This window comes from Capricornis sumatraensis, chromosome 16 (assembly GCF_032405125.1).
Source record: "Capricornis sumatraensis isolate serow.1 chromosome 16, serow.2, whole genome shotgun sequence".
Classification (NCBI taxonomy): Eukaryota; Metazoa; Chordata; class Mammalia; order Artiodactyla; family Bovidae; genus Capricornis; species Capricornis sumatraensis.
The window spans coordinates 30,475,830-30,547,918 of NC_091084.1; the positions used below are offsets into that span (position 1 = coordinate 30,475,830).

Sequence of the window (72,089 nt, forward strand, 5' to 3'; positions counted from 1 at the left end):
TCTGATACTGTCCCTTGCTGGCGGTGATGGCTGGGCCACAGGGGGCTGCCTGTTCTGGACTAGTCTCCAGTGAGGGTCGGAAACAAGAGTTCCTGACGTGGCCTTCCAGACCATCCCTGGGCTCCGCCTCCTCCATCCGTGACGGACACTTCCATGTCGGGGAACCCCTCATGGGGCCCAAACGGTTGTCTTCAGGTGATTTCCAGCCGGGGGTTTGGGAAGAGCTGACAGCTCTCCTGATTTCTGAGGACCTTGGGAGAGCAGTGACACACACATGTAAACAGACACACATGCACACACACGTGTGTATTCACAGAGGCAGCAGACAGTGGAGGTGGCAGTAACGATGGTGTCTGGTGGCCTTTAGCCCAGAGGAGGTTGCAAATGGCCTGGTCCCTTTGGCCAGAGTCTTCACGGCGGACTCTGTGAGCTGGCGCAGGACAGCTGCTTATGATTTCCGGAAGCGCATCTCCCTCTGAGGACAAGAAGAGAGAGAACAGAGTGAAGCTGGGCTGGGTGTGCACAGGGCAGGATGCGGGCTCAGAGCCTAGAGTTCAGCCCAGCTGCCACCGGGCACTGCCCCTCAGAGAAGAGGGGCAGCCAAGGGGACAAGATGGAAGTGGTTTCTTAGAGACCCACTACCCTGGATTTCCGGAGCAGCCTTCCCCACCTCTACCCGAGCTCTCACTGCCTGGGTGGAGAAGGGAAGGGGGGCACAGCTACAGGAAGGATGGGGGTCCAGGGGAGGCAGGGGCTGGGCTGGGTCAGCAGAGGTGGGGTAGACCTCTCCTTCCCGATGCCCAGTTTCCTGGGAGACCAACCTCCTGCCAAGGAGGGGAGTCCTCCCCAACTCCGTGTGTGAATTCACAACTGTCCATCGCTGGGGAGAGGAGAGGGATCCTGGGGGCCAGCCCTCGCCCCTTTCCAACCCTCTGAGCTCTGTTTTGCAGGAGGAAAAGGAGGGCAAGAAGTCCAGGCAGCTAGGATTGGCTAACATTTGACACCTGTCCTGTCCTCTCCTGGCAACTTCTGAATGCACCCCCAAAGGCAGGCGGTGCGGAGACCTGGCTGAGACCCCGGGGAAAGGCCAGGCTCGCTTCCAGGCACCCCACCTTTGGGAGTCCCCGCCTGCCAGGAGCATGCCCCCAGCAGGGCTCTCACCTCCATCTTGCTGTATATCCAGGGGAGCACTTCTGTCACCTTGGTGTACACGCCGGGTTTGTTCCTCTGGCCGCAGCCCGTGCCCCAGCTGGTGACTCCTGCCAGGTACCAGCGGCCGTTCTGCTCACAGACCAGAGGCCCCCCGCTGTCTCCCTGCGAGGGAGCATGCACATCAGCAGTGTGGGAAAGGTGGCCCTTGCACAGGAAACGGTGGGCCCCCGACTCTCCCTCCTCCCTTCCCTCTGGGTCCCAGGACCTGAACCCCACGCAGAAGCGAGCCCACCTGGCAGGAGTCTCTGCCTCCTCGCAGGTCCCCCGCGCACATCATCCTCGGGGTAAGGTAGCTGTCGTAGACCAAGTAGTCGTTGCACTTCTTGAAATCAATGAGGTTGACCTGCACCTCCCGGAGAAAAGGGGAAGTCCTCTCTTCAGCGTGGTGGGGTGGAGGAGAGAGAGGGCGGGAAGGGAGTGAGACTCCGGGCAGCTCTGAGGCCTTCCAGCCGCCCAGCCCAGGCCCCAGACTGGCAACCTTCCAGGCGTGGAGGGCACCATTCCCATGGTGGACCACCCACGTCACAGGGGCACACACAGCCTCACATCAGACACAAGTCACTACACCGAACAGAGACACACACGTAGAGACACACACACAAGCCTATCAGGCTGCCTGACACGCGCACAATGCTTTTCTGTATTCAAAACAGAAAAGATAGGACGGAAAACCCGAAAGAACTTTTCAGTCAGCACAAGAGATCACTTCATTTGCCTTTGGGTGCTTTAAATGATGTGCTTTAAGGAGAGCAGGTGTGATGAACCCACTTACAGAAGGAGAAATCTGGGGCTGAAGAAGGACTTGCCCACAGTCTCGGGTGTCACTAGTGGTAAAGAACCCACCTGCCAATGCAGGAGGCATAAGAGATGTAGGTTTGATCCCTGGGTCAGGAAGATCCCCTGGAGGAGCACATGGCTACCCACTCCAGTATTCTTGCCTGGAGAATCCCATGGACAGAGGAGCCTGGTGGGCTACAGTCCATAGGGTTGCAGAGAGTCAGACATGACTGAAGTGACTGGGCAGGCATGCACAGTCACCCAGGTAGTCAGTTAGAGAGCTAAGGTCAGAACAAGGCTGCTCCCAGCCAGTCACTTCATCCCACGAGCAAGGTCTTGACACCTGCAGTGGCCAGTCTCACGAGTCTCACAGTAAGGCCAGCTGACTGCTGTGCTTTCCTGCCCAGTATCCACAAACCGACAGAACCGACACCAGATAAGGCTGCCCAGTAATCACGATGAAGTGAGGGAAGACCAAACCACTTTCTAACCTTGTTTCAGCCCAGACAAAAACAAAGTAGGCCACATCACAAAAGGACCAAAGGGCCCCCTCTTCCAGCCAGAATGAGTGGCTGCTGCTTCTTCATTTCTTCATCAACTATCACTTTAGGCTCAGTCTATTGACTCTTTCTAGATGAGGTTATTAAGATAATCTGTGGAGTCCTATCCCAAGATCACAGGTGCAAGGCTTTGCACCAAGGCCACAGACATGGAGCCCAGAACCAAGGCCACCTCCAAAACTGATTGAGTCCCATTGTAACCATTGCCAAAAGCCCCCCCTGATCATCACCAGTAGGCTTCCGGACCCCAAATTAGGCAAAAATGCCCAACCCAGTGCTTACCCTATAGCACACTTGCATGCATGCTATCACTTCAGTCATGCCCAACTCTTTGCAACCCTACGGACTGATAGCCCACCAGGCTCCTCTGTCCATGCAAGAATTCCCAGCAAGAATACTGGAGTGGGTTGCCATGCCGTCCTCCAGGGCATGTTCCCAATCCAGGGTTTGAACCTGTGTGTGCTGCATTGCCAGAAGACTCTTTACCACTGAACCACCAGGGAAGCCCAGCTTTGATGTATATGCAGGTGTATATATACACACATTCACATCCAGGCCCATGAATCTATATACCCAAACCCTCATCTAGGTAGACCCTCATCTCTATACCCCTACATATCACCCCATACACAGAAGCACATGTATAGTTTTTCTGATAAGCAACCTGAGGTGACCTCTAAAAATGGTTCTCTATTCACTTGATCCAGAAAACGCCACAAAATTGTGCAAATCAAATCTTCATGTTCACTCTAAGAACACTGATGAAACTGCCCAGGCCATTAAAGGTATGCATATCTGAAAAACCACCAAGTATCTGAAGGATGTCACTTTGAAGAATCAGCGTGTTCCATTCCATTGTCACAATAATGGAGCTGATACGTGTGCTCAGGTCAAACAGTGGGGCTGGAAAGAATCAGTGGCCCAAGAAGAGTGCTGAGTTTTTACGGCACGTGCTCAAAAATACAGAGAGTAATCCTGAACTTAAGGGCTTAGATACAGATTCTCTGGTCATTGAGCACACCCAAGTGAGCAAAGCCCTCAAGATGGAACACAGGACTTACAGAGCTCATGGTCAAATCAACCCATACATGAGCTCTCCCTGCCACATGGAGATGATCCCTACTAAAAAAGGGCAGATTTTCCTAAACCAGAAGTGGAGGTTGCACAGAAGAAAAAGATACCCCAGAAGATCCTGAAGAAACAAAACTTATGGCCTGAAAATAAAAGCCACAAAAAAATACAAGTAAAAGGAAAAAGAAAAGAAACACATGTATAAGTCAAACACACACACACACACACACACACACACAGTCTAGCATCTGCCTCTCACCATCTGTCTCCTTGGTCTTGCCAAAGCCTGTGATCCAGCAGATCTCATTGAGGCCGAAGGTCTGTCCATGCATGGGGAGGCAGGCAGGGTGGACATGAGCTGTGACAAGACCTCAAGACATCAGCAAAAGGAAGAGGCTGGAGGTTTTGGAGGGGTGTGTGGAGGGACAGGCGTACCAACATCCTAGGACATCCTCCTTCCCCATAGAGTGCTCCTGAATATTTCAAGGCCTTCAATTGACCAGGCAAGAAACTCAGTCACTTCATCTTGACCCTCCAGTCTTCAGCGTACTCTCAGAGTCCCCCAGACATTCTGACTTTTCAGTGGGTGCCATGTGGGCATGTGCATGTGCCTTGGAGCTTCCCTGTGCCAAGCTGACACTGGGTGGCTGAGGGTGTCTCCACTCCAAGAGCAGCTGTCCTCACTGAGTCTCTTCCACATCTGTCCCCCAGAGCAAGATGCAGCACCGGCTAAATGCCAGGTATTATTGCCATGATGTGTCAGTGGTGGGTCCTGCTTGGTCTGGAGAGGGCACCCCTGGCTAGCCAGGGCCCGAAACTCTCCCTCCAGGGTGAGACAGCCTCTCCAAGTGGGAAGAGTGAATCCCTAGAGGCACAGCCCACTAACTGCTGCTCACTCGCTCCCGCGCTCAGAATCGTATAGAAGGTGCTACTGTGCATCAGTTCATAAGTTCCCTCTGAGGACTAGTGTTCCCCTGTGGATTAGAGCATCGACCAGTTTACAAGAGGAAAAGAGTTGATAGAAAGGATATTTGCTGTTGTTTAGTCGCTTAGTCTGACCCTTTTGCGACCCTATGGACTGTGGCCCACCAGGCTCCTCTGTCCAAGGGATTTCCCAAACAAGAATGCTGGAGTGGGTTGCCCTTTTCTTCTTCAGGGGATTTTCATGACCCAGGGATCAAAGTCTCATGACTCTAAGTCTCCTGCATTCCAGGCAGATTCTTTACCCCTGAGCCACTGAGGAAGCCCTGAAGAGGATATTTGCCGTGTTCATAATTGTTATGCATGCTGCAGGTTCCTGTACTTAGAGTTGTGCCTGATACATATAAAGTGCTCTTAGGAAGGAGGAGGAGGGAAGGAGGAAGGGAGGGAGGGGGCAGACAGGGAGAGAGGGAGGATAAATGTAAATTTTTTTCCTATAAATTGGGAGTCTAACACATTTATCTGCTAGAGTGTAAACAAACAAAAAATAAATGAAGGCATTGCACTAATTAACAACCAAAACCACAAAATATGACTTAAAATAGTCTATGCCTCTGAAAGCATTCCTCTTAAGATCAGGAACAAGACAAGGGTGACCACTTTCCCCAAAATTATTCAACATAGCTCTGGAAGTCCTAGCTGCAGCAATCAGAGAAGCAAAAGAAATAAAAGGAATCCAGATCAGAAAAGAAGAAGTAAATCTCTCACTGTTTGCAGATGACATGTTACTGTACATAGAAAACCCTAAAGATAGTAACAGAAAATTACTAGAGCTAATCAGTGAATTTAGCAAAGTTGCAGGATATAAAATCAATACACAGAAATCACTTGCATTTCTATATACTAACAATATAAAATCAGAAATAGAAATTAAGAAGTCAATCCCATTCACCACTGCAACAAAGAGAATTAAATATTTAGGAATAAACTTACCTAAGGAGATGAAAGAACTGTACACAGAAAATTATAAGACACTGATGAAAGAAATCAAAGATGACATAAACAGATGGAGAGATATTCCATGTTCCTGGGTAGGAAGAATCAATATTGTGAAAATGACTATACTATCAAATGCATTCTACAGATTCAAAGCAATCCCTGTCAAATTACCAATGACATTTTTCATAGAACTAGAAAAAAAATTTTCACAATTCATATGGAAACACAAAAGACCCTGAATAGCCAAAGCAGTCTTGAGAAAGAAGAAAGAGAAAGAAAGAAGAATGGAGCTGGAGGAATCAAGCTTCCTGACTTTAGATTATACTACAAAGCTACAGTCATCAAGACAGTACGGTACTGGCACAAAAACAGAAATATAGACCAATGGTACAAGATAGAAAGCCAAGAAATAAACCCATGCACCTATGGGTACCTTATTTTTGACAAAGGAGGCAAGACTATACAGTGGGGCAAAGACAGCCTCTTCAGTAAATGGTGCTGGAAAAACTGGACAGCTACATGTAAAATAATGAAATTAGACCACTTCCTAACACCATACACAAAGATAAACTCAAAATGGATTAAAGACCTAAATGTAAGACCAGAAACAAAACTCTTAAAGGAAAACATAGGCAGAACACTTGATGACATAAATCAAAGTGAGATACTCTATGACCCATCTCCTCAAGTAACGGAAATAAAAACAAAAGTAAACAAGTGGGACCTGATTAACTAAAAAGCTTTTGCACAGCAAAGGAAACTTTCTGCAAGGTGAAAAGACAACCCTCAGAATGCAAGAAAATAATAGTGAATGAAACAACTGACAAAGGGTTAATTTCCAAAATATACAAGCAGCTCATACAACTCAATACCAGAAAAACAAACATTTCTCCAAAGAAAACATACAGATGGCTAACAAACACATGAAAAGATGCTCAACATTGCTCATAATTAGAGAAATGCAAATCAAGACTACAATGAGATATCACATCATACTGGTCAGAATGGCCATCATCAAAAAGTCTACAAACAATAAATGCTGGAGAGGATGTGGAGAAAAGGGAATGCTCTTGCACTGCTGGTGGGAATGTAAATTGATACAGCCACTATGGAAAACAGTATGGAGATTCCTTAAAAAACTAGGAATAAAACCACCATGCTGCTGCTGCTGCTAAGTTGCTTCAGTCATGCCCAACCATATGACCTAGCAATTCCACTCCTAGGCATATACCCTGAGGAAACCAAAATTGAAAAAGACACATATATCCCATTGTTCCTTGCAGCACTATTTACAATAGCTAGAACATGGAAGCAACCTAGATGTCCATCAACAGATGAATGGATAAAGAAGTTGTGGTACATATACACAATGGAATATTACTCAACCATAAAAAGGAACGACTTTGAGTCAGTTCTAATGAGATGGATAAACTTAGAACCTATTATATGGAGTGGAGTCAGAAAGAGAAAGATAAATATCATATTCTAATGCATATATATGGAATCTAGAAAAATGGTACTGAAGAATTTACTTGCAGGGCAGCAATGGAGAAACAGATGTAGAGAATAGACTTATAGACCTGTGGAGAGGGGAGGAGAGGGTGGGATGTATGGAGAGAGTAACATGGAAACTTACATTACCATATGTAAAATAGATAAGCCAACGGGAATTTTCTGTATGGCTAAGGAAACTCAAACAGGGGCTCTGTATCAACCTAGAGGGGTGGGATGGGCAGGAGATGGAAGGGAAGTTCAAAAGAAAGGGGATATATGTATACCTATAGCTGATTCATGTTGAGGTTTGACAGAAATCAACAAAATTCTGTAAAGCAATTATCCTTCAATAAAAAAATAAATTAATTAAAAAAATAAATAACAAGAACCTACTGTATAGCAAAAAAAAAATTAGTCTATACCTATTTTGGAGACATACAGTCTTAAAAACATGTAACACTAGTATATATCTACTTGTGTTTTTATAGAGTAATTAAATTTATCTGTGAGTTTTCACAAGCTTTCTCAGCTAGTACAGTGACTTCAAAGTGCTCAGTCTACCAGGCAGTTTAAGAAAATCTGCTCTGATTTCTAAACCAAAAATCAGGGCACATGGTCTGACCTCAGGACTACACAAATCCTAGCTGTGATTTATGATGCTACAAAGATGCTTCTTGACCAGAAGTGGGGGGCAGGGAGGGGTGGCTATCAGAGTATAGGGAGGGACTGCTGTAGTCTGAAAAGCATATATAATGCTATAATAACTTAAATTTCATTTTACAAATTATTTAATTAGATTTGGAATTTCAGATAATATTAATGGGGGTTTGGGTTGATGGCAAGTGAGGTCCGTCCGGATGGTTAGCCAAATGGAGTCTGTGTTTGACAAGGTTGGGAAGGCCTGTTTTGGTCCTGCAGACTGCCTGCCCCCTTTTATGTGTGCATGAGGGGGGCAAGACAGGGGCAGTATTGCTCCCCTCCCCTCACAGTCCCAGGCTCCGCAGACAAGGATGTTGGGGGCGGGGTGGGGGTGAGGGGGTGGCAGGCAGAGGGCCGAGAAGGCCCGCAGCGTGGGCGTGGCTGGAGGTGGGCGTGGCTCTGGGTTGGCCCCACCCAACCGAATCTTGTGTTGGGGATTGGACTCCTCCCCACACCACTCTGACGAGCTATCTGCTCTGACTCAGGACCAACCCCGCCTCCGCAATTAAGGTGCCAGGAAAGGCCAGCTCACAGGCCCAGAGCGCCGGAAAGGCTGGACTAACCAAAGAGCCCTCCGAGGCTTCCAGAAGCCTCTCTAGCCTGCCAAGACTGATTAGGTGCCCACATCTGTGCCACCGTACCCCGCTCCCGCGGTGGCCCCTGACATCACATCACTAGCTTCTAAGCGGCTGTTTGTGCGTGCCATCAGTCTTGTCCTCTTTGCAGGGGAACTGCAGAGCCGCTAGGTAGTGGACACACTGTATTTGATACCTGAACAAATGGGCGGATGAACTAATGAACGAAAACTGATCTCCTCCTAGAATTTCGGTAGCATTTCCTTTCTGTAGCCCCATTTAGTTCTCAAGGTCTCAGCTCCGTCCTTTGAGCAGTTGGCTGTTTGGTTGCGTAGGTATTTTGCTTGTGTTCGCAACTTCAGTGTTGGCAATTTGCCAGCACAGAGCAGCGTGGGAAGAACGTTGCCTGTGAGGCAGACCCACCTGGACCCAGTCCTGAAGCTGCTCTTTATTACTTCATGACCTCGGGAAATTATCTCTCTCTACAGGTCTTCTCAAAGGGAAAATGAAGCTAATAATAGTACCTGCTTCACAGGATCTGGTAGTGAAGAGAATATGAAATTGTAGATGTAAAACACTTACCATGGTGTCTGGCCTCTGTTAAGTGCTGGATATACCAGTGAAACAATTCGATCTGTTTTTCTTAATGAAGCCCAGAACCTAAACCCTGGCTCTGTCACCAACTTGCAATAGAAGAGGAGTCACTGGAGCAAGTTTATTTCCAACCTCCCGGTCTCAGTTCTCCCAACTGTAATATAGAGTTCCACCAAATGATCTCGAAGACTGACATCTGCCATGCTGAAGCTCTGGACCCTGGGATGGGTTTGTGGATGCTGCTAAGTGCAAAGGCTCGGCACCGAGGGGTGCTGGCTGAGCAGGGGGCTGGCTCACTCACCGGACAGGGTCAGGGGCTTGGAGAGCCGCATGAGGGCGATGTCATAGTCATCCTGGTCATCTGAGTAGTTGCTGTTGATGATGATCTGGGCGACGGAGGCTGACTCGGGCAGGTGGTGCAGGTCGTTGGTGCCCACGTACACCTTCCAGCCCTCCAGGATCTTCTCCCGGGTACTGCCAAAGCCACAGAGAGCGCGGGCCAGTTACCACCTGGCAGAGGTCCTGGCAACATCTGCTGCACACAAGGAGCTTCAGCCAGAGCACCAGCTTGGAGGCAGGAGGATGGATGAAGTGACCTCTGGAGGGGGCACTCTATCTTAGCCCAGGGGTCTAGAACAATCCTCTACTTTCAGAAAGCTGCTCTGAACTGGTGGTTCTGTACCTTACAATAGAAAATAGGGGCTTCCTCGGTGGCTCAGTGGTAAAGCCACAATACAGGAGACACAGGTTCGATCCCCGGTCCAGGAAGATCCCACATGCTGAGGAGCAGCTAAGCCCATGTGCCATATCTGTTGAGCCTGCGCTTTAGAGCCTGGGAACCACAACTCCACGTGCTACAGCTATTGAAGCCCCAGCACTGCTCTGCAGCAAGAGAAGCCACCTCAATGAGAAGCCCATGCATCGCAACTAGAGAGTAGCCCCAGCTCGCTGATACTGGAGAAAGCCCACATGCAGCAATGACGACCCAGTGGAGCCATAAATGAATAAATAAGTAAAATTTTAAAATGGAGAATGGGAGGAGACGAGTAAGACTTCTGGAACCACTGGCCCCACTGTCTCCTCTGGATGCCACCAAGGATTCAGTGAAGTGGACGGGACACATCTCAGTGGTAGTATTCTCAGCAGAAATGAGGCTTTCGACAGGACAAAGTGACCCACTGAAGACTCACTGCTGGGGAAGCCGGTGCCCTTGAGGCCTCATCTCCCAGCCCTTTCCTGTCCACCAACTCGAAGGACAAGCCTGGCTGGTGCCTGTCGAAAGCTGACTGCTCTGTCCTGCCCGCAGTTCCCGGAACAGCATTCCCAATGTCTCCAGCTCCTCTTCTGTAACTTCCAGGTTTTGAAAGCAGCCACAAGCCCCAAACCTCTTTATTTCACCCTGTTCTTTAGGGCAGGCTCCCAGTTCCTCCTGTCTACCTTCCCCTCTCTCTCCCCTGAAGCCAGCAATGGTATTTTCTCACTCTGCACTGGCTCAGGATAAGTAACCCCAATTCACACTCCCAGGACCGAATCGTGGTCCTCACCACACATGTGCTGCCCAGTCCTCGGGGCCAGGCTTGCAACCAAAGTCCCCCTCCACAGAGAGAAGTCAGTCTGCCCTCAGCCCTTCCTGGCGTCCAGACCCTCAGCCGCGTTGCATCATGGCGCCCTCGGGCACTTACATAAAGAAGCAGTGGGCAGCGGTGAGAATCCACTGGGCATCGATCAGCGTGCCCCCACAAATGTGGGTATGGGAGAACTGCAGGCTAACTTGCCAAGGCCACTTGCTTTCTGGGGCCAGCGCCCCTCCCACGATCCGCCCGGTCATGGCCCTCAGTCCACAGTCTGGAGAGAAGCCGAAGAGATGAACTGTGAAGTCGGCTTTTCTTAGAGTTGCTACCGTGCTCCTAGGCCCAGAGAAGCTCAGGCATGAGGGCATCACCCACCCACGGAGGCCGCTTTGCCCACTTAATCTGATTCGGCACAGCTATTTCCCGCCAACACAGAGCTCCCACATGGTGGGTTAGCTTTCTGGGATCATCCAGTAGAAAGTCTGATCCTAGGAAATATCCTCTTTCCTCCCACGCATTTATTGTTCTAGTAATTCAACAAATGCTTCCTAAGCACCCCCTGCTTTGGGTGATGTGCCAGGCGTTAGGGTCACAATGGTGAACCCCAGGGCTGCTGTCAAGAGCTTTGGAAAACAGACCAAGTCTAACACAACCCTGAATTGATGAGCAATGTGATTTGGATCATTTCAAAACGAAGAAGAAAATTCCTTTCCATGATGCACAAGTAGTTGGTGCTCACATGGTTTCTCAGGGGGTCATTTAGTGCTGTTGGGGACCCTGTGCCCCAGGGGAACATTTCCAAACATGTTCCAGAGTGAGTCATCCCCTGAGATCATGCACAGAGTTTCCTTTCTCCTTTGAAGGAGGAGAGAGTGAAGAGCCAGCGGTGGTCTGAGGGGGCTCTGCCCATAGCACTGTGCCCACTTGCTCAGGGGGGCACCCCACCTGTTCATCGTGAGGACACAGCACTCGTGGACTGGTTAACGGTTTGGGCCCTGTGGTCAGACCCAAGATTCAATACCAGCTCTTCACCTACCATGAGCTCTGACATGCTCACTCAATCCTCTGCCCCCTGCCCAGAATCCAAGACACTTGAATGATGAGGTTGCTGGGCTGGGCAGAATCAGAAGGGGAAATGCTTCCCTGAGAGTGTCTATCCAGATGACTTACAGGCACCCTGGCCCTGAAACAGGCCTGCTGCTCAAGCCCCTCTTCCTGGCTCTGATCCCCAGGGTTGGCTCTCTTCCTCACAGGGACTCCATCCCTCTGTCCCCTGACTCCCACCCCACACAGGCCACAATCCAGGAGGAAGAGCGTCTTCTTACGGGAACACTGTAGAGCGACATACTGCTGGGAAGGGCAATCAGACCTGCAGGAGAAGATACGAAAGTTGAGAAAAGGGCGCATCAGCCACCGCCTCCAGGAAGCCTTCCATGATTGGCCCCTGCTAAGTTCTATCCTATCCCCTTTGCACAAGAAGGTGGAGATTCTGACCTTTCTCCCTCCCAGTAGGACAGACCCTTCCTGTGCTTTCTCTAGAGACAGGGATGGCTTAGTGCGAACCACCTCCACCCTTCTCCCCATCTCCCAGTTTTTCTGTGGCAGGTTACACATACAGGCTAGGTCATGTCTTCTGAACTCATGACTTCACTGTCCCAGCATCTTTCTGCAGCTAAACATGTGGCTCAGCTCTCCTCTGACACTTGCTCAACGCTCTACCAGCAATGCAGCACGTGAACCACCCAGCACAAAGCAGGAATCCAGGAGGAAGCTCATTTGCCTTCCTTCCCTCTCCACGCCTTTTTCTCTCACAGCCTGGTTTCTTCTCTCCTCTCCCCAGGGTAAATACTGCTAGCTGCTGGAGCAGCCCCCCATCCCCCTCCACCCAGTGGCGCTGGGACGAGAGCAGCTGCAGTGCAGAGTGACAGGTGGCGAGGCCTGGCGGGGAAGAGAGGGTGAAGCTCCCCAGATGGGCCTCCCTGCTCCTGACCCCCTGCACCTGGCACTTCCCCTCCCCACTGCCACCCCAGCGATGTTTCTTCCCCTCCACCCCAAGCGCCCTCCCTGCAGCAGTTTTCAGTCCTAACATCAGGCTGATCAATGGCCCCACGGTTTATTCATTTTCTTTGGCAACCAGGTAAATTCTTTGGGCCCCCCCTGACTTCGAGGTGCTCTGTGTACCAAGTTTTGATGACTTCCAACTCAGGAGGCAGGTAGTGAACGAGAGCTGTTTCTGAGATGCTCTGGACATTCACGAAGGACTCCTGGAGGCAGCAGACAGCCACGCCCACCCCACTTACGTGTAGGTGCTCTCCTGGATGGTGGAGTTAAATTCGGAGACTGAGAAACTGCTGCCAACATTCCTATTGGCCACTTTGGTTGTCCAGTAAGCACTGCAAGGGAGGAGAGGGAAGAGGAATGAACCACCTTGAGAAAGCCCCCACCCCTGGTCCCCGGGCCTGCATGAGAGTCCCAGCCAGCCCTGCTGCAGAGGCCAGAGGCAGTTAAAATCCAATGATCTCAGACCCCACCCACATATTCCACTACTCCCCCCACTCGCCTTACACACTAGCCCAGTAGTTTTGAAAATATGGTCCCATCTCAGGGGACAATGTTAGCACTGCCTGGGAATTTGTTACAAATGCAAATCTGGGGGCCCTGTCTTTCAGACGTGCTGAATCAACAGTTCTGGTTCTGTGTTTTAACAGGCTCTCCAGGTGATCCCGCTGCACTCTGGAGTTTGAGGAACATGGACTGAGCCCTTTCCTGTCCGGACTGTGATCCATGGACCTACAGCAGCAGCATCCCCTCCAGACCTGCTGAGCCATGCTCTTCATTTTAATGATCTCCATGTTATGGGTTTGCACACGAAAGCCTGAGAACCGTTTAGCTCCTTAGACCAGAGTGTGCCTAAGAACCACCCTGGGGTGCTGGTAAGTGTTAGAAATCCTAATTCCAGAGATTTTGATTTCAGGGTGCATTTTAACAAGCACCCCAGGTGATTCTGCTCTGTGTGATCCATGGACTGCTATCTGTGTGGCACTGTGGTGCGTTTCTAGGACATGGGACGCCCTTACATGTTGCCTTTGTGGGTGCTCTTCCTCCATTGCTCTGCTGACCTCCAAGTGCAGTCAGGCACCCTCTCTGTTGTGTGTACATAATGCTTCCCACATATTCTTTCCATTACACATCACACAGCGCTGTGATTATTGGTTAAAGCCTCTCTCGCCCACACCATACCAGAGATTGTCCCACAACAGGGATCTTGTCTGGGTGTCTGGCACATAATAAAAACTCGATGAATATTCTTTGAATAAATGACGCTGTCTATTGAAGTCCAAGGGAAGCTCACATTTGCATAAAGTCACACAACTCAATGATGAACCATGTCCGTCATCTTCCAACTAGGTCACCCAGGTCATCTTTCACGATGGGAACTCTGATGTGGGGGCAGAGAACTGGTTCTCAGTCCTAGCCTCCAAGCCCTAGTTTTCCAGGTGCTTCTGCAGAGAACCCACAGTGAGATCCTTAATAAACCCTCTCCCCAGAACTTCACACACATTAGTGAACCCCCCAAACTACTTGGTTTGAAACTCAGACCAAAAGGGAGTATGGAGGTGACTATGTGGCCAAAAATGGAGGGCTCCTTCAAGCTGGAAGGTCATGGTAAACCCCATTCCCTCCTCCACCCACTGGTACCAGCTTTCTGTTTCAGATCTTTAGAGTCAAAGGTGCTAAGGACTTTACCTGGCCACATCTGCCCATCTCACTCTTCGTTTGATGAGTCCTAGCTCGAGTTGCAGCTGCTCAGAGTCCACTGAAGGGTTTGCCCAGCCTGAGCTGCTAGTTATCAGATGTGAGGAGAAGACAAGACCTGCCCAAATGCACACCCACCTCACATGCCACCACAACCATTGAATGTGATCGTGGGCACAAGGGTGCTTTGATGCAAAGAACCGTATAGGGGTGCCATCCTGCTGCAAATCTGCTAATAACTACTTTGGCCTCCTGGAAACAGCTTGCCCCCAGACCTGGGCTCCCCAGGCTGCTGTTCCTTTGAATAACTTGAGGGCACTATGAGCTTGTGACCTCAGCCCTGGTCCCCAAGAGTCTTCTTGGTATGAGTGACCCTCATTGAGCCTGAGATGCCCGTGTGAAAAGTCTGAGACGTCCCTGAAGCAAGGACTGGTGGGGAAGGTGTACCTCTCGAAACCCAGCTGCTGGCAGGTCTTCTTCGAATAGGAGTCATTCCAGCTGTCACTGCAGATGGGAAGCCACTGATGGGAGGATCCAGAGTAGACTTTAAGCAGAGACTTGTCCCAGTCAAACCTCACTGCCGGTCAAGAAAAGGGCAAGGTGGGTCCTCAACACCGGGAGGCTCCAAGCTCTTGAGGAATGAACTGAGCGAGGCTCTGAGATGCTCCTGTCCCCAGGCTTCTTGCTGAGGCCTTGCAGACGTCTGGGAGCTTGGCCGGGGACAGGATGGCCATCAGCCAGTGCTCAGAGCCCAAGATGCTTGGTGAGGGCAGAGCCAAGGCAAGGGGCTGGAGCGGAGCAGAGAGCTCTCTATTCAACAGAACCCAGGAGCCTTTGCTGGGAGAAGGGGTGAGCACTGCCAGGAGGCATTACCCTAAGAGGGCAGTGACATGCCCAAATAAGAGTGTGACAAGGGGAACCTTGATCCAACTGAGTCCTCACTAGACCTGTGCAGTCACAGATGGATGTGGTCATGGGCAAGGACACACATATGCACACAGGTGGAAGGGGCAGGTTATGTACCCACAGACACCCACGTCAGGGCTGTACATAGACGACACTTGTAAAAACCACTGAGGGATAGCACTTAAAGAGGTCTTTTTCTCATCTGCAGCTTCATTTACAAACTGACCTTCATGAAACCACAGAGGTGGCAGGTCAGAGGTTACCTGCTGGGCAAAGAGAAGGGGTACACGGACAGGACTTTGGACCCCACACTTGTCTCCAGCTGCAGAGCAGCTCTGCTTTGCTGGGAGCTATCAGATTTTATTTGAGAAGCATTCATCTTGTCCAATCCACACATCTTGCAAATTAAGAAACTGAAGCCCAGAGAAGGTAAGTGATTCGCCCAAGACACACTCAAAGCCAGGTTCCAGACCCCAGTCTATTATGACTAGAACCCAGATCCTCCAGGTCTCTGTCCGTCACCTCCCGTTTGAGCTGATAGCCAGTTTGCAGCCCCCAGAGTGCACGCACGAACACACGCACATGTCCAACCTCCTTACCACAGCCCAGCTCATCACTCTTCAGCTTACAGTCCTCGACTCCATCACAGCGCACAGCGTGACTAGGGCAGCTCTCTCTTGGCTCCTTGTAATTGACCCCTGTGTGGCCCCGCCAGAAGTAAACTGAGAAAAAAAAACATTAAGCAGAAGCTGGGTCATTGCTAGCCCCAGAGAGACATGACACGATGCAGCCCAAGGCCCTGGGAGTTCTGAGACACCGACCTGCAATCCCTCTTGGGCTCTGGGGTTCTCGTCCCCCATCTGTATGGAGAGAAAGTCTGCTCAGGAATGCTCTGGAATGTTCCAGAAAGCTCCTGCAAGCAGGACAGCACCAGGCAAACTCAAAAGCAGCCACTCAGAGAGAGAGAGAGAGAGTAAGGGAGGGAGGTGTGGAGATGGGTAATACTCTGGAAGCTCTCCTGCCCGATGTGCTGGGCAGAGTGTTGTTCCGAGAAATCTTCCTTTTCAGTGTCCCAGAGGCCCCTTCTGAGACCCAGTCCAGCACCCTCACCATCTCTATGTGCTCCAGGTTGTGGCACACACATCTGCAGCCACTGCCTGTCTGGTCTTCTCAGAGGTTGTCCTTCCAGCCTCAAAAGCTCCTAGATTTTCTTCCACGTCCCTCTTCTCTAAACAAGAGCTATTCCCTAGGCTCAGTTCTTGCCCCACTGCTTGTCTCAAGGCCTTTAACTGTCTCCCCAGGGACTCCCTGGTCGTCCAGTGGTTGCGAATCCACCTGCCAATGCAGGGACACAGGTTCGATCCCTGGTCCAGGAAGATCCCACGTGCCTCAGGGTAACTAAGCCTGCAAGCCACAATTACTGAGCCCGCACACTCTAGAGCCCGTGCTCCAGAACAAGAGAAGCCACGACAATGAGACACCTACGGACTGCAGCCAGAGAGTAGCCCACCGCTTGTCACAACCAGAGAAAGCCCACACACGGAAACGAAGACCCAGGGCCGCCAAAAATAAATAAGTGTCTTCCCACTCAGCGAGCAGCTCTAGGTGGCTGATTCCCGAATGCACAAGTTGGGTTGAAAAGCCGACAGCTTAACAAACCATATGTGAGCATCAGCTCCACAACTTCTCCTAAGAGCGCTTTCCATACTGGGAGTTGTCATGCCTCCCGCCTGGAAACTCCTCACCTTGGACGCCTGAGGAAGCCCAGGGTCTGACCCCTCACCCTGCCTTCTGTCTGCAACCTGTTTCTCAGCCCTGACTCCAGCCTCTGTTGCTGGCCCCACTGTGCTGCCACGCCATCTGGAGGTCACCCTCTGTGACCGCTCCTCCCTGGTTCAGACACCAGTCCCCCTAACTTGGTGGACTTCCCTTCCTCCTGCGCCCTGGTCTTTCTACCCCCCACCTCCATCCTGGGCACCGAGGCTCCTGGGATCGCCTTGATGTGTAGCAGAGAGCTCTCAAGAGACTCTAGTCCTGACCACATTGCCAAGCTGTTCAGTGACGACCTCCCCGGGAAGTCCGGAGGTCAGGGGACTTAAGGAAATGCTGTGAAATCACGTTGAGAGTCCCCCCCTGCCCAGATTGCCCTCTCACCTCCCCCTGGATTATTTCCTGGTGCTCTCTGTGCACTGCCAGGGGCCTCCCCTGGAGCGTGTGCCTTGTGTGGGAAAGGGAGGGAACAGGGTCGAGCATCCTGGTGGGAGGTTCACATGGGGGCCACGAGGCAGGCTCTGTGCTGACACCCTCATAGGCATTGTCAAGCAGGGGGGGAAACTGAGGCTCAGGAAGTTCATCAACTTAAGTGGCTGCGCCAAGATGCTTCAGCAGGTCTGTCTGGTCCTAAAGCTGTACTTGCAACCAGCTACTTCTTTCCATGCGATTCTCTTCCTCAGACAGCCCTGCCAGCTGGGTGTTTCCCTGTAGTCACCCAGCCTGCCCTTCACCGCCCTGTGCAGCCTCTGTAACAGAATCCTCACCCCTTGGCCTGGCACTTCAAGCTCTCTACAACGTGGCCAAGCCATGCCCAACCCAAGGACAGCCTTCAGGTCCCCAGATGAGTACTCACCTTGGTGAATCGGGTCCCTCCCCATGCCAGCTTGCCCATTTGCCTCCCCCCACACTTCCTGCAGCTGCTCACCCCGCTTAGATGCCCTGCCAGGAGATCCTCCCCTCCCTGCCGTCTTCTGGATCCTCATCTGGCCCCACAGCCTTCAGGCACTGCCCCCTGCCTCCGTACCCACACAGCTGTCCTCTCTTCCTGTTGGTCATACTCAAATCCACTTGGCCTTAATCATTTCCATCTCTGTCCCCCAGGGGACTGTACTCGCCCCAAGGACTGGGGGGTACAGTGGGTACTCTCCTTTGCTTCCCACTGTGCTGGGCTCAGAGCAGACACCCCCGCAGGGAGCCCTGGCACAGGTCCTGAGTGTCTTTTCGAGAAGATGTGGATTTCAGGGAGATTGGACCCCTGAACCCTTGATCTCATTGACCAAAAATGCCCAAGGGGCCTTTACCTCATCAATGTTCCAAGTGTTTGTTTTTTAAATAAGTCACATTTTTAGAGTGGGATTTTGTGTCAGGCGCTGTGCCGTCAGCTCATTTATTCCTCATAACCCAGTGAAATCTTCAGGATATTTTACTAAGCACATGTTAATTTGAATGAATGAATGGATTTAATCCCATTTGAAGACACAGAAACTAAGCTCAGTCTGGTGAACTACTACAGAAGGGACCCACTCCCGGTTCCTCTGACTTCCCACCCTCTCAACCCACCCACCGCCAAGGGGCCTGGAAGTGCCAGGGTTCAAGGCCACTTGTAAGAGTGTCCCTCTGTGGACACGGCAGCCTGTGTGTGTTCCCTACTTTTGTCTCCCTGCTGAGTGCCCCCATCCCCCAACCCCACTCCACCCTGCAATGACCAGGGGCCAGCCTTGCTCCCTCTGTTAAACTCACATAGGATGATGAGCGACACCACGAGGGCGATGAGCAGGAGGACACATCCGATGAGCGGCAGCCGCTTCTGGCCCTCCTGCCAGGTGAACTTGGGCAAGGTGATACCTAGGAGCAGGCCAGCAGCAGGGGAGGGTGCGACTGTGAGAGGGGAGTCAGGCAGAGAGGAGATGGGGTAGGGAAAGAAGGCTGGTCCAGGAGGACCCAGTTAGGCCCTCTCCTCTCAGCATATGGTACCATCCCTGCCTGATACCAAGTTCCCTTTTACTTAGCGTCTATTATGGGCCCGTTAGGCATTTATATGTGGTATCTTATTTAATTCTGACAGCAACTGTGTGAACTGGGCATTATTATACCCATTTTATAGATGGGGAAGCTGAGGTTCATGGAAGTTAAATGACTTGCTCAGGGTTACTTGGCTAGTGAGTGGCAGAACAGGGATTCAAATGAAATGTGTTTGATACCGAAGGTCTCTATACCGAAGTGCCTCATTGACTCTTCAGAGGGCAAGATGGGCAGACTGAACTCGAGGGCAAGAGGAGGGCAAGTTGGGATGGGGGCAAAAGGGCTGCTTCATTAAGGGCAGAGCCAGTCCCTGAGGCCCATTTGGCATGTCTCCGTATGGGCTGAATCATAATGACCAGCTTGGGAAGTTGCGGGGGGAGTGCCTGCCTGATCAGAATCTCTCCCTTTGTTCCTTCACCCACAGATAGGCCCTTGATCATCGCTGTACTCCCGTGTAGACTCCAGCTTCCCTGGCAGACCCTCCAGGGCAGCTCTAGGAAAGAGGCCTGGTTTCTAACCAGGAACTCTGGCTCTCAAAATCTGCACCTTGACCCGGTATGTGCAGCCTCCAAAGTCATGCCTGCTTTGTTGGTCCTGATTTCTCATGCTTTACCACATTTGCCCCAATTTCCCACTGTCTTGGGTTTGTGTGTGATGGTTACTTTCTGCCCCCACCTCCCCAGGTCCCCCACTGCCCATCCAAACCATCCCCCCTCCTTCCCAGACATTGTCATCCAAGAGCTAGAGGAGAAGCAGAGAGTGCCCAATTTGGAGATTTACCTGCACCACACCCCCTCCGCCTTCCGATGGCTTCCCTGTCCCTCCTGCCTTCCCTGCAGGAGTCCCCTTACCTGGGCTCTCCCTGGCGGCCCTGGTGGCTGGTGCGGGCCCGGCAGGAGATGCACGGACAGGGACAGTCCCCACTGGCGTGGCTCTCACAAGGTACACTCGGGTTGGAGATGATGTCAATGCTGATATGGTGGACGAGGACCTGCCAGACGATGACCTGGAAGGTGATGCCCGGGCTGGGGGTGCTCGGCCCGGGGATGCCCAGGCTGGAGGCGTCCTTGCCGGGGAGGCATTCTGAAAGCAGATCGAAGGCTGTCCCTCAGGCTGCTCCTCTATTAACTCATGCAACAGTCAGCCCTGCTGACCCAGGAGACAGAGGTCCTGGGGCAGGTGGCTAAGAGGTGAGCAGAGCCCCCAAACAAGGAAGAGAGTGTCTGAGGATGGAAAGAAAGCTCAGAGCCTGCTGTCCCCAACTCCCTGTGGTCTCTGCCCTTACAGAGAGGTGGGCAGAGGGCACTGGGCCATCTGCCTAGAGCGCGGGGCATCTGCTTTGGCTGTATGTGTCTGCTGTGCTGTGCTAAGGCACTTCAGTCGTGTCCAACCCTGTGCTACCCCATAGACGGCAGCCCACCAGGCTTCCCCGTCCCTGGGATTCTCCAGGCGAGAACACTGGAGTGGATTGCCATTTCCTTCTCCAATGCGTGAAAGTGAAAAGTGAAAGTGATGTCGCTCAGTCGTGTCCAACTCTTCATGACTCCATGAACTGCAGCCTACCAGGCTCCTCCACCCTTGGAATTTTCCAGGCAAGAGTACTGGAGTGGGTTACCATTGTCTAGGCACCCTCAAAAAAGAGGCTGCTGGACCAGACCTCACTCTGAGCTGGGAGTTACCACCCTTTCTTCCGTCTTCACTCCCCGGCACCCCATCCTTCTGTGTATGTGTGTTAGATTATAAACCATCATTCTTACTTTGAGCTGTCATCAAAAAGTGTGAGAAGCACTGCTTAAGAAAAGCCCTGACCTGCCTTGTTCTCCCCTCTTCTCAGTAACAAGGGAACTCGTGCGCACTTACACACACACACACACACACACACACACACACAACAACACAACAGGAGAGGTAGAAGGCAGGGGAAGAAGGTGACCAAGGTCCTTAACCTTATTCAACTATAGGAGAAGTGATTCATTCATTTAGAGTTAGCACTTTAATCTGTAGTTTCAGAGGAGTTAACGTGCTTTATATGTATTTATTCACTCGATCTTGAGAAACAACCCAATGAGGAGGGAACGCTGTTTATCCCTATCGTGCATCCAGGGAAACAGAAGCAGAGAGTTTGATCAAAACTTGATCTCACATGAGAGTTGCAGAGCCAGGGTGTGAGCCCAGAAAGTTGGGCTCTGAAGGTCGTGTTCAACCAGGAGGCTTTGCAGCCTCTCTAAGGAGGGAGGTGAGAGTTAAAGCAACTGCGGCCAGAGCAGGTGATCCATGAACGCCCGCGCTGTTCCCCCTTGGAAAGCCTTTCAGTTCAGTTCAGTTCGGTCGCTCAGTTGTGTCCGACTCTTTGCGACCCCATGAATCGCAGCACGCCAGGCCTCCCTGTCCATCACCAACTCCCGGAGTTCACTCAGACTCGTATCCATTGAGTCAGTGATGCCATCCAGCCATCTCTTCCTCAGTCGTCCCCTTCTTCTCCTGCCCTCAATCCCTCCCAGCATCAAAGACTTTTCCAATGAGTCAACTCTTCTCATGAGGTGGCCAAAGTACTGGTGTTTCAGCTTTAGCATCATTCCCTCCAAAGAAATCCCAGGGCTGATCTCCTTTAGAATGGACTGGTTGGATCTCCCTGTAGTCCAAGGGACTCTCAAGAGTCTTCTCCAACACCACAGTTCAAAAACTTTGGGTGCACTCAATTTGGGACTGGGAGTTGGTGAGCAGCCAGGGCTGATGGAAAATCTTCGAGCAGCCTCTGGTGGCAGCCATGCCCTGGTCTGTAGGACACCCAGGCCCTATCACCAGATTAGGCCTCCTCTCTCCTCTCCCTGGCCCCTTACGGAGGTCGCCACCTCTGCCTTCTAAGCCCCTGTACGTGTCCCCAGCACAGCAGGGGGAGCTGGGGGCTAGCCTGGCCTAGGGGGTCGCGTCTGCCCCTCATTCTCATTTTTGCTGAAGGTTGACTGAACACCAAGGAGGGCAACGGGGGAGCAGCAGGAAGCGGGGGGAGCCGGGACCTGTGCTCAGGGTCCCTGCACTGGGGGTACAGTCAGCAGGGCTGTGAGGAGGGGATGTGCTCTGGACCTCAGGCTCCTCCTTTTCATCTTTCACCTACCACTGTGCTTGAATGCATTTGACATTATTAGTAAGCAGCCCAGTTACTAAAAAGTCCTGCTTATTAGAACATCAAACTCAAGTCAACACTATCAAGCCTACCAGGCAGGGTTGGTTGTTTTTTTTTTAACTCCATCTTCTAAGAGTCAGAGGTAACGGATTTAGTTACTTCTTTGTTTTTCTGGAGGCTGTGAGATGAATCCAAGAAGGAATGTCACGTCCCTGACTATACTCAGCTTGCCAGGGGCAGGGACCAGGAGTGACTATCCCAGGAGTCACTAGTCCCTGGGGTTCACTGACAGATGTGGGTAAATACACATGGTCCAGATGCCCCGGCCAGCAGAGCAGCGACACACGCGTGTGTGTTTAGGGACGTGAAGAGCACCTGCAGCAGCTGCTGACCCAGATGAACCAGAACTCAAATTTCCTTCCTACCCTCGTTGTCTAGAGGCTAGAGCTCCACAGAACAAAGACAGGTTATGCCCCCGGAAGCCTCAAGGGCATCAGGACAGGAGTCGGAGCAGGGAGAGGAGGTGAGAATATGTGTAAATGTACAATGCCTCTGTTCACAGCACTGGCTTTGGTGTCAGGCAGACCTGGGCCCCAATCCTAGGTCTCACCCGAGGTGTGACTTTGGACAAGCCCCTCAACTTTCCTTTTTCTTAATCTGTAGAATAGGACTAGTCGTCCTGAGGATTCAATGAGATAAAACAGGAAATCTCTGGCCTGTGTCCAGCAGGAAACGGTCATTCCTCTCTCCCCTTGCACTGGCGCACCCAGCACCCACCGTGCTGAGATTTAACAGCCCTGGGGCACGACCAGAGGGCTATAAGGTGGTATGAGTTCATCTTTGGAGAAAGAAGGAACTGGACAAAGACCAGACCAAGGTCCTACCATGGGAGGGACAAGCTCAGGCTGGGTAGGGTCCCGTCCTTCCTTCCCAGCAGTCACCCAAGCCTCAGCACCTGCCCGGGACCTTGGCATGGTGGCATCCCCACTGACCTACCAGGTCTCCGTCTGTGATGCTCGTAATATAAGTTTATCCCCACCTCAGGGGAAATTCCCATAACTCAAGACAATAATATGATAATAGCTCCCAGTGAGTGGCGCTTTAGAGTTTACAATAAACCTGCATATCTGTGGCCTCCTGGGGTCCTCACTCCATCCGTGGGAGGTTGACACATCTGGAAGCCCATTTTGCAGATAAGGAATCCAAGGCTCAGAGCACAGATTGCCCAGAACCCCAGAGTCCGGAACGGCCCCAAACCGGCATGCATCTGAGGCCCCTGCCTCCCTGAGGCTGCAGCCAGAGGCTGCTGGCACATCTTCTCTCTGAACTCCGCACGGGCTGCTTGTTCTGCATCTGTGACGTGGCGTGAGAACCGGGCCTGGGGCCTCGCAGGGCTGGGAGCACCAGAGGGGATCTGGGGGTGGGGCCGGGGATCCCTACAGGGATCTCGACCTTGTGGAACTTTCTGGTGGGAACCAGTGTTGGTCCCAGAGGCCTGTCAGGATCTCGGGTGGAACCTGGTGGTCAGGAGCCCTCCAGAACTCTCGAAGCCGGGTGGTAACTCTGGGAAAGTGGCTTAACCTCTGTACGTCTTGGTTTCCTCATCTGTTCGGTGAGCTGGTCACCCTGCCTCATAGCATTGCTGTGGTGGGTGATGAATGCAGAGTAAGCGCTTGGTGACCATCACGCTTGGTGATGGAGGGTGGGTAGGTGTCTATTTGCTTGTTTGTTAAAGATACTGGGCTTCAGATGGAAAAATTTGTGTTCAAATATGACGACATCCATGCCTGACTGGCTCAGGCAGGCGAGTTAACCCTTCAGAATCTGTCTCCCCACGTGCGAAATGGGACTGACCTTGTCTCCTTCCCCCAGATAAGCGAGGAATCTATACGACAGAGCCCAGTTTATAAATGCTCATCACTGTAACAAATGGAACAGCCCACCAGACGTCTCACTTGATCCCATTTCAACCTCATAACAGCTTTCGTGGTTGGTATTATTAACTCCATTTTACAGATTTTGAAACTGAGCTTCAATGTGGTTGAGAATATGCCCAAATTCACATCTCAGTTAATTGATGGGCTTGGATTCTCACCAGGCTCCCTCAGAGCAAGTAGAATCTGGCCCCAGAGTATCAAGAAGGCCCATAGTAACTTCCTGCATTTCTTCAGGGTTTACAATTTGCAAAGAGCTTTTATACCCTTTATTCCATTTTTCACAAGGCTCTTAGTTAACAAGCTGGACAGAAATTTTTATCTCCAGTTTATACATGAGGAAACTGGGGTTCAGAGGCACTCAAGAGCATGCCTAAAACCTCTAAAAGGATTAGTGGTCTTGGGACTTGATCACAAGCTTCTGATCCTGTTACCCCATCATGAAGGGCAGGAGCTGTGTAAGAAAGGGCTGAGAGGCCTGCAGTGGTGAAGGCCCAGAGGAAGATGGGGGTGGGTAGACCTGGGGGAGGCTGGAGGGAACAGGGGGCGGGAGGCAGAGCAGGAGGCCAAGAGCAGCCATGAGAGGCAGGGTCCCTGTCCCTGATGCTGGCTTCACCTACAGGTAGGTCCCAACTTGCCCACCCTAGGCCTTGACCAACAGGAAGCAGAGATGAGCTGAGCCCTGGGGTCCTGGCAGGAAACCACCTGGGTCCCTCTTCTCTGAGTCTAGAGGGAGGTGGGACCTGTAAGATGGAACCAACCCAGGGGCTTGGTGCCCAAGGAGCCAGGTGGAAGGGTGAGTCATCTCCAGTCAGACTCTTTCAAACTGTTGACTCTGGGCCTCGGTGGCCCAGCACAAAGACTTCCCAGGGTTGGGAGGCAGGGGGTGGGGGTGGAGGAGAAGCTGGGGGGAGGGGAGTAAGAGTGATACCCCAGAAGGGGCTGGACGCCCCAGGAGCACAAGCGCTCTAGTGTCAGACAGGGTGGGAGGCAAGTGGAGAGTTTCTGAGCCCGCAGACCAGGGACCTCCAGGTGCCAGACAAAGTGGCCCATGTGGGGAGCCACCCAAGTGTGTGCCCCTAGCGGGGACAGAGGATGAAAGCGCGGCCCCAAGACCAGAGGAACACAGCGTCAGAGAGGGGCCATTGACTCCGTCTTCCTGACTCCAAACATCACAGGACATGCTAGATATTCTCATTTTCCGGGACCCCCAGAATAGGAGGTTCCATGGCCGTTGACGGCCTGCCACCCCACTTTCCCGGAAGTCCTTCCTGAGGTCTAGCCTACTAGAGCAGTAACTCATTTCCTTTCCTCAATTCTTGGAGAGCAGTTGCTGAGATTCCAGCATCCCTCCTGGAGACCTGACCTCACCCTCAGGGCAGATGCCTTGAGCAGCTGGGGAACAGGGCGGGGAGGAGACTTCCTGCCCTTGGTCCTGGACACAAGGGGTAGAGCCCAGGCCTGAACCGGCCTGACTCCTGGCCTTGGCCCGTGAGCAGCAGACCCAGTAATGGAACTCAGAGGACCAAGGCCCAGGCTCTCCACAACCTACCTGAAGACCAGAGGCTCCTCTGCCTTCCCTGGGAGGTGGGGGGACAGGGCAGAGCCGAAGCCTGGGTGACTCAGTGCTGTTTCCCTGGCTTAGCATTGCCAATCCTAAGGCATTTCTTCCTGTCTAACCCCATCCACCCCTGGCGTGGTCTCTGGGTTTACCCCTCAGCAAATAGAGCTGTGAACCCTCACCCTCTTATGGACCAGGCCTACACCCCAGGTGGCCGCTGCTGCCTGGCTGTGTCTCTGCAGCTCCCAGGGACCCCTACTCAAAACTCATCCAGTCCCCTCAAGATGTTCTGGGGCAGGAGGAGGGAGGCAGGGCCGGGGTCCACAGGAAGGCAGCGGGGATGGGCCAGGGAGAGGGCTGACAAGAGCAGGCCTGGTCCTGGGCCCTGGGGCTCTTTCCAAGCACTTTCCTGGCCAGGAGTTGCTGAGGATTATTATGCCCATTTTACAGACAAGAAAGTAGAGGCCCTAATTATTTGTATGCTTTGCTCAAAGTTGCTCAGGTACGTCTTGTCTAATCGCAGAACAGGGACTGAAACTAGAGACCTGCCCTCTGTACCAACTGCATCCAGGGTAGAGTCACCATGGCTCCTAGGCCAGGGTTTCCTGCTGCAGCTCTGCCCTGGCCCCTCACCTGGTGGGGGATAGGGGTGAGCTAACAAGCCCCCGGGTGTGTCCTGCCCTTGGCCTCTCTGCATCTCCTGCAGGCCCAGCCAGAGGTGCCAGGGAGGCGGGGGGCTCTGGCTGTGCTGAGTGATGTCACAGTCACTCTCAGATTGCTTCATCTCAGCAGTTACGTGGCTGCCGCCATGGACTGTGCCCTGGGCTTTCCGCAGCGACAGTTATTTACCCACGGACGGCAGGCTGCACTCTGTGCGTCACTCAGAGCCCCGGGCAGCACAGGGAAAAGTACCCTTTAATAATGTCTCACACTAGATTTGAGAATGTCCGCCTGCAATAGAGATCCAGACGTGGAGAACGGACTTGTGGGCACAGGAGGGGAAGAAGAGGGTGGGGCGAACTGAGAGAGTCGCGCTGGTCGGTGCTAAGTCGCTTCGGTCGTATCCGACTCTTTACGACCTCGTGGGCCGTGGCCCACAGGCCCCTCTGTCCATAGCGTTCTTCAGGCAAGGATACTGGAGTGGGTTGCCATGCCCTCCTCCAGGGGAACCTCCCGACCTGCATCTCTCACGTCTCCTGGGTTGGCAGTGGGTTCTTTACCACTAGTGCCACCTGAGAAGCCCCGAGAGGGCAGCACTGGCATATATACACAGCCGTGTGCATAACGCAGGGAGCTCAGCCCGGTGATCTGTGATGACCTGGAGAGGTGGGGTGGCAGTTGGGGTGGCAGAGAGGCTTAGAGGGAGGGGGTCTGTTGTTGTTGTTCAGCTGCCCAGTCGTGTCTGACTCTTTGTGACCCCATGACTGCAGCATGCAGGGGGCCGGTGGAGGGGGGATATATGTATACATAGAACTAATTCACATTGCTGTACAGCAGACACTAATGCAACATTGTAAAGCAATTATACTCCAAGTTTTAAAACTAAATTTAATTTTTTTTAATTTAAAAAGAAAAAAAGGTCTACCTGCGGCAACTTGAACATGTCTTCAGGGCCAAGGGCAGGTCCATCAGGGCCCTTCAAGTCCAGCCTGGACTGACTGGGCCTCCCTCCTCAGCCCTAGGCTGTGCTTTAGGCTGTCTACAGACTAGAAGCATCTTGAAATCCCCCTAGTCCAACCCATTTTCCTACTGCTGAGGTCATTAAGGCCCAGAAAGGCAGTGTGACTTGCTGAAGGTCACACAGCCTGCGGGGGCAGTGCCAGAATCAGAATCAGGACCTGACTCCTGTCCTCAGGCTGCTGCCCACCTGCAGGGTCCCCCTACTGCCCACCCCTTAACAAGCTCAGAAAAGGAAAGACTCTTCACTAGCTTGAGGCCCCTGAGGCAATGTTGCTCTTCCAGGGATCCTTAGCATCAAGGAGGTCCGAGGGCTAGGCACCCCAGCACTCCAGGGTAGGCAGGAAGAGGTGGTCCCCAACCCTGTAGAAGCCGGGATACCAAGAAAGATCAGGAGCCCCTTTAACAGCACCTGAAAAGCTCCCTGGCTTGTTGGGAGCCTGTGGAGCCCATGGGCCACGGCAGGGGAGCCTGAACGCCCTCCAGCATGAACTGGACTAGATCAGAGAGGTTCAGCCTTCTTTCCATCCCCACTGCCCAAACCAGGCTTCGTCGCATCTCCAGTACACAGGGCTGACTCCTGCCCTCCTTTCCCTGGACCCGGAGAAACCCCACAGATACAGGGCCTCAGAACGCAGGCAGATTCCCCAGCATCTCCTCCCACCCAGCCCCCAGTACCACCCCCCACCCCCACCCCCCTGCGCCCCCCCCCACCACACACACACACAAGCAATGTTAGCCTAAGGGGCCCTTGGCAGCCTGGAATTAAACTGGGCTCCAGGACAAGGAGCTGGAGCTGTGAGGCGCCCCTCGCCCCATGCACTGAAGGCACCAGGGAGTCTTGCTTCTGTTCTGAACCAGCTCTGTGACCTGAGGGATAACGGCATTCCTTTCTGGAGCTGGCAACTTTACACAATGAAGGGACTGAACAATCAGCTGTTTTCCAGAGACAGACTCACAGACTCTGAGACTGAGCTTACGGTTGCCGGGGCGTGTGGGGCGGGAGGAAGGCAGGAAGGGATAGTCAGGGAGTTGGGGATGGACATGTACACACTACCATATTTAAAATGGCATATTTAAATCCAATATTTAAAACCAATAAGGACCTACTGTCTAGCACAGAGAACTCTGCTCAGTGTTATGTGGCAGCCTGGATAGGATGGCAGTTTGGGGGAGAATGGATACATGTATATGTATGGCTGAGTCCCTTCCCTGTTCACCAGAAACTATCACAATGTTGTTTGTTACTGGGCTGGTATACCCCAATGCAAAATAAAAAATTTAAAATAAATTTAAAATAACAACCAGCTATTTTCAGACAAGTTTCTACTGAGCATTCGAAGTTCCATGGAGACGCCTTGGAATCCAGCTTAGTAAGTAAAAGTCTTCAAGTCCTTTATCCCACTTCAAACAGAGCAGATTAACTTTTCAGTTTGATACAATGGGTTCCAGATAAGATTTCATCTGAATGAAAGGGGCTGCTGCTACAAAGAACTTGAAAATTGCCAGCATGATTGGGAGCTAAAGTTCCTTCTAGTCTATGATGCCTCTTAAACATGTGAAAAAGCTGGGGATCCCTATTAGGCCAGAAGGAAAACACCTTCCTATTCATTCATTCATTCATTAATCAAATAGTTCAAAGAGTATTGAGTACTCCCTACTGCCAAGCAAACAACGTTTGGTTTCCCAGGAACTTGGTTCCTCAGTTTCTCCTTATGTCCCCTCTCTGCCAATGGTGGGGTGTTGACACAGTTCAGAGTTGCTATGAATGGGAGCCCCGTGGGCAGTCCTGGGTACTGCTACCCTACCACAGACTCCACCTGGCATTATCAAGGCCTCCACTTGGCTGACAAAGCCCGGGGTTCCCTGTGCTAGCTTCCGTCATGCCCCAGTCCAGCAGCCTCCCTGCCTGGCTGGGCACCATCCACCCCCATTGTTGCCATACCAAGAGGAAGCTGTTTTGCCAAAACACTTACCCAAGACACTGAAGCTAAGTGGCTATTGTTACATCAGTCGGTCTTCCTGCCCGGCACCCAGGCTGCAGCCCCGTACGCACACACACCCCCACACTGATGCTCACATTTGGCAGGTCACAGGGACAACACGGGGCGGCAAGGCAGGCTGGGCTTGGTGGAAGGCTACTCAGCACCAGTGCCGACCCGGAACCCAGAGGTCTCAGGTAAGGGCTGCATACCTGCAGGGACGAAGGGCAGGTGCCGGAGGTCCTAGGGGGTGCCTACACTTTAGGGTCTAGGGAGTGGCAGAGTCACCTGAGCCTGCCGTCTGCCATCTTGGGAACCTGACAAGCCTCCCGTAGAGAGGCTGCCTCATCCTGGACCAGACTTGGGATCTCCAGCCATTCTCAAGTCCACTGCATCCGTGGTCTTGGAAAACCTGCTCCACTTTAAGTAGACCCAGGAGGGGAAGAGCCACTCTGCAGAGGATTGTTGCTTTATCAGTGGGTCTACTCCTGTCTTTCTTTAATTAATGTGACACTTCTTTTTAAGGATTAAGAATGTGAAGCCTTATGAAAAAACACAAAATACACACTATTTTTTAAGAAGCAACGTGCATCTCCGTGGTGGCACAGCTGTAATTCCTCTCTATGTGATTCCAGAGATGGTCACAGAACCAGGAAAGGGCCTCAGGGCAGTTTGTCCAACCCTCTCGTTTTGTAAGTGGGGAAACTGAGGAACAGAGAACAGAAGATATCTGTCCAGATTTAGAGGAGCTGGGACTAGACCCTAGACAATGACAGTGATGACAATAAATCTTAGCTATGAATATAGGTCTACCTGTATAGCTGTGTCTATCCAACTATGCTAGACACTCTCGTCAAAGAGCCTTATTATGTGAAAGACACTGTTCTAAGACTCCTTGAAGGAGATACTACATTGGTTCCATTTCACAGATGAAGAAACTAAGGTACGGAAAGGTTAAGTAATTGGTTCAAAGTCACAGCTGACCAGGAACTCGGTCAGTGTTCTGTCCACCACACCCTACAACTTCTCCTTTGAATACAAAGAAGCTCTGAACCTTCTCTACCTTCTTTCCAAGATTCCCCTGAAATCCCGACCAGCTCTCAGAGAAGCTTCATCAGGCTGAAGTCCAGTGGCCACCATCTTTCTCACTCCTCTATGGAGCTGATGGTCAAAAAGTACAACGCATCTTTCTAGACAGAGTCCTCAGGGAGAAGGCACAGCCTTGGATGCTCAATTACTCCCACTCTGCTCTTAATCAATTTCATTTGTATTAAGAAACCCACTGCAGATAAGATTAAAACCTGCAGGAAGCTCTCTCTGTCCCCCCGTCAGGCTCACAATCTTGGAGGTGCCACTTTAAATAAGGGGACAAATCTAAGAACCCTAATTAAGGAAGCAATTGTTCAGTTCTTTCATTCCGAGGTAAGTTAGGACAGCCTCCCAGAGTGAACATGGCACCTGCCACACATGCGCCATTTATCCATCAATAATGAAAAGCTTGCATCCATCCTGTGCTCCAGTGACCTTCCATGTTGGTCCCTAACTCTGGAGAGGTGAGCTTCCTAGCAGGTATCACCCACTCCCGTCACCCTGCCCCAGGGACTGACCCTTCAGATAGCTTCTGTTCTAGGAGCCATGAAGTTAGGTTCCCAGCAAGTTATCAAGGAGCATGACCCATGGCTGAGACCATGGGCTCACTTTCCCCGTACCTCAGACAAAACTCCCTCTGCATTCCCCTTACTGCTCACCAGAGGCTCCGATGACCCCCAGAAGCCTAGGGTCAAATGACCTTGGTGAGGCAGAGACATGAGCCAAGAAGTCCAGAGCAGAGGGCAGGAGAGAAAACCCAGGACAGAAAAGTCAAGAAGGAGCTGGAAAAAAATGGCAGGAGAGATGATGGCAAAGTGTGCAGAAACACTTCTGGGGTTCAGAATGGACCACAAGCCCACTGTCAACCAGGACATAGGCTTCCGTTCCAGAGGTGGCCCATCCTTCCCCAAGTCCTAGAGTCTACCACACCAGTAGAGAACAGGAGAAGGTGGGGATGCACAGAAAATAAGACCCAAGGAGAAGTTGGAGCACAAGAGGAATGTCCCTCAAAAAAAGAAAGCTGAGCTGAGGAATCGTTGAACAAAAGCTTTGGAAGCCTTCAGATGTACATGGCTGGCTTTCCACAGAGGACAGTTGGCTGCTCTCCACCACCAGAAGCAGAAGAGGAAAGTCACCTTGGTTGTAGCAGAAGGAATCATGGTTAGACATAAGGAAGCACTTTCCAAGCGTGATGATTATGGAGGCTCAAAATAATGACCAAGGGAGGTTGAAAAAGCCCCTTGAAGATCTTAAATGCACATAGAAAGTCACCTTTTCCAGGATGGTTTAGTGAGGAAGTTTCCCAAGATAACCTTGAAGCTTGGTGAGAATGCTATTAATAATTTTTTGTGATTCTCAAACCAGCTAAGACTTCCCAGGAGCACACACACTGGCTGGGGTTCTCAGAGACCACAGAGTGGGAAGCCGGGATCCAGCCACAGAGCCCAGGGGCTGCTTCCTGACCAGTCTCCAAATCCCATCAGCTTCTCCTCCCATGCAGCCCCTTCTAGGAATTGTGATAAAGCAGGCTGCCCAAGTAGCTGCCAAGTAGCTCCTGGGAAAGGCACCTTCAATTTCCTATGAAACCCAATGCGCACACGGGTGCCCGTGCCACACCTAGCTGCCAGACCCATCCCTGCTTTCCCGGTGCTAGGAGGTTCTGGCCCGAGGTCCCCAGACGCACTCACCCGGCAGCTGTCCCCTTCCATGGTCTCCCAAGGCCTGAAGCCTCCGGACTCAGCTGGTGTCGAAGGGAAGATCCATGTTGGCCTCTGGCGTCCCACGCATGTAGGGAAAAAGGGGGTTGGAACTGAGGGCCGCCCCCCCACACCCCCCCGCAGCTGGGCGGGGAAGCTGGTTGGGACATGTGAAGTAATCCCATGTATGAACAACAGCGCAGAACTAGCCAGACCTGTCCCCTGCCCCTCCTCCAAGGCCTCCACAGTTACTCAGCAAATGCCAAATACCCGGAGGATGAAGCTACCTTTATTCCTAAAGCTGCCCCCACAAAGTCAGCTGTTAGGGAGAACAGGGGTTCCAGATTGCCTCTTTCAGAAGAGGATTCTGGGAGACAAAATGGCCCAAAATGTCCTCACAGCACCTGTGAGGACGATCTTAGCCTTGCCAACCTTGGCTCCTAAAACAGGTGCTTCTGAGCCCTCTGAGGTACGATCCTGTCCCCATGGGGCTTGGTCAAGCTCAGAGGCCCACCCATGGCAGGACAGTGTGAACCTTCGTCTGCAAGGACCGCATGTCCACATCTCAAATCAGGACATGTGGTCTGGCAAAAACAATTTTTTTTTGCTTATTTCTATAAAAACGCTAAAGGAAATGAAAATCAAACGGCTTCTAATTATGCATATAATGAATTGCCTCTATTGAAAACGATAAAATGTTATGAAACAAGACATCAAAACCAGTGCAAATAAAACATACAAATGTTTTGAAGGGAAAAGGTTCCAAGAAATCCTAGGCTGACTCATGGTTCCATACCTCTGCCCTATACTGTCAAAAGAAGTCGAGTCTAAAGAAACAGAGCAAGAGGAGCCGTGAAGGGCTGCTTAGCACCTCCACACCCAGCTGAGCTGCTGAGAACAGCGGAAGGTGAGCTTCAGGAAGAAGCTTCCAGACTCTGAGTATCTGGAGCACAAAGATCATAGAACTGCAGATCTTTTAGAGCCTGAAGGAAGCTGAGAGTTCATCTAGTGATTCAATCTCCTCACTTTACAGATGGACAACCTGAGAGCTAAGAGCCTGAGGAATCTGTACAAGTCACATCTAACAAACAATAGCAACAGCAGAAATAATAATAAGGTGCTGGGCATCCTACCAAGTGCTTTACATATAGCGATGCGTTTAATCCCTACAACAATCCTATTCACCCATCCTTCACTCATTCATTAGACAAATATGTGTTAAGGGCTTCTTACGTCCCTGGCACCATTTTAAGTGCTGGGGACCCAGTAAACAAAATAAGTAGCATTTGGGGGGTGGGGCAGACAAAAATAATTTTTAAAATAAACAGATAGATAATAATGATGGTGATAGATAGAAGATACAGTGTGTTAGAAAGGGGAGAACGTCATAGAGCAAAACAAGGCAGGGAAGGAGATTGAGAGGGCTGGGGAAGCAAAATCACAATTCGAAACAGGAAGGTCAGGGAGGGCCTCAATGAGGGGACATTCAAGCAACAACAACGGATGTGACTACTATTGTCTCTATTTACATACAGGAAAATGGAAAGTCCTAGATCAGATTGGAAACCATTGGCTCCAAAGGTGCTTTGAGGGAAATCGAATTCAGAGGCAGAAGGATGGAGGAGAGGTATTCTGGAGGGCCCAGGCACAGACCCCAGGGGTCTGCAGATTTGGGTGATTTGGGGCATCACTGCCCTGGCTCTCCAAAAGAACTCAGCTTTGGCCCCATCCCCTTCTCCCTCCCTCCACCAGCCTGCCATGGCAGGGGGACTCCTCCCACATGGTTATCCATTCCCAAGGAGATGCCAAATTGTGCCTTGTCTTCCCTCTTTCCTAGGGAGGCACCTACCCCGACTCAGACCACCAGGGACTAAGGCTGGAGACTGGCATTGGGCCTTTCCTTCCACGCACCAGACTTGAGGACCCCCACTCTGTCCCCCAGGCAGACCACTGGCCTCCCAGGGTCACCCTTAACTTCACGTCATTCCCTGAAGGTCCCACCGGCCTCTGATAAGAGCTCAGGATTGGGGTCCTGGGCCAGCCTGGGGGGATGGGAATCCCACCTTGGAGATAAAGGCCAGCTATGTGAACTTGGAGGTTTTCAGATTCACTCTCTGGAAGACTGTGGTGACTCGTCCACCCCCAGAGAATATGTCCAGCACTGTGAGGCTCTGGAGAGATGTTGGTTGTATTTCTTGCTCTGTTCTTTGGGTCCATCAGAGACACAGGTTGTCTCAGCATCCTTGCTGACCAAGCCTTAGGACCCACGTGGAAAGCTCCACCAGCCATTGGTTCAGTTCAGTCAGTGCTGATGGCTCAGCACCAGGCCCCACAGTAGCTGCTGGGGTGAGGGTGGCAAAGAACAGAAGGGCGGGACCCTGCCCGGGGTTGGGGGAACATGACATGTGCTGGGGCTGCGAGGAGGCGCTGAGGGACACTGAGGCTTGAAATTCTGCGCTGGTAGTTTTCCTTTTTCCAGACGGGTGGGTGCTAAGCTGGCCTAAGGTCTGGACTCTCCCGCAACAGAACTGGCCTTGGGGAAGACCTGCCTCTGCCCTCAGCTTCTGCACTGTCTTGTCTCCACAGAAGGAAGACACCTGGTCACACCATCCTCAGTTCTCTCCGACCAGGGACCCGACCTTGACCACTTCCCACCCAGAGGCAAGCAGTGAGACGGACCCAGGTGTTCATTTGCTCCATTCATCTCCACTGCAGTGGGGACCCCAGGCCATCCGTAGCCTCGTCCTTTCCTGCCTCTGGGTCATTTTCCTTCAGGGTGGAGGAGGTTTCACATAAAATATATCATCCATGCAAACAAGCAAGTGCCTCAAGGCAACCCCAAGAGCGTGAAGAGTGACAGAAATCTCACTACTATTTTGAGACTAAACTCTTGGCACTCCGCTTTTCACGGCTGCTCCAGGCGCCACTACCCAGGTCCTTGCGAGCTCCTTCCTAGGGCTACAGATTGGGAACCGAGGCTCTTAGCCATTCTATTTGCACCTGTTTGCCAATGGTCCTAGCTCCTGAATCCTTCAGCAGCCTCACTCCCGAATTTCTTCCTCGCTTCCTCCGTGGAAACTCTGAGTGCCCGCCCTCCTAGGCACCCCACTTCTGAGCTTCTCCATCACTCAGAGCTCTGCAGAAGGGTTTCCCTTCAGGTCTAAGGGAAGCCAGGACACACAGACCACATACTTAGAGGCCAGGCAGAGAGGAGTCACCCTCAAGGGAGTAAGTCACCAGGAGAGACTCCTTGGGTCAAGACAACTGCCCCACCCCAGAGTCTGTACTACCCCCACCCAGGCCCCGCTCCCCACCCCCCAGCCCCGAGTCCAGCACTCTCCCTGAGTCCAGACCAGCAGGGCCACTGGCCCGGATCAACACCAGGTACTTGGCTAAGGATGCTCCCAGATAGTATAAGGGGAGGCTGGATAGAGTGGGGGTACTTTTTTCCAAACCAAGAAGAAACAATCCATGTGCCTAAATGATGTCCCTGATCCCAGCTGGCCCCTTGGGTAGCCTGAGGAAGACTGGTGGGGGGCTGCTGGTGGGGCACAGCTGAGGCTTCCCAAGTCCTACAGGTAAGGGGCCTCTTGGCTTGAGTAATGGGGAGGGCAGAGGGAGGAAGGCCGGGCATACCTAGAAAAGAAAGGTGGGCAGGAAGCCTGAGAATGGCCAAAGGACCACCTGGTGACCCCACAACTGAGTGCCTCGGAGGGTCCAGAACCCTCAGCCCAGGAGCCAGCGTTCCCCTTAGTCATGGAGTTTCTACCCCTTGGGTCTGGTGCAGGATCAACAGGAGGCAGGGAGGTGCCACGGGTCTTCTCCCCGTGACCATCACAGTTCCCATCACTGTCTAGGGTGGTTAGCATCACCCCAAATCCATGATTACATGGGATAAACTAGGTAAGACGCCTCTGGCAGAACCCTGGGCTACCTTGGCACACTCTGGCCCCCGCCCCCTCTAACAGTGGGCAGTGAGCAAGGCTGGGCCTGTCCTCAGGATGTCCCAGGCCACAGCAGCCAAGCCCTCTCAGACGGACCCTCTGTGATGCCCCTCCCTGGAAGCTACCCAGCTGTGCCCACATGGGAGCAGAACATTCACCATCTGGAGACAATCCTAGGTGCCACCTGTTTCCAAAGAAGGATTTGGCGCAGCTGCACTTCCTCATGATTCGCCCACACTCTTCTCTCCGAATTCCCAGTCCCCCTCCCAGCAGAAGTCAAGTCCTGCTTCAGCACAACAGCCCCTCTCACACTGGGGGGAATGGTTTGGTGACCCTCTGAGTTGGCATCTGCCCACCTGAACACATCCAGTTCCTTCACTTGCTCCTAGTGTGAGGGGATGTCAGGGTCTTCTTCCCTCCACGAATTTCTCCAAAACTGGGCCCACGGCTGCTCTGGCCCCCCTGAAACATGGGCCCAGAGTCAGGGCCCCCACAGTCATATTTACACGGGCTCCTCCTTGAGATAAAAGCAGGTGGCACAGGTGGTAAAGAATCCGCCAGCAATGCAGGAGACCCGGGTTCAATGCCTGGGTCGGGAAGATCCCCTGGGGAAGGGAACGGCTACCGGCTCCAGTATTCTTGCCTGGAGAATCCCATGGACAGAGAAGCCTGGCGGGCTACAGTCCACGGGGTCAGAAGGACTGGGACGTGACTGGGCGGCTGAGCACACGCAGCGGTTCACCAGGACCACCCACAGACTGCTGCTAATTTTTCCACAGGACTGAAGCACCTGCAAGCAGACTGATGGCGCTGGCAGACAGGTGGAGGGTATGCCCTGCAGAGGCACACTGTGCCACCTGGGCACAGCCAGTCAAATACTTGCAGAGTGTGAGGATAAATGAGACACTGCTGTGGCCACGAGACTCCCACGTCAGACAGCAACATCTCTACTCCTCTCTGATCCATCTGAGAAGGCTTTCTGGAGGAGGAGGTGAGATTCCAGGAGGTGTGAGAGGCAGGCAGTAAGACAGGCTGGCACTCTGGGGCTGCCAGAGGGAATGTGAGAGGCCTTAAAGGAACATTCAGAGCAGGGAGTGTTGAGTGGTTTGTACAACAGACTTTGAGATCTGGCATGGAAGCGAAGAATTGATGCTTTCAAACTGCTGTGCTGGAGAAGACTCTTGAGAGTCCCTTGATCAAACCAGTCAATCCTAAAAAAAAAAAATCAACCTGAATATTCACTGGAGGGCCTGATGCTGAAGCTGACGCTCCAATACTTTGGCCACTTGATGTGAAGAGGCAACTCACTGGAAAAGACCCTGATGCTGGGAAATATTGAAGGCAGAAGAAGGGAATGACAGAGGATGAAATGGTGGGATGGCATCACCAACTCAATGGACTTGAATTTGAGCAAACTCCAGGAGTTAGTGAAGGACAGGGAAGCCCAGCGTGCTGAAGTCCACGGGGCTGCAGAGAGTCAGACATGACTTAGAGACTGGACAGCAAGAATCTCAGCTCTCCGGGTACGACTCTGTGTCCTTGGGCAAGTTACTCCTCATCTCAGAGCCTCCCTCAGACGGGGATAATGGTTCCTCTCAAACAAAGTATGTATGTCCACTCACTGAAAGCATTTGTATAAAACATTTGGCACAGGCCTTGGTACATAGTACCCACCAATAAATAGCAGCCATTGTGATATAATTTCTAAATTTGGTTGAACAGCAAATACTGCTTTGAGCAGGTATAGCGAGGGTTAAGACCCATGCTTTGAATCCGAAGCCCAGAGAGAAGGATCCTTACTGGAAGGGTGGTGGAGGGAAGCCCTGGGCTACGGCTCAGCACTGGACTTTGGTTGCTGCCGTGTTACTCTTAAGCAACTTCTTCCCAGGGGCCCCTAGTCTCAGCTTCCTTACCTCTAAACAGTGAGGTCTTTTCTTTTTTTTTTTTTTTCACTTTATTTATTTTATATATATATATATATTTTTTTAAAATTCAACTCTAGAGAACCTCATCTCTAAGCAGAGAGACTGGGCACAAGAGAAGGGAGTCAATGAAGGGGACCAGGCAGCGTGGAGATTGTTGCAGAAGAGCTGAGGAACAGAAAATCTCACAGAGAGAAATAGAATCACAGTCCAAGAAAGAAGAAAATGCCACCAAAGTTTGCTCAGAAAGACAAGAACAGAAGGGTGATCAGAACCCAGGGAGAAGAAGAACAGGTGCAATGTGCAGTAAATAAGAATTTGAAGGGAAAATTATATATATATATACACATATATATATTTCATGGTTAAATATAAAAGGAGCACCAAGAAATAATAACTCACATTTGCAAAGCACTTGCATGAATATTATTTCATTCTGTCCTCAGAACACAATTTCATTTTGCAGCAAGGAAGCAAAGAGTCAATAACCTTGCCACTGTCAATAGTTTATGCAGGATGGAGCTGATGCTCATGTCCAGATTTTCTGCCTCACATCTGTGTTCTTACCATGATAGTGTCAGTTGTAATAGACCGGTGTAATGGGTCACCATATTTTTAAATTTTCTTAAGTATCAATATGCTGTTTTGATAATAAAGTTTAAAATATTAAATATGTACATTCTTGTTAGAACCTTTATTCTTTGCAACTCAGAGTATTTTAAAAGGACGACTTCATTTGGATGTAAATAACTCTTTTCCTAGCTTCATTTTTTCAGCTGCTTCAGATGTGTTTTTATCAGAGCAGATGAAAAGTGTGAAGTCGTTGAAGGTGAAGCCCTGCAGGTCCCCAGATTAATCATGCTGTGTTTTGCCAACTGACACCAAAAGATAGACATTTATATTGTTTCCCCAGTGAAAGGGAAACATTGTGCATTTTGAACTTTGGGCTTTTCTAATATGAATTATTTTTAAAAAGATACAAAGTTAGCCAGACTTTAAATCTAGACAACATGAGAAAGTTTAGATATTTTTGTGGGGTATAGTTAATTTACAATGTTGTGTTAGCTTCTGGTGTATAGAAAGTGACGAAGTTTTATATATATGTGCATATATATACGTTTCAGATTTTTTCCATTATAGGTTATTACAAGATATTAAAAACAGTTCTCTGTGCTACACAGTAAATCTTCGTTGTTTATCTATTATACATAGTAGTTTGTATCTGCTAATCCCAAACTCCTAATTTAACTATCCCCTCTCTTCCTTTCCCCCTTTGTAAACATAAATTTGTTATCTATGTCTTTGAGGAACTTTAGATATTCGAGCATGCAACTATGTTATTCCTTTTCTCCAATAGGTTATTCAGAGTTTGGAAAGAAAGCATGAGCTTTTCTGCTTTTCCAGCTTTCAAAAGATTTCTCAGTTTAGATCAAATTAATCTATAAGAATATGAGTTTTTTCCTCTATGCACATGGATATTAAGACATTAACAACCACATTTGCAAAGCCCTTTCTCTTTGTTTATCTCCTGTAGCCCTTAGGACAGCACTCCTACATGGACAGGACAGCTAACAATCTCAGGAAAGACCAGAGAGTCTCTAGGTCCCCAGGCTGGTGGCTTGGCTGAGCCCGGCTGCAGCCGAAGTGCCTGCAAGACTGTGCACTTCACATTCATGCCCGTAGTAACTGTGATCAACATAAAAGTTCATGAAGGCAAAACTTCCCGTGAAACTGTCTGTGTATCCAACCTAGAACACTGCTTAGGGAGAGCACGCCTTGACCCAGGTCCAGTCCTGGCTCGGTTCCTTCCCCAGAAGTGGAAATTTGGCCAAATCACTCCACTTTAGTTCTCTCAGCTGTGACCCAGCAAAGATAGGGTCTTCTCTGCCTGCCCCTGTGAGATCAAGTGATAGTGTGAGATGGCTCATGGGAAACACTGAAGTAAACTTTTAGGACATAAGATGTTATTACCATCAGCTTGAAACTATGTATAAACACATCTGTCTACAATTTGTCTTCACTCAATGCTTTTGACTGCTAAAATGTGTCCAGAATTCAGTTCAGCCTTCCAAGTTTTCTAAGTTCACATTGGGGTTTTCTTTTTAGCTTTCATTTTCCCACAATTTCCCTAAACTAACTGGGTTTAGGGGTTCCTGATGGAGACCCTTGAAGCACTGAATGGTGGGCATTACACAGAGCAAGATCAGATTTCCAGCTAGTTTCCAAAGTTCTCCCGCAAAACATCCAGATTCCATGGACCTTCGGTGCTGTGACTACCCTTTGAACCACCCACTAGTAGGCAGTATCCAAAACTATTTGTAGCGCCTTTTAGTTCCCTTTCTTGAGTCAGAACAAAAGGCTCAGGACCCACGACCTTGAAGGTAATTGTTGCTGCTGTTGTTGTTCAGTTGCTAATTTGTGTCCGACTCTTTGCCTATAGTACACCAGGCTTCCCTGTTCTTTACAATCTCCTGGAGTTTGCTCAAACTCATGTCCATTAAATAGATGATGCCATCCAACCGTCTCATCCTCTGTTGCCCCCTTCTCCTCCTGATGTCAACCTTTCCCAGCATCAGGGTCTTTTTCAATGAGCTGGCTCTTCACATCAGGTGGCCAAAGTACTGGAACTTCAGCTTCAGCATTAGTCTTTCCAAAGAATATTCAGGGTTGATTTCCTTTAGGATGGACTGGTTTGATCCCGGTGCCTGGATCATTTTGCTGAAATATGTTCCCTTCCATTTACCACTCAGCCCCTGAAATCTTGCTTAATTATTATACATCTGTAAACAATAATTTGCTGTGCACCTATCATGTGCCGAATACTGCTCTGGCCACTAAAACAGAAGGAGTAGCCGAGCATGGTGCCCGTCTTCATGACACTTACCCTTCCGTGGAAGCCTCATTCTTCTCTGTCCTCACACTCCTCATCTCAGGACTTTGCTACCAGAAGAGTCGCTAATGTGTATTGAATCCTCTTTATGGGCAGTGTCTGAGTCGATTGCCACATCACACTTATGAATGGATACTTTTATCCCCATTTTACAGACGAAGATGCAATCAAGGCTCAAAAAGGATAAGCAATTTGCCCAAGAACGCATAACTAGTAAGAGCTGGAAATGTGTCTGAAAACAACTGTGACTTGACAATTCTTTGTATAGAGAAGTTTCCAATTTTCTCTATGGTTGGTTTTCTGGGTAGGCTATGGTTGGTTTTCTGGGTGAGGCTACTATTTTATCTATAATGGTTAAGGATGTAAACTAGACTATGGCTTAAAATATATACACCCTAAAGTGAAATTCAGGTTATATTACTTATAAGTTTACTATCTAGATCTCAGTTTCTCTATCTGCAAAAGAGAAAAATAATACCCCATTACTATCCCATGGAGTTTCAAAGATTAAATGAGACAGCGCTCAATACAGTGGTAGTATATTATATCATACAACTTTCCTCTTAAGCACAACTTTTTCAATAACCTTGAATATTGGAGCTTTTCACCATATTTAGAAAATCTAAAACAAATATTGAAAACTAGCTTCTCTCTAGTTGGATTAAGATGTTTGTGATGGGAAAAACTCAGTGTTCACCTTGTGTTTCCCCATTCCTACCTTACCCACAACACTGACACCAGAAGGTGGGTTTTTTCCCCACACCAAGCAATTTTGTGACACGAGATGAATGTGCTACGATTTAACTCAGTTCTGACACATCCCACGGGTTAAGGGCACAGTTCAATGAGGCTGCTCCCAACTTCAGATACCATTGCAAGTAATAAGGTCTCCGCTTACCTACAACTTTCGTTCAACTTAAACTGCAGACTGGAGGATCTCATGACCTCCTCCCCCTTGGATTCAGTTACTGACTAAAACAAGTCACCAAACTCAGGGAAACAACTACTCACACTTACCTTTTATTAAAGGGTATGATAAAGGACACAGATAAGCAGCCGGATGAAGAAACACAAAGGTGAGGTCTGGGAGGGCAGGAGTCTCTGTCTCCACGTTCACCCTCCCAGTGCTCACTACCCTGGAAGCTCCCCATGCCCCACACTATTGGGGTTTTATGGTGGCTGCCTCAGGCAGGCACGATCAATTGTCAATCCCGTTTCCAGCCTCTCTGCGCTTTCTAGGGAATGATGGGGTGGGGCCGAAATGTCCAAGCTTCTCATCCTGACTTGGCCTTTCTGGTGGCCAGCCCCCATCCAGGAAGGCTCAAGAGCCCACCCAGAGTTGCCTCATCAGAACAAAAGACACTCGTATCACCCAGGAGATCAAAAGAACTTTAGGAACTCTGAGTCAAGAACCAGGATCAAAGACTAAAACAGTAAAACTAAAGGTTCTCCTAGCATTCTATTCACAGGGGTGCAGGAGCTCTATGACAGGAATCGGAGGGGGCAGAGACCAATACATAGATTTCTTCTTATTTCACAATCTATTTTCTTGAATTTGGACACTGTTACTTTTACCTGAACTAACTGCCAACATTAAAAAACCTATGGAAGTTTGGTCTCTCTTTCAAGACCGGACAATACTTTTCAGAAGAATACACACAATAAGTACTCATTAATTGACATGTAATTCTTTTGCATCCCCTCACAACGTCTAGCACAAATCTAAGCAACCAGTCAGTCAGTCAACAAGTCTTCATTTTTGAAAGAAAACTTTTTATTTTGTATTGAGTGAGAGTCACTCAGTCGTGTCCAACTCTTTGTGACCCCATGGACTGGAGCCCGCCTGGCTCCTCTGTCCACGGCATTCTTCAGGCAAGAACACTGGAGTGGGTTGCATTTCCTTCTCCAGATTTTGTATTGGGGTATAGCTAATTAACAAACCATGTTGTGATAGTTTCAGGTGGACGGCAAAGGGCTCAGCCACCCATATACCTGTATCCGTTCTCCCCCAAACTCCCTTCCCATCCAGACTACCATATAACATTGAGCAGAATTCCCTGTGCTAAACAGTAGATCCTGAATGGTTATGCATTTTAAAAACAGCAATGTGTACATGTCCATCCCAACTCCCTAACTCCCTTCCCCCTGTCCTTTACCCCAGCAACCATAAGTCTGTTCTGTAAGTCTCAACAAGTCCTTATTGACCTTCTACTATGTGTCTGTCAGGAGTTGCTTAGTAACTAAATTTCCTCCACTGATCTCCCTATCACAAAGAACAATTCCTATGACTAGGCTACACCTCTTAGGGTTATGTGAAGATGAAGACAGGGCACACACAGCTGTGGCACAGACTCAGTGCTCAGTGGGTGTTCACAATCAGGCTCGCAGAATGTCCGATCTGAAGGAACCTCAGGGATCCTCTTTTCCGAATCATTCTCTTAAACTACTGCAGGGTAACTCTCTGACATCTTATGGCAGAGCTTTGAGAGGCCAGAATTCTAAAGACCTACTTCCTGTCCTTGACTTTTATTCCTAGGCCTCTGCCCACATCTTGGAGCCTGAAGGCTGCCCAAGGCTTCTTTTGTTCAACACCAAACCATAGACCCTCCTATACTCAGTTCAATGCTTCAAGGCCAACCAGCCAGCCATCCTCAGCTCTGGCCTGAGCCACCACGGCTCCACCCACTCTGGGGCCCAGTTTTGGGGTGAGAAGTGAGGAAGACCAGAGAGCCCTCTGTGCCACCACTGTCCCCTCTCCCTCTAAGTGCTGAGCGCCCTGGCTTTCCACTCACCCCGAGCACCTGGGAGAGCCAGTTCTCCCAGTCTTCACTGGGCCAAGACTGGTGTGATGCAACGTGGCCCAAGTCATCAGCCCCAAGTTTAGTGCAATCATTCACATGTGTGGATTGACACACACACAGAGGTTGAGGGGCAATTAACCCCGGGCGGGGTGACAGAGCCCAGTGACTAAGAGAATGCTTTGCTCTAGCACAGGGAGCTGTAGAGAAAATTCCAGCAGTCTCACCTGGGCCTGGATCCTGTGCAGCCCTCCAGGACACCCTTTCCAGGAGGTCTCCTGTAGCAATCAGGGATGCTCCATGGGGATGGAACCCCAGAGGAGAACGGGACATGTGTGTGGACTTCTCTGGCATCACTGTGCGTTTCCAGAATAGAGCAGAGTAGACCAGCTCATGGGCTTCCCCGGGGGTGCGGGTAAAGAACCCACCTGCCAATGCAGGAGATATAAGAGACACGGGTTTAATTCCTGGGTCAGGAAGTTCCTCTGGAGGAGGCACAGCAACCCACTCCAGTATTCTTGCCTGGAGACTCCCATGGATAAAGGAGCCTAGTGGGCTATAGTCAATACGATTGCAAAAAGTCGGACATAACTGAAGTGACTTACACACACAGACCAGCTCTTAGCACACAGACCAGCTCATGGGGGCATGTCTTACTTGATTTGTCTCCCCTAAGAGCCAGGAAGTGATCAGAATAAGCAGATTCATGAATTCATTCCCCTGCCCTCCCCCCAACACACACAAAATTGCAGCTTTGAGATAGAATTCACATCCCTAATAACTTGCCTGCTTACAGTGTATAGAGTTATGCAACTATCACCACAATGAATTCTAGAACACTCATTGCCCCTCAAAAGAACATCCCACCCATTAGCAGTCACTCTCTCTTTCTCCTCAGCTTACCTCTCACAACCCCATAGGCAACCACTAACCACTAGGCTACTACAAATATTTATGTACAGGTTTTTGTGTGGACACATGTTTACAATTCTCTCAGGTATATACCCAAGATTGGAATTGGTGAGTCATATGCTTGGAGGGACTAGGGGCAGGAGGAGAAGGGGACGACAGAGGATGAGATGGTTGGATGGCATCACTGACTCGATGGACATGAGTTTGAGTGAACTCCGGGAGTTGGTGATAGACAGGGAGGCCTGGCAAGCTGTGATTCATGGGGTCACAAAGAGTTGGACATGACTGAGCGAATGAACTGAACTGAACTGAACTGATGATAACTCTGTGTTAAACCTTTAAAAAAAAAAACTTTTTCACAAATCATTTTGAGAGCTTCCTGTGTGTTAGGCCTGGGCTGGGTACTGAGGATTCTGAACAAATCTGGTGAAAAAATCTGAACAAATTCTAGTGAAGAAAACAAATGAGGTTCTTGTCCTTCTGGAGCTCAAGTTCTAAAAAGGAAGACAAACAGTAAGCAAGAAAAAGTAAACAAACACAATCATTTCATGTAGCAATGGAAAGAAAATTGATAAAATGGAGCAGAATGAAGGGGTCGCTTTGGGTGATGGAGTCAGGGAAGGTCCTGGATAATGAGAAAGAATCGGAGGCGGTGCTCTAGGTAGAAGGAAGAGCTTCATGGAAAAGAGAGCAGCATCATGGAAGCAGAAAGAACAAGGGAAAGAGTGGTCCTGGAGTCCCATAGGCCACAGTCCAGTTCAGTTCAGTCGCTCAGTCGTGTCCGACTCTTTGCGGCCCCATGAACCACAGCACGTCAGGCCTCCCTGTCCATCACCAACTCCCGGAGTCCACCCAAATCCATGCCATCCAACCATCTCATCCTCTGTCATCCCCTTCTCCTCCTGCCCTCAATCTTTCCCAGCATCAGGGTCTTTTCCAATGAGTCAGCTCTTCACATCAGGTGGCCAAAGTACTGGAGTTTCAGCTTCAGCATCAGTCCTACCAATGAACACCCAGGACTGATCTCCTTTAGGATGGACTGGTTGGATCTCCTCGCAGTCCAAGGGACTCTCAAGAGTCTTCTCCAACACCACAATTCAAAAGCATCAGTTCTTTGGCGCTCAGCTTTCTTTATAGTCCAACTCTCACATCCATACATGACCTCTGGAAAAACCATAGTCTTGACTAGACGGACCTTTATTGACAAACTAACGTCTCTGCTTTTCAATATGCTATCTAGGTTGGTCATAACTTTCCTTCCAAGGAGTAAGCATCTTTTGATTTCATGGCTACAATCACCATCTGCAGTGATTTTGGAGCCCAGAAAAATAAAGTCAGCCACTGTTTCCACTGTTTCCCCATCTATTTCCCATGAAGTGATGGGACCGGATGCCGTGATCTTAGTTTTCTGAATGTTAAGCTTTAAGCCAACTTTTTCACCCTCCTCTTTCACTTTCATCAAGAGGCTCTTTGTTCTTCTTCAATTTCTGCCTTAAGGGTGGTGTCATCTGCATATCTGAGGTTATTGATATTTTTCCCAGCAATCTTGATTCCAGCTTGTGCTTCTTCCAGCCCAGCGTTTCTCATGATGCATATAAGTTAAATAAGCAGGGTGACAATATACAGCCTTGATGTACTCCTCTTCCTACTTGGAATCAGTCTGTTGTTCCATGTCCAGTTCTAACTGTTGCTTCCTGACCTGCATACAGGTTTCTCAAGAGGCAAGGCAGGTGGTCTGGTATTTCCATCTCTTTCAGAATTTTCCACAGTTTATTGTGATTCACACAGTCAAAGGCTTTGGCATAGTCAATAAAGCAGAAATAGATTTTTTCTGGAACTCTTCTGTTTTTTCGATGATCCAGCGGATGTTGGCAATTTGATCTCTGGTTCCTCTGCCTTGTCTAAATCCAGCTTGAACATCTGGAAGTTCACAGTTCATGTACTGCTGAAGCCTGGCTTGGAGAATTTTGAGCATTGCTTTACTAGCCTGTAAGATGAGTGCAGTTGTGCAGTAGTTTGAGCATTCTTTGGCATTGCTTTTCTTTAGGATTGGAATGAAAACTGACCTTTTCCAGTTCTGTGGCCACTGCTGAATTTTCCAAATTTTTTGGCATATTGAGTGCAGCACTTTCACAGCATCATCTTTCAGGATTTGAAATAGCTCAACTGGAATTCCATCACCTCCGCTAGCTTTGTTTGTAGTGATGCTTCCTAAGGCCCACTTGACTTCACATTCCAGGATGTCTGGCTCTAGGTGAGTGATCACACAGTCGTGATTATCTGGGTCCTGAAAATCTCTTTTGTACAGTTTTTCTGTCTATTCTTGCCACCTCTTCTTAATATCTTCTGCTTCTGTTAAGTCCATACTATTTCTGTCCTTTATCGAGCCCATATTTGCATGAAATGTTCCCTTGGTATCTCTAATTATCTTAAAGAGATCTCTAGTCTTTCCCATTCTGTTGTTTTCCTCTATTTCTTTGCATTGATCACTGAGGGAGGCTTTCTTATCTCTCCTTGCTATTCTTTGGAACTCTGCATTCAAATGGGTGTATCTTTCCTTTTCTCCTTTGCTTTTCGTTTCTCTTCTTTTCACAGCTATTGTAAGGCCTCCTCAGACAGCCAGTTTGCTTTTTTGGATTTCTTTTTCTTGGGGATGGTCTTGATTCCTGTCTCCTGTACAATGTCACGAACCTCCATCCATAGTTCATCAGGCACTCTGTCTGTCAGATCTAGTCCAGACAGGGGTCTAAATTTTATTCCAAGAACAATGAAAAGCCATCGTGTTCTTTTAAGTAAGTGGAGTGGGTTGAGGGAGTGTAGTGGCATGATCTGATTCATTTTTTTTAAAAATCAGATGTCATGAAGTGTAATTTATGTGCCATAAACTTCAACTTTTTAAAGTTTGAAATTTGATGAGTTTGAAAAATATTACAGTTGCATAGCTGCTACTGCATTCTAAATAAACAATTATTTCCATCTTCCCAAAAGTTTCGGTTATGTCTTTTCTCAGTCAATCCTCTGTCCACACTCCCAGGCCCTAATAACCATGGATTCACTTTTCTGCGTCTTTTTAGAATGTCATATAAATTGTAATCACAAGTATGCACTCTAAATATGTGACTTCTCTCAGTCGGCACCGTGTTTTGGCATATAGCAGTAGTCTGCTCTTTTATTTTTTATTATTGCTAGTGCTATTCCATTATATGGGTATGCTGCAATTTGGCCCTTTACGAGCTGGTTGACATTTGGATTGCTTCCAATTTGGAAATTATAAATGAAGTTTCTGTGAATGTTCATGTACCTCTTTGTATGGACATGTTTTCATTTCTCTTGAGTATAAAATATCTAGGAGTGGAATTTCTGGGTCATATGGTAAGTTTACCCTTCGCTTTGTAAGAAAAACTAAACTGCTTTCCAAAGTGGCTGTACCGTTTTTGCATCCCCGCCAGCAACATATGACAGTTCTGGTTGCTCTGCATCCTCACGCATGCTGGCTATGGTCGGTCTTTTACATTTCAGCTATTCTAATGCGTATATAATAGTATTTCAGTGTGGTTTCAGAGTGCATTTCTCTGATATCTAAGGACATTGAGCATTCTTTCTTGTGCTTATTAAGATAAGGTAAGTGAGTGAAGTTGCTCAGTCATGTCCATCTCTTCGCGACCCCATGGACTGTAGTCTGCCAGACTCCTCCGTCCATGGTGTTCTCCAGGCAAGAATACTGGAGTGGGCTGCCATTTCCTTCTCTGGGGGAACTTCCCGACCACGGATCGAACCCAGGTCTCCCACTTTGCAGGCAGACTCTTTATCATCCGAGCCACCAGGGAAGCCCTGTGCTTAGTGGTCATCCCCATATTTTCCTTGGGTTTGCCTGGTGTCTCAGCTGGTAAAGAATCCGCCTGCAATGCAGGAGACCCCGGTTCGATTTCTGGGTCGGGAAGATCTGCTGGAGAAGGGATAGGCCACCCACTCCAGTATTCTCGGGCTGAAGCTGAAGCTCCAATTCCTTGGCCACCTGATATGATCAACTGACCCACTGGAAAAGACCCTGATGCTGGGCAAGATTGAAGGCAGGAGGAGAAGGGGACAGTGGAGGATGAGGGGTTGGATGGCATTACCAGCTCGAGGGACATGAGTCTGAGCAAGCTCCAGGAGTTGGTGATGGACAGGGAAGCCTGGCGTGCTGCAGTCCATGGGGTCGAAAAGAGTAGAACACCACTGAGCAACTGAAGTGAACTGATATCTCCTTTACTTAAGTGTTTATTCAGGTCTTTTTTGTCCCCTCCCCTTTTTATCTAGTTGTTTCTCTCTTTATTATTGAGCTCTAAGAGTTCTCCTTATATTCTAATATGTTTTGCACTCTCTGTATATCTCCATTCTGCAGCTTATCTTTTTATCTTCTTAACAGTGTCTTTTAAAGAGAAGGTTTTATTTTTGATGGAATTCAACATATCAATTTTTTCCTTCCTAGTTTGTGTTTCTCAGGACTTATCTAAAAGTCATTTCTTGGGGAATTCCCTGGCGGCCAAGTGGTTAGAACTTGGCACTTTCGTGACCAGGCCCTGATTCAATTCCTTGTTGTGAACCAAGATCCCACAAGCCACAATGTGGCCAAAAAAATTTTTTTCTTAATAAAAAAGTAAATAAAAATTATTTCCTAATCCAAGGGATTTTTCTCCTATTTTTCTCTATAATTTTTATGGTTTCAGCTTTTACACTTAGATCTATAATCCTTTTAAAGTTAGAATTTTTGTGTCGTGCGAGGTCAAGGTCAAGATCCTTTTTTTTTTTTTCTCTCCCCATTTTGAACATCCAGTTATTCCAGTACCCTTTATTGACAAAACTATCTTTTCCCTATTGAGTTATCTTGGTATCTTTGCCAAAAATTCAACTAACTATGTATATATGTTGGTCTATTTCTGTACCCACAGAGCACATTAGTGTCTGGAGCAGGGAGCTACATAGCAATCTCTGACCCCAGAGTAGGAATGAAATTAGGGTCACCGGGCAGCCACATGACCCCTGGGCTGAGGGATGCCCAGGACCCACCTGGGAGGAGGCACACACAGGGATTGTTCTCCACTGTGAAGAGGAAAAGGGAAACACTCCCAGGGCACAGTGCCTGGCTCTGGTCCCAGCAGAGGGGACACCTGAACTTAGAGATCTCTTTCAGCTTCTCTGGTGAGAAGTGAGAGAGGCTAGAGAAGGGGAAGGTCAAGACAGAGGATGGACAGTAGAAGGGATGTTGTTGATTGGTCTAGGCCTAGTAGGCAAAGCTGGGTAGAATTAGCATTAGGAACCTAGGCATCCAAGAAAGACCTCAAGAGCCTCAAAGGGAGATGGAGAAGCTGGGGAGGGGGGAAGGAACAGCAGTGGCCACATGGGCCAGCACTTGAGCCTGGAGATGAATTACTGCGTCACTGACACCTGGGTCTCACCCCAGTCAAACCTGTGGAAGAGAAGCTGGCCACCTGTATTTTTGAGACGCTTCCCTAGTAATTCTAATGAGCAGCCAGGGCTGAGAACCCCTGTTCTCATCCAGCTGCTTTATCTTACAGAAGAAGAAACCGAGGCAGAGTTGAGCGAAGGCTTGCACTAGAATAACTGACCATCTTGGTTTGCCCAGGACTCTGGGGGTTCCCAGGATGTGGTGCTTTCAGCTCAAAAAGTAGGACAATCCCAGAACGTGGGACTTTCAGTGCCCAAACTGGGTAAGCCCCCGGTTAACCAGGATGAGTTGATCATCTGAACTAAAATGTGTACCTCCCTATTCTCTGTAGCTCTTTCCACTTAAAACGATAGATTAGATGATCAGTGAATCCTGACAACCTACTGGGTGTCTTGCTGTTTGATCAAACCCCTAATGTGGCAGAGTTTTAGTTTCTAGCTGCCCCTCAGGACTTGACATCCCTGAAATTCAAATACAAAGCAGTCAATTAGCCCTTGAGAGGACGGAAGTCAGGTGATCTCAGCAGAAGCCACATCTAGCTTTGCTCAGACGTGTTACCATGCTGGTTTCCTGCCTGTGGGTAACAGAGGGGCTCCTTTCCTGGCTAAATTCTCCTAAAACAAGCTTTCATTTCACCATACACCTCTCCTCTGTATCGCAGTAGTCATTCTGTATTTGTGTGATAACTGGATGGACCTCTGTCAAGATTTTAAATTCACTGAGGACAGGGGCCATGTCTGTTTCAGCTCATTATTGCATCTCAGCATCTAGCGCAGCATCTGGCACATAGTAGGTGCTCAAGAAATGAGTAAATGCAGGCACAGATGAATGAATGAATCATGAATATCACTACCTATAATTGTGCCCAGGGAGTAACACTGCCCCACATCCTTCTATCACTGGGAGATTTCAAACCAGTAGGAGTTAAGGGTAAAGTGCTTGCCTAGTGGGTCCTACGCTGTTATGATAAATGTAATTCATCATCAGCTGAAATGTTCAGGATGATAATGAACAGGGTGTGCTATCTTTGCTCTCTGCTTCCTGAGACATGACTACTTCCGAAAGCAGAGGTGCTGGTTATCCTCAAATCCAAACCACACACCACCCTGCCTCAGTAACCTTTGACATCTTTATTAGTATCTGTGACATTCAGGGCTTGCTTCAGCAGGCCCTCTGTAGCATTCCTAGTACGTTAATACAGATGACCCATGGATGTATCATCAACATCATCACCATTATCATTATTACCATATCTTTATTGAACATCCATCGCTATGTTCTAGTCACTGTACTGAATGCTGGCAAAGAGGTAGCTGGGGTGGGAGTTCGTAAGATAGTGTTAACGAATGAGACACAATTCCTGACCTAGCATCTTTTACCATTCAGCTGCTTGGAGAGATAAAATATGCACTTTGGAAAAACTTATCAGACTCTAGTGCAGTTTGCAATAAATGCCAGAGACGTAGTAGCCTCAAGAAGTCGTGTGCAGTTTCAAAGGAGGGAGAGTGCAAGAAAGAACCATGGGCTGGGCTGGGCTGGGGTGTTCTCCATTTTGCCATCCACACCCCCCATTTTCCATGTTCAGACACCAGTCTTTGGCTTTGGCTCCCCCATCCTCCACTCCACTTCCCAAACTCAGAAGGAAGCAGGACAGAGGTATCTTTGTGGAAATGCTTGCTGTCTCCCTCTAGATCAGGCACTAATTAGAATGTTGATGAAGGTCGAATGAATAAGTCAAGAAGGGAACCCCCAGCTGCACCGTCACCTCAGATATAACGAAGTGATGCAGTCCTCCGGGGTTTCACCCCGCTGAACCTAGTGATGAACAGCCCACTGATGAAGTCATCCTGGAGAGTCATTTCCTGGCAAAGGGCCTGAGGAACCACCTCCCACTTTGCTCGCTGAGCCTCACAGGACACTCTTGGTTTAGGGCGCCACCTGCTGACGCTTCTAGGAAAGGCTCTCCAGTTCACCACTTCCTTACCCACCTGGGCCAGCCTCAGGGTCCTCCAGGCTAGGAACTACAGGACACCAAAAGAACAGAATCAACTTTTTTGAAACTCCTCCTATAATCCTCTTGTGTGGCCTTGGTTTTGATCATCCTCTTAAGGGAAAATGTCCCCAGTATATCAGTTTTTTATATGTCCCTAACACATTTCAGTTGTCTGAAGATTTTACCCTCTGCTCCCCAGCCCAAACTTGTGGGGAGCCAGGGTCACTCCCCACACCTCCAAGGATGACGGAGTGGGACTCCTGTTCCCCAGAGTTTCCTCTCGATCTGCATTCTTTCTTCTGCTGGTGCTGGGACTTTTGCTCACTGCTCTGGGCTTTACATCCTATTCACATGCTCCTCTCTTTCTGCACCAAATACCCTAACCCTAACCTTATTGTGGGAAGAGAGTCTCCAAGATAGCTCAGGTCAGTTCTGGACAGGAGTTCTGCGTGAGCAGATGGTGGCCCTGCCCTCATGAAGCTTGCATCCTAGTGGAGAGAGATGGACAAAAAGCAGCGGGACTCGTAAATGACAAGGTGACTTGCATAGTAGTAAGTGTCACAAAGAAAACCAGGTGATAAGGGGTGATTGGTGGGAAAGAAGAGAGGGAGCTGCACAGAAACGAGGTCAGGGATGACCTCTCTAAGAAGGTGAGAGGCGAGCTAAGATCTGAATGGTGAGGAGATAGAGCCAGGGGGAGGGCAAGAGCAAATTGTGAGGAAGAGAGGGAGAGAGGAGTCAGAGTAATAGCCTTTCACCTTTGAGCTGAAGGGTCGGAAAGGGACCCCCAAAGCTAGGTAACCAATGTGAATTTAAAGGACAGGAATTTCAACACACAAATTCAAAATTCTGCATTCATCGAGAGGTATGGTGTGGTCACCCATTTTCAGTAAACTGATCATACTCATGGATTTTTTTCTTTGCAAGGGAGTTTTTACTTTTGTTTCTGTTTTTGGTTTTGGTGGAAATCGAGGGAAGAAGTGTGATCGTCACCACGGAACAGAAAAGAAAATGTGATGTGGAAACAGAAACACCCAGAAAAGACAAGCTTGAGCTCACGGGCCTCCCTGGGGATTCCTCTTGAGCAGGCTTCAGAGCACAACCAGTCTGGGACTTGGAGCTCAAACCCACCCTAGATCCCAAGGAGCAGGGAAAGAATTTACAATGCTTATTGCGTCGTTGCACTTTTCCCAACATCTCATTTTAGCCTTGCTCCTAGTGTGGATGTTAAGGTAAGAGAGGTCAAGTACCTTGCTGAAGATGACATAACTCCTAAGTGGAAGATTAGAATTCAAGTCTGACTCTAATCTTGTGCCCTGCGTCAGACTCTACAGATGGCATCGTCATTGCTTATTCACTAAGTCGTGTCCCACTCTTTGCGACCCCATGGACATAGTGCACCAGACTCCTCTGTCCATGGAATTCTCCAGGCAAGAATACTGGAGTGGGTTGCCATTCCCTTCTCCAGGGGATCCGCCTGACCCAGGGATCAAACCCAAGTCTCTTGCTTTGGCAGGCAGATTCCTTACCACTGGGGAAGCCCATGGCTGGCAAACACAGATGAAGTTTTTAATGACTATTTCTCCTTCCCTCTCACCCCAACACTCAGACAGCCACACACACAATCAATTCCTCACTCCTTTGACTGCCCCTAAGTAGCTGGTCTGTTGAAACTTGAAAGAGGCCTTGACTGCGCAGGGCAGTGGTTCTCACCCAGGGGCATTTGTCCTTGTCTGGAGACATTTTTGGTTGTTGTTTTTGGTGGTGGCATGCACCTAGTGGGTAGAGGCCATGATGCTGCTAAACACCTTGCAATGCATGGGACCCACAACAAAGCATTATTCAGACCAAAATGTCACTCATACTGAGGCTCAGAGACTCTGATGTGGAGGATGTCATCAAAGAAAGCCACTAGCTGGTCAACTTGACATTATCTTGATGATTTAATCTCAGTCAGGGACTGTTTCTCAGCTAGCAGAACCCAGAACCTAGGCTTTTTGAATTCTCTGAGATGATAAGGTCCTAAAGAAATGATTCATCTCAAGCCAAGCGGACTTGTGGACACAGAGGGGGAAGGAAAGGGTGGGACGAACAGAGAAAGCAGCATCTACATCTAGACACGGCTGCTGCTGCTGGGTGGGTGGGTGGTTCAGTCACTCAGTCGTGTGTGATTCTATTACCCATGGATGCTAGGCTGCCCGTCTCCTCTGTCCATGGGATTTCCCAGGCAAGAATACTGGCGTGGATTGCCATTTCCTTCTCCAATATATACACTACCGTGCGTAAGATAGATAGCTGGTGAGAAGTTGCCGTATAACACAGGGAGCCCAGCTGGGTGCTCTGTGATGAACTAGAGGGCTGGAGTCAAGAAGGCTCAAGAGGGAGGTGATATATGCACAGTTATGGCTGATTTGCACTGTTGTTCAGCAGAAAGCAACATAACATTGTACAGCAATTTTCCTCCAGTTAAAAAATACATTAAAAACAATAAATATTTGAAGGTGGACCCCCCAAAACCAAACTAAAACAAGAACTCTCCCCCCTATTCATAGATGCGATTGCACTAAACCCTAGAAAAACCAAAGGAGGAAAGTGAAAGAAAGCCTCAAGTTCATTAAAGTCCTGGGAACAGACACCAGAAGCAGCCCTTCTAGAAAGATCCAGACTTGGAGATAGTCTGAGATCCACAGGCACAAAGCCAAAAAGTGCCCGAGAGGACAAACCCCACCCCAAGGAGGCCAGTGCTTTCCCCAAAGCTGTGCTCATTAACTGACCACAGAGAAACAAGGGTCTAGACAAGTCTAGAATTTTCTCATAGGCACAGAAATAAATTCTCCCCAGAAGCAAACCCTCAGAAAACCAACTGCTCATTCAATTTGGAGAGAGATCCAGAGAAATGACCTTGATAGTCTCCTTTGAAAGTGCCTTCCTCACCCCAGGACTGATCAAGCCAGACCCTTCCAAAAAGACTCTAGTCCTGAGTACAGATGACCTTCAAGCTTCTCAGTCCTAGAGAGACCTGGATTCCTCTGCCAACCTCGCTTCTCACCCACGCATCTTTTTCCTGCAGACATGTTGTCTAGGTCATGGTGAGTCTTTCTTAGCCAGTAGCGAACAGGTCTCTTGATTTGATGTGGGATGTGTTGATTTTCTGGCTCAGCCCTCAAAAGGCTCTCTCGTGTCCCTTCTTCACCAATGCGAATTCACAGGGGCCCCTGTGCCCTGCACTGCTGCTCTATGCTGGCTGCCCTATTACTTCCTGCACTGTAACAGTCCCCTGGGTATGTGTGCTGCCTCCCGACCCCTAGTCTGCAGTTGGCAAGGCAAGTTCAATAGTGCAAACTCTCAATGTGGGCAAAGTTGAGCCGGAGTCCCAGATGCAGCCCGCCCTGGCTGCGTGACCCTGGACGATGGTTTTGACTTTGCCAAATCTCAGTCCTCTCATCTGTAAATGAGGGTTACAAAGGGCAATCTCATGGGGAGGTGTGAGGACTAAATGAGGGGATAGGGATGAAGTGCCTGGCACAGTGCCTGGCAAAGAAGCACTCAAGGAACATCAGCAATGACCGTAGCTGTCACTTTGTACAGGATCCAGCGAGGGTGGTGGCACCATGCTTCTCACGCAACCTGTGCCCAGAACATGTCTGTGACTTGGGGAATCTGGTGGGACTCCTTGTTCACTACTGATTTCAGGCACACATGATTGTCTGATCAGTGTGGATTATAGACTCTGGGAAGACAGAGAGGAAAGCAGTGCTGTGCGGCAGGCGAGGTGGAGCCCAAGGCCTGGATGTCAATCCTGCCTCCTCCTGGATCATCCCGGTGGCTCCTTAACACTTCGGTTTCTTTGTGTGAAAAACGAGGCAATGGCAATACACACCTCCCTTCAGACCAGCACTGGCCAAGAGAAATAAAAGATGAACCAAATATGCAACCACTCAGATGCAATTTTTAAAAAGTTAATACCTATATGATAAAGAGAATCTCCAATACTTTGACCACCCGATGTGAAGAGTTGCTGCTGCTGCTAAGTCACTTCACTTGTGTCTGACTCTGTGTGACGAGATTGAGGGCAGGAGGAGAGGGGGACAACAGAGGACGAGATGGTTGGAGGGCGTCACCGACTCAATGGACATGAATTTGAGCAAACTCTGGGAGATGGTGAAAGACAGGGAAACCTGGTGTGCTGCAGTCCATGGGGTCGCCAAGAGTCGGACACGACTTAGCAACTCATCAACGACAACCTATATGATATAGAGTAAAAAGAAACAGACAAAATTGAACTTCACATATTTTATTTAACCCAATTAATTTTTTTAATATTAAATCTTTGAAATCTAACATGTATTTTATATCCACAGCACATCTCAATTAAGACTAATCAGATTTCAGGTACCCAGTGGCCTCACATAAGGGGTAGCTGCCACACTGGGCAGTGCAGTTCTAGGAAGTTATAAAAAATTAAATGAGTTGATGGAAATAAATTAGTCAGTCCCAAGTAAGTGCAGGGTAAATGCTGGTGTTGTTACTTTACCGCTTGAAATGGGCAACACACAAGGAGCCTCTGAATAATTTGGTGTCAAGGTCTTTTTTAATACCCACCTTCCTATGTTATAAACACAGCATACAGTAGAGGATAGCAGCTAAACCCATAGTATCTGAAGTTAAATTGCCTAGGTTTGATCCTCCCCCTACCACTTAACAGCTGTGAAGCTCTGGGAAAGTTACTTAACATCTCTGGGCCTCAATTTACTCATCTGTAGAAGGGGAGTAAAAATAGGCCCTTCACCATGGGCTAGTTGTGAGGATGAAATGAGGTAACCCATGTACATGCTTAGAACCAAGTCTGGCACTTGGTATCATAATAATAGATATTATTGTTCCATGTTTGTTAAAGAAAATCTAAAAATACAGAAAGGTAGGAAGAAAAGTAATCAATTAACCCCAGAGTCTTTTCTACCCAGAACAACCACAGATGATATTTTTCTGCGGTGGTTTCTCAATAAAACTTGAGGCCCCACCTAGTTCCTCTCTTTATGTTCTAAAAAGCCTCTCCCCACTCCACACCCCTGTTGGCCTTTGAAGTCTCTGGCCCCTGAAGAGAAGCAAAGTGAAGGTCAAAGAACATTCTGAAGAAAACGAAGAAAAAGCAAAAAACCAGACTTGTGCTTCAAGGCAATCATGCTCTGGTCTGCTATCCAGTGACAGTCTGGTCAGTAATCGACATGACATCTTACTTCCATCACATGTCAGTTGAGATGGGACCGTTGATTTGGTCATATCACAGCTCCGTGTGTCAGAGACATGCCACCCCCACATGGGACAAGCCCGGGGCCTTCTCTCAGGCACGCTGGCAGCTGCAGCGCACCTCGGCCACTCAGATTTGAACAGAGAATGCTTGTCCCTGATGACGACCCCTCCTGCCAGGCCTGCAGCTCCAACTGTGGATACTTCTTTCTAAGGCTGCTGCTGCTAAGTCGCATCAGTCATGTCCAACCCTGTGTGATCCCATGGACGGCAGCCCACCAGGCTCCCCCGTCCCTGGGATTCTCCAGGCAAGAACACTGGAGTGGGTTGCCATTTCCTTCTCCAATGCGTGAAAGTGAAAAGTGAAAGTGAAGTCACTCACTTGTGTTCGACTCATAGTGACCCCATGGACTGCAGCCTACCAGGCTCCTCTGTCCATGGGATTTTCCAGGCAAGAATACTGGAGTGGGGTGCCATTGCCTTCTCTGCTTTCTAAGGCAGTGGTTCTCAAACTTGAGGGTGTGCTTATGAGATTCACCTGCTGAAATGGTTACACTGCAGATTTGACTGGGTTTGACTCTGAATGTCTGATTGAATAGCTGTGAAGATACCCAGGAATCTGCGTGCCACAGGAGGTTCTGATGCCCTATGGTCTGCAGCCCACTCTGAGAAATCCTATTAATGTGAGGGTGGCAATTCTCTTGGCAGTTCACTGATATCTACAGACGCAAAGCTAGAGACAGTGATGGTGAGAGTGAGGGAGCAAAGGGGAGAGAGCCTTTCTGCTCCCTGAGTCTCTGACCCATGGTCCTCTCCTTGGAAACTCAGTGTCAGCCTTCAACCTGAGCACAGACAGCACCCTTCACAGTTATTTTAAAATGCTGTGAGACTTCTCTGGTGGTCCAGTGGTTGAGAATCCTCCTTCCAATGCAGGAGACACGGGTCTGATCTCTAGTAGGGGAACCAAGAGCCCACATACCATGGGGCAAGATCCCACATGCTGCAGGGCAACCAAGCCCACCCACTGCAACTAGAGAAGCCTGCATGCCACAGTTAGAGAAGACCCCCTGTACCGCAACGGAGACCCAGCACAGCCAGAGTAAAAATAAACAGATAACATAAAAATGCTCCACATCGAAAATATCTTTAAAACAAAAAAAAACATCGTGACTCACATATTACATTCCAAAGACAGTGGAAAGAAATACCATGTCTGGAGTCAGATCTGTTAACTTTGCGACTTATTAGCTGTGTGATTTCAGGCAAGTTTTCTTCCTCTTTGAGCAATTGATTCATCTAAAAATAGAGACAAAGAAACCAATCTGTTGGGATCCATTAAATTGGATGCTGTTACAATGCTACTTTACTAATAGAAACATATATATTACCACATGTAAAATAGCTAGCTAGTGGGAAGTTGCTATATAACACAGGGAGCTCAGTCTGGTGCTCTGTGACAACCTAGAGGGGTGGGATGGGGTGGGAGGTGGGAGGGAGGCTCAGGAGGAAGGGAACATGTGTATACTTATGGTTGATTCATGTTGTTATATGGCAGAAACCAACACAACATTGTAAAGAAATCATTCTCCAATTAAAAATAAGCTTTTAGAAGAAAAGAACATAAATAAAATAAAAATTTTTTTAATAAATAAAAATAAAGCAAATTTTGATACTGTAAATGAACCAAACAGAGCAGAACCTCCTTCATAGTGAGACTAACTTTGTTTATTTAACCACTGTTTATCAGAAACCAGCTTGAACCAGGTGGGCTTCCCTGGTGGTCTAGCTGATAAAGAATCTGCCTGCAATGTGGGAGACCTGGGTTTGATCCCAGGGTTGGAAAGATCCCCTGGAGAAGGGAGCGGCTACCTTCTCCAGGGAAATACTCCAGTATTCTGGCCTGGAGAATTCCATGGACTGTACAGTCCATGGGGTCGCAAAGAGTCGGACACGACTGAGCAACTTTCATTTTCAGTGTGAACCAGGCTCTGTGCTAGCTTTGGAGGCATGGAGATGAATTCAGGGAGCTGCCTTTCTACAAGATGTCCACCAGTTGCTGGAGCAGGCAGGTAACAGCTCACTACGAGACAGAAGAAAAACCAGAGAGGCAAGATGGCTTCCCAGAAATATGAGTCCCTTCCCTTCCCCACATAATCTTTTCCTACGCATTCACAGGTTGGGGAGTGGCCCACTGAGATCCATTCATCCTCACACAGGGTTGGCCATGGAAAAGAGATGGCCCAAGGAAAGCTAACCTCCAGCAAAACTCAAATTCACTAGGTGAGCTAGGGAGCGAAAGCTGACCAGGGTGCAAAGCTCTTGCCTGAGTGCACATCAAAGACCTTTGGTATATTTATGCCCTAATAATCCCAGTCCTTGACATTTCCTCTAAGGAAATGATTTTAAAACAAGAAAACCTTTACACACAAAAATGATATATCATAAGATGTTAAAAAAAAAAAAGTCCATGCCCTTTAATCTAGTAATTTCACTTCCAGAAATCTATTCTAAGGAAATAATAATAGAGTCACACAGAGTGTGAGGTGTACAGTTTGTTCACTGCAGTTGTTAAGGAAAATTTTTTAGTCTAATGTCACACAAGAGAGGAATTAGCTAGGTAGGAAATAATAGCCAAAACCTTAAACAACCAGTACAAATAAGGGTCCCGAAGGCCCCTAGTATGCCAGGCTTCTGGTTGCCAGACTGTGCAAAGACTGGGGAGGGGGTATCCGGGGCAGCCTGGAAGGGAAGACAGGGCAGGGTACCAGAGTTATGAAGTCATTAAAAATGATTGTGGGAACTTCCCTGGTGGCCCAGTGGCTGAGACTCCAAGTTCCCAATGCAGGGGGCCCAGGTTCGATCCCTGGTTGGGGAACTAGATCCCACGTCACAACTAAGTGTTCTCATGCCACGACTAAAAGATCCTGCATGCTGCGACAGAGATGTAAGATCCCACGTGCTGCAACTAAGACATGGCACAGCCAAGTAAATAAATATAATTTTTTGAAAGATTGTGATTACATGTATATACATTTGTCAAGACTCACAAGTTTATACACTTAAGATCTGTAGATTTTACTGTATGTAATTATATCACACTTTTTTAAAAGTATTACGGAATAGGGTAGTGGTTAAAAATCTGTATTCTGGCCTCAAATGGATCTGGGTTGGAAATACCAGTTTCACCAATTCCTATCCTAAGTCTCAACTACCTATCTATAAAGTGAGGATACTGATAGTTTTTACCTCATAGTATTGTTGTGAGATTAAGCAAGATGATCAATGAAAAAACATCAACACAATGCTCAAAACTTTGTAACTGCTCAGTAAATGTTAATATGAAAAATATGTATGATATATCATAACACATATGATATACATATGAATCATATACATAGACATAATCATATATAAACATATCATACATATATCATATATATCCATGATACAACAGGAAATTAAAAAGCCAAATACAAAATTATATCTGCAATATGATTAAACCATATATATTTTAATTTAATTAATAAAATTAATATAATTTTATCATATGATTATATTGTATATTTTAGAAATAGATAAATTATATATAAATTTATTTTATTTTATATAAATTATTATATTTATATATAAATTATACATATAATTTTAATATATTTTAACCTTTGCATTATACAGAGAAAAGGATGGAGCGATGTCACCAAAATGACGACATAGGTCATTGACTTCACCCCACTTCACAAGAGCACTGAACAACTATTCATCAATAAGACATCACTGTAAAAATCCAAAAGCATGGAGGTGAGGCTGAAACACCTCCTGTACCACAGAGACCCAGCAGACCATATAAGTGGGTTATGAAGAGTGGCTACATGCTGACCACATTGCCCCTCCCCTAGACTGGCACAGCCCCACACCGAGTGGTTGCCCATGAGCCGATGGTACCTCCAGAGGGAAAAGAGAGCCCAGTGTGGACATCCAGCTCCCCCAGGGTCTTGGGAGTCCTACTCTGGTCTTGCCTAAGGGGGATCACAGGGGAATCTGTGGAGCTTGACCACTGGAAATGAGACTGGATGGAAAAAAGAGGAGGGCTCATAGAAACCAGAGCTTAGATTTTGGCGGGCCAAGTTCCTACTACCTCTACTTAAGTGGTGGCCTCAATCAGGAAATTTCCTCATCTGTAGAGCAAAGATGTTGGTGCAGTCTGATCAGGGAACAAGGCAGGGTACAAGTCTGCCCAATTTGAAACCTCAAACAAAAGGCCTTGTCAGTCCTAGGGCCTGGTTTGGCCCTCCACCCAGACAGGGAAGCCAACTCACAACCCTAAATACTGCTAGCCAGGAAACCCAAACAGAGCTCCTGGGAATCTCAGTAGCCCAACCCACAGCCCTGATTACAGTGGCACTTGATTGGAGAACCCAGCCAGTGGCTCTGAATCTGCTCAGTGACCATGTCTGTCCAGGGAGCTTAGCATGCAGGTCTGTCTGATTTGATCACCCAAGAAAGAACCTTGCCAGCCCTGGGGCCTATTCTGCAGCCCCAACTGGCAGGGAAACTAATTTATACCATTGCCCAAACCTGAACACAGACCCTGGGCTGACCTGAACAAGAAACCTAAACAGAGCTATCTCGCAACTCTGGTTAGAGCAGTCAGTACTTGAGTGAAGAACCTGGCCAGTAGCCCTACCCATCTGCAGAACTATGATGGTGGCCCATGAGGCTAGGGAAGTTTGATCCCTAAATAATAGTTTTGCAGAACCTACCCCAACAGGGACTCTAAATCAGAGCCCCACCCACTGCTGAATACAGTCTTCAGCCTGTCCAGCCAGGGAACCTAACCAGAGCAAACAGGAAGCTGTGTAGCCCATCCTATAACCCTCCTTCCAGTGGCATTCAGAGAGCATATCCCATAGCTTTTCCTGTCTGCAGGGCAAAACCAGTTCACCCATCTTCCAGGAAAGTCAGCACATGTTCTTGTCTGATTTGGGTCCCCAAACAAGTCAAGCAGGCCCTGCCAGTGCAAGGAAGTTAATTCATATCCCCATCTACTGCCGAGTATGGTACCCAGTACCAGCAATCTAGGAAGCCTGATCAGAGAACCCAGACAGCCACAGAACCCATGCGATAGCCTTGCATGTGCAGGGAACCAAGCCAGCAGTCCTATCTAATTGTCCTCAGACAATGGAGCTCCCCAGTGTCAGCGCTTGGGCAGCGGACTTATCCAAAAGTAGATCCAGATAGTAAGTTTCACCCGTCCAAGGATGTTACCAGCTGACACATTTGATCTCCTACCTGAGAAGTCCAGTGAACCTATAAAGCGTGGAAAAGAAGACTGCTTGCTGAAATGTGTGAATACCAAAGTAAGGAAGCAAAGATCATGGAAATCAAGTACACATAATACTACCAAAGGAATGAATAAAGCTCCAATAACCGACCCTGGGGAAACGGAGATCTGTGAACTGTCAGACAAAGAATTCAGAATAATCCTCTTAAAGAAGTTCAGAAGCTACAAGAACACACAAATAGACAACTAAATAAATTAGCAAAACAATACATGAACAATACGAAAAATTCCACAAAGACTACATCACACACAAAAAGAAAAAAACAGAAATCCTAGAGTTGACAAACAAAACGACTAAACTGATTGAACTGAATAATTCAGTAGAGAACCCCAACAGCAGATTCAATCATGCGGAAGAAAGAATCAGTGACCTTGAAGGCAGGACATTTGAAATTATCCAATCAGAGGAGCAAAAAGAGAAAAAAATGAAAAAGAATTAATAAAAACTATAGGACTTAGGGGACACTATTGAAACAATATCTGCATTACGGGAATCCCAGTAGAAGAGAAAGAAAAAAGGCACAAAGTATATTTAAAGCAATAATGGCAGAAAACTTCCCAAAACTGGGAGAAAAGGATATCAGATCCATGAGGCCTAAAGAACTCCCAATAAGCTGAACCCAAGTAGGGCGACACCAAGATACATTATAATTAAATTGTCAAAAGTCAAAGACAAAGAAAGAATTTTGAAGGTAGCAAGAAAAAAAGACAGTAAGTCACATACAAAGGATCCCCCACAGGATAATTGGCAGATTTCTCAACAGAAACTTTTTAGGCCAGGAGAGCTGGGATGATATATTCAAAACATTGAAAGAAAAGAGCTGTCAGCCACAAATACTATACCTGGCAAAGCTGTCCTTCAGAAATAAAGGCAAGATAAAGATGTTCCCAAATAAATAAAAGCTGAGAGTGTTCATCACCACTAAACCTGCTTTATAAGAAATGATAAAGGAAGTTCTTTGAATGGAAGTAAAAGGACACTAATTAACATCATAAAGATATATGAACGTAGTGTAAAAATCACTGGTAATGGTAAGTACATAGTCAAAGTCAGTTTTCTATTGTGGTAATGGTAGTCTATAATTTACTTTTTAATATAACTCTAGTTTTAAAGTTTAAAAGTAAATATATTGAAAAATAACTGTAACTACAATAATCTGTCACTGGATACACAATATTAAAAATTTGTTAACACAGGGACCGAGCCTGGTGCTTTGTGATGACCTAGAGGAGTGGAATGGGGGAGTGGGGGGAGGGAGACTCAAGAGGGAAAGGATATATGCATCATTATGGCTGATTTGCTTTGTTGTACGGCAGAAACCAATACAACATTGTAAGGCAATTTTCCTCCAATTAAAAAATAAATAAGAAAAATTTGTAAACTGTAACATCAATAACATAAAATGTGACAAGGAGGAGAAATAAAAGTGCAAAGTTTAGGAATGCTATTGAAGTTAAGATATCAGTTTAAAACAGGATGTTAAAATTTTAAGATATTTTATGTAAGCATTGGGCTTCCCTGGTGGCTCAGACACGAGAGAATCTGCCTGCAATGCAGGGCACCTGGGTTCAATGCCTGGGTCAGGAAGATCCCCTGAGGAAGGAAATGGCTCCACTCCAGTATTCTTGCCTATAGAATTCCATGGATAGAGGAGCCTGGTGGGCTACAGTCCATGGTGTCACAAAGAGTTGGACATGACTGAGCAATTGAGCATGTACACGTGCGTGTGAGCCTCATGGCAACCACGGGTCTCCCAGGCGCACAGTGGTAAAGAATCTGCCTGCCAGCGCAGGAGATGCAAGAAACATGGGTTTGATCTCTGGGTTGGGAAGATTCCCAAAGCAGAGTAGGAAATGGCAACCCACTCCAGTACTCTTGGCTGGAAAACTTCACAGACAGAGGCACCTGGCAGGCTATAGTCCATGAGGTCTCAGAGTTGGACACGAGTGAGCGACTAAGGATGCATGCAGATGGTAACCACGGGGGAAAAACATGTACTAGTTACACAAAGAACATAAGGAAGAAGTCAGAGCATCCTGATGCCACAAGACATCAAATCACAAAAGAAGGTAGCAGGATAAAAAGCAAGGAACTGTGGATCTATAAAACAGTCAGAAAACAATTAACAAAATGGCATAAGTAGCCTATCAATAATTACTTTAAATGCAAATAAATTAAATTCTCCAATGAAAAGACATAGAATGGCTGAATAGATTAAAAAGAGAGAGAAAACAAGATCCAACAATATGCTGTCTACAAAAGACTACCTTTAATAAAGACACGTTTAGACTGAGAATGAAGTGATGGAAAAAGATATTATTAGCAAATGGTAACAAAACAAAACCAAAAAAAAAGAAAAGAAAAGAGTAGAAGGTAGCTATGCTTACATCAGAAAAAACAGACTTTAAAAATGGTAAAAGGAGACCAAAAAAAGTCATTATATAATGATAAAGGGGTCAATTCATCAAGAAGATATAATGGTTATAAATATTTATGCACCAAACATAAGAGCACCTAAATATACAAAGCAAATACCAACAGAACTAAAAGGAGAAATAACCAGCAATACAATAATAGTTGGAGACTTTACTATCCCACTCTCAACAAATGGATAGATTATCCAGAGAATCAATAATGAAACAGCAGATTTGAGGAATGCTCTAGACCTAATGTACCTAATAGTCACATACATGCATTCTCTCTAACAATAGCGGAATATATAGTCTTCTTAAGTGCAGATGAAACATTTTCTAGGATATACCACATGTATGGATGTGAGAGTTGGACTGTGAAGAAGGCTGAGCGCTGAAGAATTGATGCTTTTGAACTGTGATGTTGGAGAGGACTCTTGAGAGTCCCTTGGACTGCAAGGAGATCCAACCAGTCCATTCTGAAGGAGATCAGCCCTGGGATTTCTTTGGAAGGAATGATGCTAAAGCTGAAACTCCAGTACTTTGGCCGCCTCATGCGAAGAGTTGACTCATTGGAAAAGACTTGCTGCTGGAAGGGATTGGGGGCAGGAGGAGAAGGGGATGACAGAGGATGAGATGGCTGGATGGCATCACTGACTCGATGGACGTGAGTCTGAGTGAACTCCGGGAGTTGGTGCTGGACAGGGAAGCCTGGCGTGCTGCAATTCATGGGGTCGCAAAGAGTGGGACACGACTGAGCGACTGAACTGAACTGAACTGAACTGATGACCACAAAACAAGTCTTGGCAAATTCAAGTTTGAAATCATACCAAATATCTTCTCTGACTACAGTGGTATGAAACTAGAAATCAATAACAGGAGAAAGACTGGAAAAATAAAAAATATATGGAAATTAAACAACACTCTCCTGAACAACCAATGGATGAAAGAAGAAACTAAAGTGGAAATAGAAAAATATCTTGGGACAAATGAAAACAGAAATACAACATGCCAAAACTTATGCGAATCAACAAAAACAATTCTCTGAAAAGTTTATAGTTATAAATGCATACATTAAGAAAATGGAAAGATCTCAGATAAACAACCCAATCATTTTGCATCTTAGGAAACTAAAAAAGAACAAACTAATCCCAAAATTAGCAGAAAGAAGGAAATAATAAAGATTAGAGCAGAAATAAATGAAATAGAGAATAGGAAAACAGTAGAAAAGATTAACGATGTTGAGAGTTGGTTCTTTGAAAAGACAAACAAAACTGACAAAACTTTAGCTTGACTAACTAAGGAAAAAAAGAGGGGAGACTCAAATCAACACAACTGTTAATGAAAAAGGAGACATTGTAACTGACACCCCAGAAACACAAAGGATGGATCAAAGTAGGCTTCTATTAACAACTATATATTAACAAACTGGACAACCTAGAAGAAACATAAATTTTTGGAAACATACAACCTACCAAGACTGAATCATGAAGAAGTTGAAAGTCTGAACGGATCAGTTCCTAAGAAGGAGATTGATTCAGTAATCAAATATCTCCCAACAAAGAAAAACCCACATCCAGATGGCCTCACTGGTAAATTTTACCAAGTATTTAAATAAGAATTAAATTTGACCCTTCTCAAATTCTTCCAAAAATCAAAGCGGGGGGAATACTCCCAAACTCATTTAAAGAAGCCAGCCAAAAATCAAAGCCAGACATGGACACTGAAAGAAAAGAAAACACAAGACAATATCCCTGATGAATATAAGTGCAAAAATTCTCAATAAAATTCTAGCAACTGAATTCAGCAGCACACTAAAAAGATTATTTACCATGATCAAGTGGCATTTATCCCTGGGATGCAAGAATAGTTCAACATATGCAAGGCAATAAATCCAATATATAGCACTAATAGAATAAAATAAATCACACGATCATCTTGAGAAGAGAAAAAGTATCAACAAAATTCAACATCTGTTCATTACAAAAACTGTCAACAAATTAGATATAGGAGGAACATACCTTGCCACAAATGAAGGCCATATGCACTAAGCCCACAGCTAACATCATACTCAATGTTAAAAGTCTGAAAGCTTTTCTTCTAAGATCAGAAACAAGGTTGCCCACACTCACCACCCCTGTTCAACATAGTACTGGAGTCCTAGCCAGAGCAGTCAGGCAAGAAAAAGAAATAAACAACATTCAAATTGGAAAGGAAGAAGTAAAATTGTCTCTATTTGCAGGTGACACGATTTTATATATACAAAATCCTAAAGACTCCAGATGCACACCCACAAACACCCCCCCCAAATGTTACATCTAATAGATGAATTCAGTAAGTTGTAGGACATAAAATTAATATACAAAAATCAGTAGTGTTTCTATACACTATCAATAAATTATCTGAAAAATGAAGACAACAATCTTACAACAACATCAAAAACAATAGAATATCTAGGAATAAATTTAACCAAGGAGATGAAAATTTTACTGAAATCTGTAAGACATTGATGAAAGAAATCAAATAAGACAGAAATAAATGGAAAGTTATCCTGTTTTCATGGGCTGGAGGAATTAATGCTATTAAAATGACTGTACTACTCAAAGCCACGTATAGATTCAATATAATTCCTGGCAGGATTCCAATGGCATTTTTTATAGAAGTAGAAAAACGAATCCTAATATTTATATGACACCACAAAAGATCCTGAATAGCCAAAGCATTCTTTCCTGAGAGAGAACAAAGTGGAAAGGATCACAGTTCCTGATATCATGCTATATTATAAAGCTTTAATAATCAAAACAGTATGGCTATGTCATAAAAACAGACACACTGACCAACAGAGCAGATCCAAGAGCCCAGAAATAAAGCCATGCCTATACGGTCAACTGATATTTGACAAGAAAGCCAAGACTCCTCAATGAAGAAAAGACAGTCTCTTCAATAAAAGATGCTGGGAAAATTGGATGTTCACATGTAGAAAAAGAAAACTAGATCTCTATCTCACACTACTCACAAAAATTGACTAAAATTGTATTGCAGATTTAAGACCTGAAATCATAAAACTCCTAAAAGAAATCAGAGGGAAAAAAATATTTGAAATGGGCCTTGACCACAATTTTTTGATATGACGCCAAAAGCAAAGGCAACAAATTAAATATATAGGGCTATATATATTTAGCCCTATAAATAAATAGGGCTATATCCTACTAAAAAGCTTCTACACAGCCAAAGAAACAATCAACAAAATGAAAAGGTAACCTACAGAATGGGAGAAGATATTTTCAAGTCACACATCTGATAAGGGTTTAATATCCAAAGTATATAAATAACATACTCATTAGCAGGAAAACAAATAACCCAATTTAAAAATGGGCAAAGGACCTGAATAGACATTTTCCCAAAGAAGATATTCGAATGGCCAACAGGTACCTGAAAAGATGCTCAACATCACTAACTACTAGAAAAATGCAAATCCAAACCACAGTTTTGCAGAATGGTTATTATTTTAAAAAAAATAAGAGACAAATACTGGCAAGGATATGGAGTAAAGGGACCCTTCCTTGTGCATTGCTGGTGAGAATGTAAATTGGTATAGTCACTGTGGAAAGCAGTTTGGTGGTCTCTCAAAAAATTCAAAACAGAACTACCATCTAATCTATCAATTCCACTTCAGGTATATACCCAAAGAAAACAAAATCACTATGTTGAAGAGATATCTGCACTCCCATAGTCACTGCACAATTATTTACAATATTCAAAAATGAAAATAATAACCTAAATGTCCAACAACAATGAAAGAAGAAATTGCGCTGTGTATATATATATATATATAAAATATATATGTATACTCTATGCACCATGCACTGTACTAAATACTTTTTATGTATCTAATTCATTTAATCCTTGCAAAAGCCTAATGCAATAACTACTATTATCCCCATTTCATTGAAAAAGAAACAGACTCAGAGTTACTCTATTTGCAAACTCCATGATATTCTTGGCTATGCCTTGCACAGTACACCCTAAAAATTGGAGTGAATTTCCATAGTTTCATTGTCCACCCAGATTTTGTGCTGCTGGTTAGACACTGCTCTGAGCTCTCTCCTTCACACATTTCTCAGCCTATCTCTGAGAATGCCTATCCTCCCTTCCTTGCTGGGCCTGGCTGTGTAGCAACTAGGCTGGCTCTGTAGCTTGCCCCAGAACCCACCCTAGAATCCAGTTCCAAGTTTCCCATGGGTGCCTGGACTCTCAGGCCAGACCCTGGCTACCACAGTAGCCCCAGGGTATGAGGAGGTCACAGCCCCGTGCCTCTGCTCACACAGAAAATGCCCTCCTCGCCAAAGGACAAAAACAACTCCTCACACCTCTGAAGACCTGAATGATCTAGAAGACTGTTTCACACTCTGAACAAAATCCCCCACCTAGATGTTAAAAGGTGAGAGAGTAGGGAGGGAGAGAAAGACGCAAAAGCCACTATGGTTGGAAAAGAAACCCAACGAGAAAATTTCTAGGCAGCAAGCCACCTGCCCCCACAACAGCCCTTGGAGGAGTAATCATGAGTATCAGTGAACAAAAAGGCTCAGCCAGGTTTAGAGAGTTTAACCACTTGATGCTCAAGGTTTTGCTCTTCTTCACCCCACCCTAAATCTTATCTTGGGGACCACAATGGAGTGAAAACAGGATGCAGGGGCAGGATATCATTTAATATTCACAGAACTGGAGGCTTAGAGACATAAAGCCATTCGCCAGACTCAGGTGTTGCTGTTATTTGGTTGCTAAGTCACGTCTGACTCTTTTGTGACCCCATGGACTGTAGCCCACCAGGCTCCTCTGTTCATGGGGTTCTCCAGACAAGAATCCTGGAGTGGGCTGCCTTTTTTCTCTCCAGGTGTCTTCCCAGATGAGGGATCGAACCTGTGTCTGAAACACTGGCTATACCACTGAGCCATCAGAGAAGCCAAACTCAGTAGAGCTGGCAGGTTGTCTGACCCCATATCAGCCTTTCTGCACAGATGGTTTGATAGAAAGGACTAGGGCCAGTGTTATTACCAAAAATTCAAGCAGAGGCCCCTGGTTATCTTGGCCAATAAACAAAGATGTAGATGAAAATTGTTGGCCAGAAGAGTATTCTGCAAAGTTGGGGGTCATTAGAATGACTAGTGTTCATCAAGGAGGGTTCTCTGTAGACAGTATCCAATATTCTGCAGAAGGAGGGAAGGGGAGGCGGAAAGGTGGGTCCACACTCCTAGAACACTCACCCCCCTCAGCCTGGACATCACAGGCCATGTCTCCTAGAGCACTATGCCTGGGAATACTGTGGGCAAAGTGGCCACTATGCCAGTTGGTTAGATCTGCCCTGGAAACCCATTTGGATCAAGTGCTGCAGGCAGCAGAACCAGAGCTGAAGTCCCAGAAAAGGAAGCAATCAGCCCCCGTGTTCTGCTCCCAGTCAGACAGGTCTCTGAGGGTTGCCAGCACTTGGCCTACCACCTAGAGCAGAGTGGGGCCACATTAATAGTTGGTTGGCTTAAGTGCTCCTTAAAGAGACTGAGGCACAGAGAGGTAAAGTCAGTCTCCTAAGACCACACAGCAGTAAGTAGCAGGAATGAGATTCAATGCAGGACAACAGCCTGTTCAGCACTCAACCCTCTTGCTTTCCCCTCCACCCTACAGTCTCTCTCCTCGAGGGCCAGAAAAACGTCACTTTCTTGTCTTAATCTCTGTAACTCCCAACACAGTGTCTGCCACACAGTAGGCACTTTTGAAATTTTTGTTGATCAAACCTTAGAGATCTGCCCTTAACACTGCACATGGGGGTTTCCTTGCTAAACCACATAACACACTGGGCAGGAAGTGAAACAATGAGGCCTAAGGGAGGAACAGGGAGGAAAGGTCCCAGGATACAAGGCAGCAGCCACTAGCCAGGATTAGGGGTAAATGATAGGGAGGAGGCGCAACTGACTGACCCCTGCAGAGTCCTTGAAACCCACACCCCCTCCCTAGGGCCCACACGAAGCCCTGCATATCCTGCTGGCACTGGTCATGCCCTGGTTCTGCCCTCTGTTCCCTCTTCCTGCAACACTCTTCCCTCCCCTCTTAACCTGGTGACCCCAACTTGTCTCCCAGATTACCAAACCTGTACCTCCTCATGGAAGCTCTCTTGGGGCTTTCTCACCAGGTCAAGTCTCAATTACAGACTCTCATAGCTCTTATCATAGCTGCCATTTTGCATATTATTTGGGTGATTATTTGATTAACGCCCATCTCTCCTTCTAAACAATAAGTTTGGGACTTCCCTGGTGGTCTGGTGATTAAGAGTTTGCCTTCCAGTACAATGGGAGCAGGATCAATCCCTGGTTGTGGGGCCAAGATCCCACACGCCTCTCTGCCAAAAACCAGAATATAACAATCCTGTAACAAATTCAATAAAGACTTTTAAAAATGTGTTCATACATTAATAAATAAATAAACTCTAAACTCTGACAGAGTTCTGATTTGCTTGCCATGTCCTCCAGTGTCCTGCAGGGTCCGGTATTAAGTAAATGCTCAATATTATATATACACTAAGTTGCTTCAGTTGTGTCTGACTCTGCGACCTATGGACTGTACAGTCTCCTCTATCTACCGGATTCTCCAGGCAAGAATGCTGGAGTGGATTGCTGTGTCCTCCTCCAGGAGATCTTCCTGATCCAGGGATCGAAGCCAGGTCTCTTATGTCTCCTCCACTGGCTGGCAGTTTCTTTCTTCTAGCACCACCTGGGAAGACCTATATATATGGTGAAACTGAAAGTCGCTCAGTCGTGTCCGACTATTTGCGACCCCATGGACTATACAGTCCATGGAATTCTCCAGGCCAGAATACTGGAGTGGGTAGCCTTTCCCTTCTCCAGGGGATCTTCCCAACCCAGGGATCAAACCCAGGTCTTCCTCATTGCAGGCAGATTCTTTACCACCTGAGCCACAAGGGAAGCCCCATATATATGATCAAGGACACCATATATATATAGTGAAGGATGGTGAAGGACAGGGAAGCCTGGCTTGCTGCAGTCTATGAGGTTGCAAAGAGTTGGACATGACTGAGCAACTGAAAAAACAACAACAATATATATATTTATATATAATCCAGGTATGATTGAATGAATATGGAAATGAACGTTGAAACGGATCGCTCTGGTATGATG

General features: G+C 47.8%; 1 protein-coding gene across 1 annotated transcript; it reads right to left on the reverse strand.

Moving 5' to 3' along the window:
- Nucleotides 1–448: 448 nt before the first annotated feature.
- Nucleotides 449–32,006, reverse strand: TMPRSS13 (transmembrane serine protease 13). Its single transcript, XM_068987968.1, has 13 exons — nucleotides 31,866–32,006; nucleotides 19,782–20,013; nucleotides 18,649–18,753; nucleotides 15,735–15,857; nucleotides 14,677–14,806; nucleotides 12,774–12,866; nucleotides 11,799–11,842; nucleotides 10,585–10,747; nucleotides 9,204–9,376; nucleotides 3,880–3,978; nucleotides 1,445–1,587; nucleotides 1,162–1,314; nucleotides 449–475 (listed from the first exon to the last, which is right to left on the reverse strand). Exons 1-13 carry the CDS (start codon nucleotides 32,004–32,006, stop codon nucleotides 449–451), a joined length of 1,626 nt encoding a protein of 541 aa, XP_068844069.1.
- Nucleotides 32,007–72,089: the final 40,083 nt, after the last annotated feature.

Bases quoted from the DNA above. Each gene is read 5' to 3' on its own strand.
- TMPRSS13 (XM_068987968.1), bottom strand. From the start codon at position 32,006: ATGGAAGGGGACAGCTGCCGGGTGAGTGCGTCTGGGGACCTCGGGCCA. The intron at 15,858-18,648 runs GTGAGTTTAACA...TTTTTTTCTCAG, and splicing joins GGTGTCGCTCATCATCCTAT to TTTACTTCTGGCGGGGCCAC. The intron at 9,377-10,584 runs GTAAGTGCCCGA...TGGCTTTGGCAG, and splicing joins GCTGCCCACTGCTTCTTTAT to TACCCGGGAGAAGATCCTGG.